This window comes from Nyctibius grandis, chromosome 2, assembly GCF_013368605.1.
Source record: "Nyctibius grandis isolate bNycGra1 chromosome 2, bNycGra1.pri, whole genome shotgun sequence".
NCBI lineage: Eukaryota > Metazoa > Chordata > Aves > Nyctibiiformes > Nyctibiidae > Nyctibius > Nyctibius grandis.
In genome coordinates this window covers 29,806,538-29,878,626 of record NC_090659.1, presented here as the reverse complement: position 1 = coordinate 29,878,626, position 72,089 = coordinate 29,806,538, and the positions used below count along the sequence as shown (strand labels likewise).

The 72,089-nt window shown below is 41.0% G+C and overlaps 1 protein-coding gene across 1 annotated transcript; it reads right to left on the bottom strand.

The window, feature by feature from the left end:
• Window positions 1–43,934: 43,934 nt before the first annotated feature.
• On the bottom strand, window positions 43,935–69,426 carry TMEM47 (transmembrane protein 47). The gene is made up of 3 exons (XM_068423655.1): window positions 68,983–69,426; window positions 55,404–55,544; window positions 43,935–47,621 (listed from the first exon to the last, which is right to left on the bottom strand). Exons 1-3 carry the CDS (start codon window positions 69,206–69,208, stop codon window positions 47,443–47,445), a joined length of 546 nt encoding a protein of 181 aa, XP_068279756.1. The 5' UTR covers window positions 69,209–69,426; the 3' UTR covers window positions 43,935–47,442.
• Window positions 69,427–72,089: the final 2,663 nt, after the last annotated feature.

Here is a 72,089-nt window from a genome sequence, read left to right as displayed (position 1 = left end):
TTTAGGTGAAGAAATTTTTCCTAATATCCAATCTAAACCTCCCCTGGTGCAACTTGAGGCTGTTTCCTCTCATCCTGTCACTTGTTACTTGGGAGAAGAGACTGACACACTGCTCGCTATAATCTCCTTTCAGGTAGTTGTCGAGAGCAATAAGGTCTCCCCTGAGCCTCCTTTTCTCCAGGTTAAATGACCCCACTTCCTTCAGCCGCTCCTCATCAGACCTGTGCTCTAGACCCTTCACCAGCTTCGTTGCCCTTCTTTGGACTCACTCCAGCACCTCAATGTCTTTCTTGTAGGGAGGGGCCCAGAACTGGACATAGTACTTGAGGTGCGGCTTCACCAGTGCCGAGTACAGGAGGACAATCCCTTCCCTAGTCGTGCTGGCCACACTATTCTTGATACACACCAGGATGCTCTTGGCCTTCTTGGCCACCTCCGCACACTGCTGGCTCATGTTCAGCCGGCTGTTCCCCAATAGCCCCAGGTCCTTTCCACCAGGCAGCTTCCCAGCCACTCTTCCCCAAGCCTGTAGCGTTGCATGGGGATGTTGTGACCCAAGTGCAGGACCCAACTTAGCCTTGTTGAACTTCATACAGTTGGTCTCTGCCCATCGATTCAGACTGTCCAGATCCCTCTACAGAACCTTCCTGCTCTCAAGCAGATCAACGCTCCCACCCAGCTTGATGTTGTCTGCAGACTTACTGAGGGTGCACTCGATCCCCTCATCCAGATTGTTGATAAAGTTGTTAAACAGAATTGGCCCCAACACCACTTCTGACCGGCTACCAACTAGATTTAACTCCATTCACCATAACTCTTTGGGCCTGGCCATCCAGCCAGTTTTTTACCGTGCGAAGAGTACGCCCATCCAAGCCATGAGAAGCCAGTTTCTGCAGGAGAATGCTGTGGGAAACTGTGTCAAAGGCTTTACTAAAGTCTAGGTAGACAACATCCACAGCCTTTCCCACATCCAGTGAGCGGGTCATCTTGTCATAGAAGGAGATCAGGTTAGTCAAGCAGGACCTGCCTTTCATAAGCCCATGCTGATTGGGCCTAATCTCCTGGTTGTCCTGTATGTGCCACATGATGGCACTCAAGACGATCTCCATAACCTTCCCTGGCACTGAGGTCAGACTGACAGACCTGTAGTTCCCCAGATCCTCTTTCTGGCCCTTCTTGCAGATGGGCATCACATTTGCTAACTTCTAGTCACCTGGGACCTCCCTTGTTAGCCAGGACTGATGATAAATAATGGAAAATGGCTTGGAGAGCACTTCTGCCGGCTCTCTCAGTACCCTTGGGTGGATCCCATCTGGCCCCATGGAATTCTGTGTGTCTAAGCAGTGTAGTAGGTCACTAATCATTTCCCCTTGGATTATGGGGGCTTCATTCTTCTCCACGTCCCTGTCTTCCAGCTCAGTGGGCTGGGTACCCTGAGAACAACTGGTCTTACTACTAAAGACTAAGGTAAAGAAGGCATTAAGCACCTCAGCCTTTTCCTCATCTTTTGTCACTGGTTCCCTCCACATCCAATAAAGGGTGGAGATTCTCCTTAGCGCTCCTTTTGTTGCTAAAGTATTTATAGAAACATTTTTTATTGTCTTTTACGACAGTAGCCAGATTAAGTTCTAGTTGAGCTTTGCTTCTGATTTTCTCCCTGCACAACCTCACGACATCCTTGTAGTCCTTCCAAGCTGCCTTCCCCTTCTTCCAAAGTTTGTAAACTCTCCTAGTTTTTCTTTAGTTCCAGCCAAAGCTCTCTGTTCATCCAGGCTGGTCTTCTTCCCCACCAGCTTGTCTTTCAGCACATGGGGACAGACTGCTCCTGCGCGTTGAAGATTTACTTCCTGAAGAACGTCCAGCCTTCCTGGACTCCTTTGCCCTTCAGGATTGCCTCCCAAGGGATTCTGTCAACCAGGCTCCTAAACAGGCCAAAGTCTGCTCTCTGGAATTCCAAGGTAGCAGTTCTGCTAACCCCCTTCCTTACTTCTCCAAGAATCAAAAATTCTATCATTTCATGATTACTATGCCCAAGATGACCTCCAACCATCACATCACCCACAAGTCCTTCTCTGTTCGCAAACAACATGCCCAGTGGGGCACCTTCCCTAGTTGGCTCACTCACCAGCTGTGTCAGGAAGTTATCTTCCACACACTCTAGGAACCTCCGAGACTGTTTCCTCTCTGCTGTATTGTATTTCCAGCAGACATCTGGTAAGTTGAAGTCCACCACGAGAACAAGAGCTTGAGACTTCTCCCAGCTGCTTATAGAATATTTTGTCTGCCTCTTGATCTTGGTTGGGTGGTCTATAGCAGACTCTCACCATGATATCTGCCTTCTTGGCTTTCCCCCCTGATTTTACCCATAAACACTCAACCCTATTGTCAACATCATCAAGCTCTAGACATTCAAAACACTCTCTAACATACAAGGCCACCCCACTGCCTCTCCTACCTTGCCCATCCCTTCTGAAGAGTTTATAGCCAGCCATTGCAGCACTCCAGTTGTATGAGTCATTCCACCATGTTTCCATGATGGCAACTGCATAATAGTTTTCCTGCTGCACAATGGCTTCCAGCTCCTCCTGTTTGTTGCCCATGCTGTGTGCATTGGTGTAGATGTACTTCAGTTGGGCTACTGATACCACCACCTTTTTGGGGGGAGAAGCCCTAATTCCTACATGACCATTCTCAGGTGCTTCCATGGTTTCTAACCCATGAATAACCCTTGTGTCTTTGCTGCCGCATGGATCTCCATCCTCTGCCTCCACTAAGATGACAGACCGAAAGATCTTGCTAGCACACCGTCCCACAAATATTGGTGTGCCATCCCCAGGCTTATCTCTAGCGAGCCTGGTTTTATCCCTTTCCCCCTTCGAATCTAGTTTAAAGCTCTTTCAGTGAGCCCTGCTAACTCCTGTGCAAAGATCCTTTTCCACCTTTGAGACAGGTATACCCCATCTGTTGCCAGGCGGTCTGGTGTTCTGTAAACCAACCCATGATCAAAAAACCCCAAATTCTGCAGGTGGCACCAGGCTCGGAGCCAGGTATTCTATATGCAACAGAACAGAGGGTTGATTTTGATTATCAAGGACTCTGTGAATTGCCTAGAAGAAGAGTAAGTGGCAACAGAATTCAAAATTTATTTCTGAAACCAGCTGACGAAGGAAGTCCAGATTGCTCTGTAAATTACATGGGTTCCCAAACAGAAAAGGCATGCTTTATGTGTAATCACCTACTTTACTAAAAATGCACCATGGCTTTTCTTTTAATCTTGTGCTCAGTGAGTATGGAGCTAAAATATTTTCCATCTGCTCCTATTTTCCTCAGATAACATCACTGAAGTTTCACAGATGGAGGTGCAAACATCAGGCAAAAGTTACTTGAGCAAAATGATAAAACCGAAACTTTATCAATAAGTTTGAGGAGAAAACAGCAGTAGAACAATCATGAATATTATTTTATAGCTTCTTAGTTCAGATGCCAGCAGTCACTGTAAGATACCATTATATTTGTTTTCCATCAATACATTTTATAGTGCTTTTTTTCTCCCTAGATTTTGGTTTTCTTGAAAGTAATTTCTAATACTTATGATGTATAGTAAACACACTGGGGCAGAAGGCATTGAACTTGCTGTGAGAAGACATACAGCATACAGTGATCATATGAACAATTTACCTTCACTAGTCCTACAACATGAAATATCAAAGAAAGTAAACAATGAATCACCACTTAAGAACTAATACTGCCAGTAGTAATTGCTGAAAGAACCGCAGGTCAGGCAACCAGTGTTCAAGTCTCTTGGGAGCAACCAAAGCTGGATTTTAAAATAAAACAGCATTCAAAAGATGTTGAGTGATTCTTAATTGGATCTTCAGATGTTCGCCTCCAGGTATGCTAGAAGGATGGAGATAGTTTTTGGATTCTCACATAATCCCACTAACCTCACATAGACTTTCCCTCCTACTATGGCTTGACATCTGGAAGAAGACATGGCTGTGTAAACAGAAATCAGCATGGTTAGCTGATACGAGGGAAGCACAGGTTCAGATATCCTCAGAAATGGCTCCTGCTGAGTGCATATCCCAATGCTAGGGTTTGGGGCAAGGAGAGGAGACCGGCAACTCTTCTTTTTCTGGTGTGTGTTGTAAAAGGAGAAACATTTTAAAAACTTTAAGAGTTCAACAGAACAGGAAGCTCTTCTCGTTGCTACTGCTATTCTTGGCTCCTACAGATGCAGAAAAGACCTTTGGATATCTTTCAGATTAAGACTTAAGCCTTCAGTTTCTGGGGCAAAAATAGATAAGGTATTTTAATACTCCACAGTGTAATTCCATGTCACAAATGCTTCCGCTGGAAGCTTATGGCACTGGAAAAAGTGAGAAGCAATCTACTCTGTATGAGGTGGTCACAACTTTATGACTTCCAAATGATAACAATACCTGCTAATTTGAATAGATAGCTGTGAATCTGATGGATTATAAGCAGTACCAGATGGCGTGTTGTGCTAGATGGCACCTGGATAATAGAGAAGGTAGGGGTAACAGCTTAATACACTGGCAGCCGTGGACAAGACAGAGCAGCATCAGTGGTGAAGCTGCAGGTTACTATCCTCACCAGACCATCCTGCAGAGCTGGAAAAAAGCTGGCTGCTCCTCTGGAGTAGCTGGCACCATTTGTCTGCAAGGAGCTTCTCCCTCAAAAATGTTTGTGTTTTTTTTTTTTTTCTTTTTTTTTCCCTTTTATTTTTTTCTTCCCTGGCAGGCAATAGGATGGCACCCACCAGTCCTGCCTCTGACTTCCCAATGAATCCCAGAAAGCAGGCCAGGAGCATGGGCCACCAGACACCCAGTAACAGTCCAGGCTGGGCTGTGGTGGTCTGCAGGGGCTGTGGTGTGGGCTTGTGCCTGCGGGCACCCCCTTCTCTGCTTTCTCCCTGGGCAGGATCCCAGTCCCTAGTGCTCTCCAGTCAGGAGCAGTGCTGGAGTCAGAGGGTTGAGGCCCAGCCCAGGAAGGACTTGTACCCTCAGAGGGTACCCTTTCAAAACTAAAAACCAAAATACTTTTGTGGTGATATTTTGAAGGCCTGATGATGATCACTTTTCCCTGCTTCTGTTGGTAAAGCTTCCCCCACGGTACCCTATACTAAATGCAAACGAGCACCGTGCAGCTGCACTTTTCTGTCCTTCCATGCTTCATATGTCTGCTTTGGTGTGACTGATTGGTAAAGAAGGTGGGTAAACAAGCTACATGCCAGCTGAAATTTCCCTTTAATCAAGGATATTCCCCGCTGGACTGATGCTGCCAGAGGCTGGCTGTTTTATGCTGCCTAAGCAAAGTAATGGAATCTGTTCAGTGGAAGGGATATTGCCCTACATATTTGCTATTTAAATAGCTTTCAAATTTAAAAACAGTCCCTTGATTATTTTTAAAGTGCTCGATGAATACGAAGTAAGTAATGCAAAAATAATTTCACATTATTAGGGGACTTCAGTGTGCACCAGGGATAGTGGGCATATAGTAAATTCACTCGACAAAGAATATTCAAAGATGACACAAATAATAAAATATGGTGCCTGCAATTCCCAGACTTCACTCTAAGACATTGTTTTGATAAACAGTAGTGCTACTTAGATAAAATATTGTCTGTTTTAAGCTCAATATATAGCCACAATAGAAGTTGTTACTGGTAGATACTTAATTTTATAGCTATTTTTCTTTAAAAATGGAGACAGGACAAGATTGGAAATGATGGCATGCCTTTATGAGAACATCTGATGTTCAGACTATTAAGGGTGAAGGCATTTTTATGTTTATCTTTTTACATATATTTTTTGTATGTCCCACTTTTCTATTGATTTAAAAAAAAAGTCATTGGATCAGCTATCCTGATTATAACTGACAAAATCCATGGTTGTCTCTTTCCTTTTATTATTTTATTTACTTATACAACTAATTGTTCAGCAAGTTTGGAATAACTGAGATGCACCTGAAAGACAACCTTCCAAAGTACATAATGTGAACAAGGTTGTGGTAATTCAGCCTCACCCTCCACAGCTTCTTTGCAAGCACATTGATGCAAAAACTTGAATTTATCTAGCATATCCTAAAATTAGTAAATATCTATTTTTGAAGCAGCCTAAGTGATGGCATCACTTCTAGCACACAGAAGACACAATTCAACCCAAAATAACCGTGACAGGGTCTAATAAGAAATTTTACCAGAAAAACAAAAGAGTGTAGTGTATGAGTTCAACAGCAACTAGAAGAAGAGTTGGAACAGAAAAGATGGAACTATAACGTAAATATTTAGAATAAAGAAAAAATATTGATTCTAACTTCTAACCTAAACCATTTTCCTCTGAAAGGCTATCCAGAAGGGAAGGGATACTACAAGGGAGAGATACGTAAGAATACCAAGAAGAAGTCACGTGGGAAAAGGGGGAAAAGGGGGAAAAGGGAGAAAATGGAAAAAAGGGAAAAAGGGAGAAAAGGGTTCATACCGGGATATTGAACATTGTATAATCAAAGGGAAAAGTCCAGGACATTTATTTTTGGCAGGAATCATATCTTCATTTGTTTCCCAGGGAGGACTTACTCTCAGTAAGTTTGCAGATGACACCAAGTTGATCTGCTTGAGGGAAGGAAGGCTCTGCAGAGGGATCTGGACAGGCCGGATCGATGGGCAGAGGCCAACTGTATGAAGTTCAACAAGGCCAAGTGCTGGGTTCTGCACTTGGGTCACAACAACTCCATGCACCACTACAGGCTTGGGGAAGAGTGGCTGGAAAGCTGCCTGGTGGAAAGGACCTGGGGGTGTTGATCAACAACTGGCTGAACATGAGCCGGTCGTGTGCCCAGGTGGCCAAGAAGGCCAAGAGCATCCTGGTGTGTATCAGAAATAGTGTGGCCAGCATGACTAGGGGAGTGATCGTCCTCCTGTACTTGGCGCTGGTGAGGCCGCACGTCAAATTCTGTGTCCAGTTCTGGGCCCCTCCCTACAAGAAAGACATTGAGGTGCTGGAGAGAGTCCAAAGAAGGGCAACGAAGCTGGTGAAGGGTCTAGAGCACAGGTCTGATGAGGAGCGGCAGAGGGAACTGAGGTTGTTTAGCCTGGAGAAAAGGAGGCTCAGGAGAGACCTCATTACTCTCGACAACTACCTGAAAGGAGGTTATAACCAGGTGAGTATTGGTCTCTTCTCCCAAGTAACAAGTGATAGGATGAGACAAAACAGCCTCAAGTTGCACCAGGGGAGGTTTAGATTGGATATTAGGAAAAATTTCTTCACCTAAAGGGTTGTCAAGCAGTGGAACAGGCTGCCCAGGGAATAGGTTGAGTCACCATCCCTGGAGGTATTGAAAAGATGTGTAGATGTGGTGCTTAGGGACATGGTTTAGTGGTGGACTTGGCAGTGCTAGGTTAATGGTGGAATTGATGATCTTAAGAGGTCCTTTCCAACTTAAATGATTCTATGATTCTATGACTTTCCTCCATGACTCTCCCCATGCAGATCCACTCCCCAGGAAACTCTCTGGCTAGCATATGCTCCCCTCCCACAGGGAGGAGAAAAGGGGCGTGAAGCAGCTCAGCAGGGATAAACCCTGACCTGTGAAGGTAAAGGGGTGGTAGGGCATGGATGTAACGTGCCACCACACCTCATGTCCCCACTCTGTTTCCAGGCAAGCTGGCTCTGTTCAGCTGAGAGCTCTGGGGATGGGGTGCAACGGCTGGTTTTGGCACACCACACTGCCTGTCCCTGGCACATGCCCGCACTGACCTCCACTGTGGCTCCTGGCCACTCCTGTGACTGTGGCTGCAGCCACATCCCATCAGCACAGCCCTCCTTCCCACTGCTCGCCCACTGGCAAGTGATATCAGCCCATTGCTGGCACCATGACCTCCAGCAGCCCTGAGACAGTCTGCAGCAGCGTTACCAAACAGGCAAGCACAGCCTAGCGCCGAGGGTGCAGACACACAGGCTCCTGACAAAAGCTAAATGCTGGGGCTAATGTGGGTGCAAGACTTACCAGCGTGATGCAGGCACTGTTGCCCACAGCTGCTCTTTCTCCATCACTGACAGCAGACAGAAAGGGTTTCCTTACAGAGCCATCTTGGGTGCCACCCAGACCTTTCTAATGCCCACCCAGCCCACTGTAAGCAGCAAGCAACACTACATGCACTCTGCTTTCACAGGTAATTTCATTCACAAAAAGGGTGAGTTCTACTCCACTAAATAAAAATAGGAAGGAAATAGGAACTGTACTCCTCATGGTCCACATTGCTTAGTTGTTAATTCACTGCTTAGCTCAGTTTTGGAAGCTTCCTTTAGCTTTCTCACATCTCAGGCTTAGCTTAGTTCAGTTTATTTCTTACCTCATTGATTCTTTAGTTAACATAACTTCACTTTGCAGATATTTCCTAGCACACTGAAGCATAAGAAGTGGTTCACTGCAATCAAATATGATTACCTACAGCAGTCAGGATGGTAGGTCCTGAAAATTGTGTTTGCTTGTTTTTTAAGGGATTGAACTAAAGATTCATAGAATAGTCCAGGTTGGAAGAGATCTCAAAAGATATATGGTCCAACTTTTCGTGGAAAAGAGAGCCTAGATGAGACTATCTAGCACTCTGTCTAGTCGTGTTTTGAAAATCTCCAGCAATGGAGACTCCACCACATCCCTGGGGAGGTTGTTCCAGTGAATGAACTGTAAAATACTCTTTTTTATATCAAGATGAGACGTCTCCAGATGCAACTTGTACCCATTGTCCCTTGTCTTCTCCATGTGGCTCCTTGTGAAAAGAGAGCTTCAGTCCTCTTTGCAGATGCCCTTTAAGTACTGGAAAACTGTGATAAGGTCACCCTCAGCCTTCTCTTCTCCAGAGAGAAAAGACCTAACTCCTTCAGTCTTTCCTCATAGGGCAGGTTCTTCAGGCCTTTGATCATATTCATGGCCCTCCTTTGGACTCTCTCCAGTCTGTCCGTGTCTTTTTTTGAATTGTGGGAACCAGAACTACACACAGTACTCCAGGTGCAGCCTGACAAGGGCTGAGTAGAGGGGGATGATCACATCTCTATATCTGTTAGTAGGGCCCCTGTGGATGCAGCCCAGGATCCAATTTGCCTTCACTGCTGCAGCGGTGCACTGCTGAGCCATGTTCAGCTTCTTGTCCACCAGGTCCCTTTCAGCAAGGCTGCTCCCCAGCCACATCAGATCCTAGCTTGTACTGAGCTCTTTGGTTACATTATCCCAGGTGCAGGACCTTGCACTTGTCTTTGTTGAACTTCATACAGTTCTTGCTGGCCCACTCTTCCAGCCTGTCCAGGTCTTTCTGTAATAGGTGGCTTAACACTGAGAAAAGGTAGGCTGCTCTGGATTCCAGTACTAGAAGCAGGGATCCAACCAGCAGGGTAGTACGGCTTTTTGGGGTAGCTCTGTTTTACATTGTGGTTAAGTAGCAAGATGAACTGTTTGTGCTCTCCCTCAATGAACGCTGCTGGCATATGATATGCTTACAGTCTCAGTCCACATAATGGAAAAGAGATCAATTTATCAAGCAAATGGCCACAGTGTAAATCAATACCTGCATCACTTCCCTTTCACAGTCTGGGAGCTACAAAGTGAGGGTCTTAAACTACTGTGCTTCATGGATCTCTCTCAGACAGTAGAAGTTTTGCAGGAAAGTTAAGGGTTAAATCATCTTGCCTCTGCATTATCTGAAGCATAAACAATATAATCTAAAAGAATGGAGATCTGACATACCTGCTGCAAATAAAATAATTCAGTCACAACATTGCCCATCTTAAAACTTCTCTGCTCATTGTGGGATCCAAAAAGAAACAAGCTTCAGAGTCTGTAAAATGAAATTCATGGCCTGTTTAATGGCATATAAAACTTATCAGATTTACACTTTAAGTCAGAGTCTAGAAGGAATAATGAACCTACAGTGAGACCCGCTGTCCTCAGAAATAGCAAGATTCTTACTTGTCCTAAAAACTGGCAGGGTGTCAACTCATTTTTCCATTCTGGTAAAAGCAGATAGAGGATTAAAACAAGGAGAAAAATAATCTTAGAGTAAAACAGATATGACTCAGAGCTCAAACCAAAACCAGATCAGTTATCTTGAGACATCATGCTGGAGAGGCTGGTAAATAAAAGCATGTTAAACCACTGTTTGGTGCATGAACCTTGGGCTTGCGAAAACTGACAGTCTCCAAAAATCTCTCTCTCAGCCTAGTATCTTTCTCAGAATATAATTTATGCTATGCTTATCTTTGTTAGGCTTATGAAACCTAATAAAAAGCTTAAAAAGAAAATTTATAGGGCATCAAGGTAATCAATATCCTTCATTACGAGTTTATGTACATGAACCCCTTTCATCCCATCTGGGGAGGCTAAACTCTTCACAGTTAGTCAAATGGTTTGCAAGCACTGAGATCCTGCTTACTGTTCAAGTCAGTTCAGATGCAGAGCTGAATTTTAGGATTAAATGCGTCCATTACAGAGGTTGCTGTGGCAACAGCTATGCTTTAAAACTGTAATGCTAGTTTCATTATAGCCTCTCTTTTCATTTTCTGGTTGTAGCCAGCAACTGTTTCATCAGGCTGAATGTTTGGAATACGCCCGGAAGACTGATTTAATTTTGGGAGTTTACATAGCATCCATCCAAGCATCCCTGAATTCTGTGCTTTGTTTTGACTACAGTGCAATATACCCCTGGCCAGTGCATACCAGCCTCACTTGTTTCATATATTTTGACACAATGCTTCATGTACAGTCCAAAATTTAAGCTTAGCTTGTTTTATAGCTCCCAGTTCAAGCAGAAAGCTTGAAAAACTCTGAAAAAGAAACACAACCAAACAGTTCTGAACCAATTTTTCTTCTTACTGTAATGTCCTGGCTGTTTCAGAGGCCTCTGAGAAAATCAGATAGGTATCTACTGCTTGCATTTCAAACCTTGCTGCTTACCTCTGCATCCGCTTTCAGTGCTTTTGCTGCTTGAAAAATCTCTTCGCATTATTGGCACTCATACCATTAATGGTTCTCCTTTCCTTCCCAAATCAGTTAAACACAAAAAACTTTCTTTGGTTTCCAGATCCTAAGTTAAGCAGTTTGTCTAGGGTGGCTAACCAGGAAATGAGACATTTAGCAGAGCTTAGTGGCATTTAAAACTAGGAAAAACTTGATGAAAATTGCAGCAACTCCCCCAGACCTTCAAAGTAAATGCTGGCACAGGCAGTCCCTGGCACACCAGCAGGATTTGGTTATAACTAGTCCTGTGTACATTTAGCTGTTTCCATTTTCTCTTTCCTTTCCCCATCTCCTTCCTTCCTGCTCCTACAGCAATCTGCCAAATACCGCAGCTTGCTGGCTTCCAGGAAGGCTTGGCTAGCACAGGCTAGTAAGCCCCAACCATCACGGCCAGTTCTACCACAGGCTGCCGCAGCTATCGGGAGTGTTTGCAGGGCCAACAAGCTGATGCAAAGATTTGTCATCTATCTAACAGCAAAGAGGCAGTGCCTCCAACATCCCAAGAACCAAACCAGCTCCATGAGTGGGCTCCTGAGACCTCTCTGCCAGTGTGCCTGCTGCCAGTATTTGTGGTGTTACGGGAAGCGAGAACGCCAATGACATTCCTTACTGCGTCCCCCTGAGCAACGCTAATGTCGTTAATTCTTTGTCAATGAGAGAAACATTAAGAAAAATAATCCCACCCAGCCTAATTAATTTGCCAATCTTTGTATTAAATTATTAATCATACTCATTCCAAGTGCCTTTTATTTCAGATTGAGTGTTATTTTTAAAATGCTCACATTCTGCTGATAAAAATATTACATTGTGTTTCTTCAAGATGACTGGTTACAGCAAATCTATCAATAACTTGTTAATGAAGTGAGAGATTTTTAATATGTCTTAATCTAAGCCGTGCTAACATTTCAGTGTGAGAGGAATTAATTCAGGAACTTCAGACACAGATTTCATTTAAACAAGATTAAGCGAGTGATCCAAGATTTGTGCATCAACACAGTTTTCTACCTAAAAAGGAATGTTACAATATCAGATATCACAATAGTAGGTTTCTATTTTATTGTTTATTTACCTTGAGGAAACAGAAGCTATCCATTAAAAGGATATATTCTCATTTTTTGTCAGAAGCTTGTTCACAATGTTCTCACTCTTCCATTTCCTTCCCCTGAACAATGCTCTAGACATTGCTGATACACAGCTATGGCATTCATAGGCATATTAAAGTTATTTACAAAATTGTTGGAGGCAGAGAAAGCCTGGAGTACATGTCCCAGAATATATTGCCTTTAGAAATTCCAGTCATAAAGTCATTTCCTCTAGTTTAATCAGAGCCCTGAAATATTTCGAATGGCATTGTATAAACAAAGCAAAATATTAAACAACATCCTCCCTGTTTCCCTCAGCAAGTGAATAACTCTGTATTTCCCAAGGGAGAGAAGTTCTGTAAGACCTGAAAGAAAATTAAGTTAAAGGATTACAGTGTGACCTTGAAAGAATAACTGCAATCAGGGTATTGCCACATTTCATTTCAGCTTCAATTAAAAACACCTTGAAAACTGAAAAATAAGATTTGTGGCTCACAGCTGAGTGCCTGTAACTTAAAAATACTGCTGCATCCCATTTTGACCTGTTCAATGGAAATATTATCACCACAGTCTATTAATTCAGATACCTGATCTGTATTGTGAGAGGAAAAGTTTCTTTCTTCCTTGTAAGATGGTTTTATCAGATGATAGAAGAAATGTCAAGGGAAGAAAAGAAAACTCTACAGATAAATGGAAAGAGCGTTCCAAGAAAGCTAATGTGTAAAAATAGTTTTGGGAAACAGCAAACCCTGCAGGTTTCAGCTCTGTTCACTGGATCCAGCCTGACACACACTCTCAAATCAATGCAAACAAAAGATAAAAAACAGCAACAAAAATCTTCAGCTCAAGTGTGAGCCATTGGTTCGATTATTATGCAACCTGTATGGTTCCAAAGCCATTTTTCTCATTAAGGAAATCTTGGGTATGTTGCTTTCATATTCTTGAGCATAATTCTCATGTGTGTCAAAAATAGAAGAGAAATGGCCACACGGCGCAGCATAGCTGATATTAATGCAGCCTCTTAATGTTTACTTTTTTTTATCTCTGAGTAAGGGAAAATCTGCCAGAAGATTACAAGGAAAGTTGTAAAGGAAAATTATCCTTTGCCAAAATGTATCTCTTCTTGTAGTGACTGTAAATGACTTTACAATGGTGAAGTGGGAAAATAAAGGCAAAATACAAAGATACAATTCCTTACTATTGTTGGGGTTCCCTGCATTTCTTGTTCATGGCATGTATTATCTTCTTTTAATACACAAAAATTAGGTTAAGTGTATTGCTAGAGAAGGGTAAATAAATCAGTGTCAATAAAGAAAGCCCCAGCTTCAAGACCGCTGATGTCAGTCAGTAAGCTTTTGTTCTCATCAAAAGTCAGTGAGGAAGTTGCAGTACACATACAAGATAAACAAGCTAGGATGCAAAACCAGAGCTTTCTGACCACACACAATTTTCACCCACAATTACGACTGCAATTTCTGACAATTATTATTATTATTGCTCATGTCCTCAAAGGTGAGCTGTATATTATTTGTATACATCCCATCTAAGGATGTGTAATGCAATGCAAGTATATATATATATAACCTTATTATATAGTGCTTCTTGTTGAGGGGATAGTAAACAATCACCTTTTACAGTTCTCCTTAAAAAATTATTTAAGATAGGGCAATTGTGCTTTTCCCTTTTGGAAAAACTGCCAAGTCCATAATCCAAGATGATCTGGATGTGAAGAATATAGTAGTTTTGTACCATTTCATATGCAGACCTCAATAGTATGAATCAATTTACAGCCTTCCTTACAGCCAGCTGAAAGGACTCCACGGTAAAGGTGTTCTGTAATGCTTCTTGTGTGGTTTTATGACTGTGCCTCAAAGAGAAAGAGCCGGCATGCAATCGAAATACAGCCTCTTTTTCAAAGTGAACTCTGAATGGCTTCTTCTGAACGTGAGTAGGCGCTCAAGAAACAGAAAGAGTAATCTGTGTTGCAGGCTCCTGACTCAGACAGCCCTGGAGAGTTAAGTAAATGTTCACTCATTTATATAATTTAAATAAAAATTATCTGGGATTCTACAGAGAAAAGCTCACCTCCCCCGCTCCATCTATCCATTCACATCTGTGGAGGCACCAGTGAGTCACATAGCCATTCCCTACATCACACGGAGCACCTCACAAAAATGTTTAGCCCAGTTACAGGCAAAATGTTTTCTTCCTGCTGTCTAGAGAGGGGATAACTTGTTCCAACATATTTGCACACATATAAGGCCTTTTCTGTGCTGTCATCTTCCCAAAATTTTCTGCCTAGTGACAGTTACACGCTAAGTGTTGTAGAATGACTGCCTGTGCATTCACAAATAGGTAAGAGAAAGTGCCATTAAGTAGTATTTACAAAGAGAAACCTTTCTTTATGGGTGTCAAGGAAACTTATTGTGTGTAAGTGAAAGTTGTCTGCATTCTCACAGCTGTTTCCTGGGCTTGGAGCAGCAACGCGTTGGACGGATGTGTGCAGGGCTACCCCTGTTCTTAGTATTAATGAGCTGCCTTAGAAGTTATGCAGTGACGAGTGACTCACTCAACACTTAGGTGTCACAGGTGGAATGCATCAGATTAAATGTAGAGTTTTACAGCTGAGCTTTTAGGGCATGAGTCTTCAAGTAAATGCCTAAAGTAAGTGAGAGCAACTGGTCCCCAAAACCATCATTTCTATCCTTTGACTAGAAAGAGAATCTACTTTGTAGACGTCTGAAACAAGTAAGATTAATCCTGACTGATAGCAATAAAGATATGTCTATTTTTGGAAGTTCCTACCTTTTCATCATCTCGCACTTGTCTTTACACTTGCAGATGACCTGAGTGTGATGCTGAGCTGCCTCTGGATACCTTTGTTTGAGTACTGGAGACAGAGTATCTTCATTAGCCCTCTACCTTGCCCTCTACCAGAGGTAATTAGCCCAGGTGGTTCAAAAACACAAACTATGAACACAGCCTTTAGGTCAGCAGATTCAGTGGCTATTTCAGAATCTCTCAAGCAACTAAGAATTTCATAAATGTGGTCTTGAAGCCATTTTATATACTTCTAGTTACTGCCAGAGTCAAATATTTCATTTTAATACAGTTACCTGAAAGGGGTGAGGGGAAGAAGTAGCTGCTTTTAGTAAAACACTAAACAAGGAACCAATTTTTATTAATGTTTTGTGTGTGAAAATTGTGATAGCATTGAAATGATCTTCTGACTGTCTTTGAGGATAATAAAAAGCACTACAGCAATTGCACAGTACTTGAGATATTCTCTCTCTGCTCTGTGATTTTTCATTTCACAGACACTTATGAATTACCACAGTTATTTCACAGCTTCAGGACCTGTCCTCAACAACATTATGGAAGGAATACAATTTCTAACCCCTCTGGTACCATGGTGAGTGTGCACTAGGAGGGAAGGGGGTTCTAGGTATTCCCTAATACAGGGGTATAGGGTTAACTTGAAGTACAAAATAGTTTGAGAAAGTATTGGTATACGATAATGCAGCACACCAGTAGAGGTTGCCTTTCTCCTCAGAAGTGGGCAAGTGTCAGACTCTAACCCAGAAATATCACAATAAAGAGATTTCTTCTCAAGTTAACCCAGACAGCTAGGTCACTACATCAGTCTTTTGATGAAATTCTCAACCGGAATAAATGGGCAGGATCTACCGCAATCCACTCCTTGTCTTTGCCCTCAGCAGTGGGTCTGGCCCTCATTTCTAGATTAACGTTATATTGTGTAATCAAATCTTTTGCATGAGCTAATCCTTTTTCCAAATGGTAAATGTATAAATCTCATGGTGTAGCACGGCCACAAGGAGAAAATAAATTTGTCCCATAACACCTCAAGCAGAGCACTAGCATACCTGCGCTAAGAGCAGGAGGGACTTCACAGTGGGGTAAGATACATAAAAAGGAGGAGTATTGCTAGGATTAGATTTCTGATCAGGATTCACTTCTCCTAAATGAATGTATTGTAGCCAAACAGAAAGAAAGACTCACTCATGTATTTGCAGGAATTTCTTTTTAATCTGTGGCCAGCGAGTCATTGGTCAAGTACCTTTCCACCAGTCTACATGAGTGTTTTTAGTAGCTCTTAAATTAGAGACTGTCTGAGGTGAGGGAGGGGAAAGAGAGCTGTTCACCAGTGGTGGTTAAATGAAGACCCAAGAGCATGCTCTGTCTCACATGATGGAGTTTGTTTGTGGAGCTGCTCTTTTATTAGCTTGCATATCAATAAAACAAAACACATTCTGACTCTGAGGCCTCCCTAATGCTTGGAAGCTGGTTTCTCAGATGAATCCAATATTCTAGAAAACATAACCAACACCGTGACATATGAAGTTTGCATTTTCAAAATGTTTAAATGGCTTTTCTTTCTTCTGGTGGACCAGATTTACAGACTTTTTCCTTCAGCTTCACTGCATTGTTCCTGTTATTTGTAATGGAACAGATCTTTAGATAAATCTTTTTAACAAGGTCTTTTCTTAGTCAATCTTCTGTTAAATTTAGCATAGATGTTTTAAGGTGGCCATTTCCTTTGAAGGTAAGCAAAAATGTTCCTAAATCTTTATTTTCTACAGAGCTCACAGTAATTATATTTAAGTTATTGTTTGGTGAGAAATAGTTGTGGGAATTTGATAGCTTAGAGTATACTCTTGGGTCTTCTTTTAACCAGCACGGGTTAATATACGTCCTGCTCCCACCACCTCAGATAATCTCTAATTTCAGAGCTACAAAAGACTAGGTTAGTGAAAATATACTTGATCAGTGACCAACTGGCTAAAAAGATAAAAAAGAAATTTCTGCACAAACTGTTTGTAGATGACTGGTATGATGATACTTTTGTAAGAGACACCTGGAACTTCACAGCTATGAAAAAAAAAAAGAAAAATATCCACAGAAGTCAGGGAAACTTTCAGCAATATTCACATGGGCTAAATGAGCTTAGTTGTATACAGCCAAAATAAGTATTTTTCAGCTGCATTGTTTTGAAACAGGTTTTACTTAAAAGTCATCAGGACAGAGATTCCTAAATCATTAAAAGAATGAGAAGTTAAAAAAATTACAAAAGCTAACAGAAAGGCAAGAAATACCTAAAGCAAACAGTAAAATTGATGGAGCAATTAAAGCTTTCCGCCTATGCCAAATTATTGGCCAAGCTGAGAGAATAAGTTCTTGTTTCTAATATGGAAAAATGGGCACCCTGGAGCAAAGACAATAGATTTTAGTCAGTTAATTGGAGCAAATACTCCCATATAGCATTTTTTGTTTCCTGAGGTTTCTTTATGAAAAGATTCTGGAGCTAAAAGTCTTCATATGGCATATCAAATTCAACTTTAGTAGGTATTGACTGAGAATGGCTCACTTGAGAAACATTTACCCCACATTTGAATGAAGCTCGGGAGGACTTTTGTTCATTAAAAGCTCAATTAATTTAGTAAAATATGACTTTTGCCTCAAAAGCACAACTACTTGTACTGGAATGAACAAGTTGGCAGTTAAGTCCTTACACCTTTGTCAATACAACGGTAGACTATGATTTAGTTTTCTAACAAAGGGATACTTTCAATAAACATGGGAAAAAATCATACTAAGTACTATGAGGAGAACATAATTCTGAAGAAAATTAGTTAATAAGTAATTGTCAAAGCTAATTTTCTTTCCCAAACATGAACTCCATATATATTTCTAGTTACAAAAAGACATCTGATTTGTACCAAAGCCTGAAAATTTTGAAAGCAAGTGTCTTTTGATGATGCAACTTCCTTCTATATCTAAGGTCTGATTATTTCCTACTGGAAAAGACTGGACCATGCTGATTCCCCAAAACACTTTGCTAGAACAGGAGGTATAGCAAATGTGAAGCAATTTTCATATTAAAACAAAGACCATGGAAGGAGGTCCTCCTTTTCCACACCAACATCAATTTCTGAGCTTCTCAAAGAAAGAACAACACACAAAAAATGTCATCAGGGAAGCCACAATGAACAGCTGGCAAACTCAAGAGCAACTATCATATGAATTATGGACTCTGGCTAAATCTCTGCCCCCAACCATTAGTAGCCAACCAACCAACTGAGTAACAGATATAGAGAGGGGAAAAATCAAAGTGCAGTCTTTTTTTCTGCTTGTTTTTTACTGGAACCACCTTTTTAGAAGTCTCCTAAAAGAAAACACCAAATTGTGAGCGCTAAAGTGGACTCTGTGACATGTTTAGTGCATTTAAATTACAGAAGCAAAGACATTTGGGTTGTCACTAGCTGATATTTTGTTCAACAGAAAGATGAATACAAGAACATCTGCTGTCTAGAAACTGGCATCAGTCAGTGAACCTTGCAGACACACAAGGACATGCAAATGACAGATAAGGCAATGGGGGAAAAATTGTGGTGGAAGTTGGCACCACTTCATGGCACTGATATTGCACATTTTAAGGTAAGAAGTAGCAGTCTGCTGCAGCAGCCAAACAGATTTTTTTCTCCATTTGGATAAAGTCACACCAAAATGGCCATAATCCCGTGGGAAACAGATCATGTGCTAGAACAGAAGGAGATAAAGGGCAACAAGTTTGACATTTTTGCCTGCAGATAACCTCAGGCAGGCAAGAAGCACAGCGAATTAGAGAGGGACATCCTGAGACACCGCAACAGCAGGTCCCAGGTAACAGCACTTCACAATAATGATTGTTGGTGTCCTGGAGAAGTTGGCAGTCTCAGGCCAGTCACACAGTGTCATCTACTGCTGCTTTCATTTTTCTTCACAATATCTGGTAATACCAGATCCAGTCAACATTGCTAGTACTGTCATGTAGGTATGGCTGGAAAAAAGATGTGTGCTTAGCAGGTGAGAACTATTCTTGTGCCAAATTCAACTCAGATACCAAACCCATGAAACAGACTCCTTGCTTCGGAATATTTTCTGTGGAACTTGTGGCTCACTTCAAGTCCACATCAACATCTAAATCACGATAGCCCAACTTCCAAAATTAACTAGTGATTTTTTCAAGTTTTATGATATTCCCAAGCTCTTCACCAACAAAATCCAATAGTAAATTTTTGAAAAAACAGGTGCAGTGGTTTGGGGAGAGTAAAACTGAAATGTCTCTTGATACTAAATAAACTAACTTGACATGTTATAATTTGAACAATTCAGCACTACAGCAGAAGTCTAAAGTAAAGAGGGGGAAAAGTTTTCTCTTTTCCTTCACCCCCACTAGACTGGATTGCCAGTCTTGCTCTTGTTTTGTGGCCCTAATGATCTAAGCAGGGCAGGTAAATGAAAGAGTGAAGTACCTGCAGCAGATAAAAGTTGGCTTATAGGATGGTTTCAGGCCTAAGTGAATTATTTATCAGTGACTCAGCACATGCCTTCTATGAGAAGGAATAGTGCAGCAATTACAATGGGTACTGGCTTGTTTTTGCATCCAGGAAAAAATATCTGATTAAGATAAGTAAGAAACAAAGTTACCACTTACCTCCAAAGCTATAAATAACGTCTGCAAATGAACATTTACTGGCAATGTTCCTTGAAGATATTTTTAGATGCCTTATACTACCCCATTTAATCTGAAATGTATTATACTGCAGTCAAGAATAAAAAAGGGTTAATAGCATTAGCTTCCCTTAAGTTTTCTGATGTCCTATTTGTATTTCTGGGTGAGGAAAGGACAGGGTAGGAATATCCCATATAATGTTTAGTGTGTTGTAGAAATAGCATGGATAATCCCAAAATAAAGTTACTTTGAATTTTGCTTTCCTTTCCTCCATAATACCAAGGCCGTTTGAACACAGGGCAGCATAGAAGCATACAGATACTCCAACACAAGTCATTCCTTTTCTATGTTAAAATTGAAAGTCTTATTGTTGAGAATTATGGAGGCTTTTAACCATGGATCATACACGCTTTTGTCTTCTATTACCAAATAAAATTATTCCCTAGGTACTCAGATACAGTACTTGGCCTTCCAGACCTAGAATTTGTATGAGGTTTACTTTAAAATGGGCAAAGCTTCTTCTGTTACATCATTTGCTTCAAGAGCAAAGCAAAAAATCTCAAGGCATCGGCTTTGAATTTTTTAATCGTATGACACAGGTACAGGACAGTTAAATGAGAGCTCCAAGAGCCTTTTGTGCTACAGAATGACAGGTAAGGAACTTGCCTACACTCAGACCAGTTTGTACTATGGTAGTTATTTTCCATAGGTCAGGTAGTCAAGCAATAACTAGGTGTGGCTAAGTATGCGAGTCCCCTTCTGCTGTCTTACCTCAGAAGGTGTTCAGATGTATTCACACAGTGGTACAAAAAGAACTGGGCCATATTTCGGAATGTTTGCTGAAGGGATCCCAAAGTTGTTTGAACTACTGATTAACAAACAAGCTACCCTGCATTTAAAGGCTGAAGGGCCATCTTCACTCCCCTCACTGGGACAGTGGATGTACCTGGTACTGCCATCACAGCCATGACTGTAGCTAACTAATACTGCTGCTGGTCTCCTGTGAGCCCCACTAACATGGAGCTCAGCACCGTCTGCTAAAGCTGCATGGAAAAAAGTGTTAAATCAGGCAGCAATAAACCTCATGTTGTCAGGGCTAGAACTATTACTACATCCGATCAACTAATTTAAACTGTTGTGATTGTAATGTACACATGCTTTTGTTTTTTCACCATGCTCAGCAATCCAAGATCAGAAATTATGCAGTTAGGAGTAAGAAACTTCCAGCAGTGCTTCTGACCACACACCATGATGCCAAACCGACCATTTGACCAGCACAGACAGATGGAAAATTCACCCAAAGGAGCCAGGTGATGATCGATGCTCTAAGCAAGACTCAGATATTTTATATTTTCACCTAGCCTCTGACACCAGCTGCAGAAATGCAAAACAAGCTCCTGTGCACAGGGAACACAATGACAGAGAGAAAAATGTAGTGTAGGGAGGTGTCCACATCCTCTGTCACTATTAAAGAACAGCACTTCCTTGCCATACGTTATACAAACATATAGGAAAAGAACATATTTTTCCTGAAAAGCTTATGACCTAAAGAACCAAGGCAAAGACAGGGAGAATAAAAAGATGCAGAGAGAGGTGAAGCAATTTATGCAAGGAAGAAGTAACAGTGCTGTTCCCAACATACTTTAAGCTTGTTGGTTTTTTTTTAGACCTGAGGAAACACTTATATGCTTATAGCTTGTCCCTTTTCTGATCTAATGAAATCTATTTGTAGACTTTTCCATATAAACCTTGCCCTAACCAAATAGTTAAAACAATCCAGTAAGGTCAGGCAGGGATCAAAAACTTTTCTGGTTTACAATCTAACACTATTTCCATAGCTTCCCACATTAATCAAGTATGTTTTAAGACCCTGGACACATACTACCAGGGAATGAATTTATACGAGGCCTTGGACCTTTTTTCCAAACAAAACTAACTGTTCAAGGGACTCTGAGTGTAGGGGTGGTGGTTATTTACAAGTGTTAGTATCTGAATTGTAGTGAAATATATGCCTAAAACCACGCAAAATAGAAGGAGTCAACTATGGCCATAAGAGAAAGCAGAGCCAAGATCTCATGTGAGAAACAAATACATTAGTATGACACACTCAAAGCAGCCAGTGATTACATCTGTTTTCAGCCAGGGCTTTTTCACCCTCCTGTAGCGCATGGTGGTCCCACAGCTACTGTAGTGACGGAGATTGTCTAGGCACACTTTAAACTAGACAATATGGGCACTTGTTTGCATCGTAACCACAGCAGTACAGAGATCAGCATGAGCTAATCTTCTTAGTATTTACCTGGCTTCTCAGGTGGGTGTTACAGCAACTGCGCTCCTTGATGTAGCAGCACAGAGCTATCAGCAGCTGGGAAACTAGTTTAAAGCTAGGTTAGCCATATCCCCTTGTACTCTCATCATTGTTTCAGAGAGGTAACTTGAGACAAGCTTGACTGCAGAAGGTGTTCAGCAAAGAACTGTGAAAACTGTGAGACCTTTCAGAAGCTTCCAATCAGCTCTCAAACACCTGGAGTGTTGCAAAAAACTAAGTTAGGACCCCAATAAGCAAGAGAAGAATACAGGGAAATTGCTAGTGGGATTTTGTGGAATTTGTTTAAAGCACAACAGTACCAAACCCCCAAATTGTCATGCGTTGTTACAATGATAAAATAACAGCAACAGATGAGTTGAACCATCCAGACAGAAACTATGACATACTACAGTAAATGCAAGGATTAAATCAATGAATCAATAACTTTGTGAGTTACTTTGCATAACCTAAAGAAAAATAAGAATAGGGAGAAATCACTACATTTACATTTAAATAATCTTTGGGGATAGGGCTGGTGAGGCAGGTATCCATAATTAGGCCAGCTCTCTAATTAAGAGCCCATTAAGTTTTGCTAGCGGAAATACAAGACTGAAAATACAACACAGTGAATTTTGTAAGAATTGCTGTATAAAAATGAAATTAAGGCAATCAATTGTGAAAAGGGGATTCCCAGGGGAAATATTTTTTTGGGGGTGTTTCTTTCCATTGTTGTTTTTTAAATGCAGGAGAACCAACACACATCGGGGGGGAGGGGGCAGCCTATTAAGTGATCATGACAAGTACTACTGGCTCAGAGGACAGCATTGTGTTGATATGCTGTATATTACCTTTTGTTTTATGAGCTAGTTTAAAAGAAGCTTTGCACAAAATGCTTTAGGATCTACACTGAATTAGGATTGATTTGTTTAATGGCCACAGCAGAGCAGGAAAAAAGAATGAGTCAGACAAATGGAGGACCACACAACCAGAACTACATTTTACAACACCATTTTGTACCTGTAGAGTACTCCAACTTGCAGGCAATGACAGTATTAGGTTTCAATTGATTTTTACATGCTGACATGCCACTTAGCTACTAAGGGCACCAGACTGAACAGTACCAGACATATTCCCCTATGTGAGATTTGTAACGCTCCCAATTAAGTGAACTGTACTGCATAGAAAACTTCTGAGAAGTCATCACAAATCACTGATAAGCCAGAAGACTCTAATAGTAAAGATGGTTTTTTCAAGATCATTCACTTTAAGACATTAATTTACAACAAATCATAATTCTAGCATCATTAAGGAACAAATATTCAGTAGGGACAAATAACTCACTTCATCTGACAAGCCACAAAAAACCTACACTATAATTCTGGAATACATTTCCACTTTCTCTCCTAAATCCCATTAAATAGATGATAGGTTTTACAAGATGACTGGAAGATCAAAATATTCAAGGACATGCAAGAAGACAATTAATTTTTAAAAGAGGGAGGCAGAAGAGAGCTTCTATTTTAAAAGAAGAGATAGACAAAAAGGAAGCTGGACAAAGCTGAGTTTACTTTGTTGTGCTCCATGGCTACTGGCTTCAGTCTTTCAACATCATCTCCTCTGTTTTGGGATTAAATGGAGAAAAAAGTAAGCAAACATGTTTCTTTCAGGCAAGTGATGTTTGTTCAGCATTTAGAAAGACTGCATCAGAGAGGATCTGGCTTCTATAGATCCAAATAAATGTCTTAAGAATGAAATTTTGTCCCAGCAACCCAACGGCACAACGAAAAAAGCTGGCAAAAGGAAAATGTGCCCTTAAAAAGACGCTCTGCCTGGAGATCTTGTTTGAGACAATGGATGATTTACCAATCACTGTCTTTAGGGAAATCGCTGTCCTGTGGCATGAAAGCAGGACTCCATAATACTCTGAGAATATGCTAGAAGACCACAGTCAACACATTTCCTACAACTGAGATGACACAGAGCATGCTGGAAGGATTGTAAGGACTACAGTGGAGGAAGTCTCAGGAAGGATATATGATAGAGAAGAGTATAAGTAAAAGTGACATATAAAGATGTTCACAATGGAAATTCGTACTAGCTATCAAAGGTCCCTCTACACCTATGCTACTATGTTAATCTTAAAACAAAAAAAGAGCTGGAGACTACACATTTAAATAAATTTACATAGAGTCCTTCATCAAGTTGTTTCATAAGCAGCTACACAGTTTTGTTTGTGGTTTTAAACTGATTGTCCAGACAACCCACATCCTTCTAGCAACACATATAGGTATGCCTTACATAGTTCTGATTTTTCAAAAAGGTCCCAGAATTGACAGTGTTAAAACACTGCAGAATGACCAGAAGACCTCTGCCAGCAGTCATAAATATAAGAATGAAAGCTTGTAGTTATAGAGGCAGCTGGGCAAAACTTTACCTGATGTGTAGAGGAGCTCTTAATGAATAATGGCCAGGTGTTTTCATTGCCAGCTCATTAGAGGAGCTTTCTCTTTCCACACTAGAGCTTTGCTAATGGTTTGTCAAGCTGGAGTGTTATTCTTGGATATTACATCAGCAGTAGCCCTTCTATAGATCACTGTTTCTATAAAATACTTTACATCAAAACAAAGAGTTTTCACAGTGACTAGTCCTAATATGCCTACACTATTTTTGATACTCAGCTTGAGATCGGTCAGAGAGTTTCAGAGAAAACCATCTATCACTTTCTAAAGAATGGGTTTTCCTCAGATCTCTTCAGTTGGCCTTCTAAGCTTCTATGCCTGGAGTCACTTACGAAAAATTGTCATTCCAAATTTTCGAGAATGGGTACCTATAGAAAGGATCTACCCATATTAATAGACTTAGATGAGCAAATCTAGGAATTTTGTTGTTAATTCCTTAGACACAAAGAAAATTCACTCTCTGACAGTTGCAGACCATCACATCAGCCAATGTAGCTTAACAGTGACCAACAAACACCAGCTGCACCTCTGAGAGGAGGGTGCATGGTCCACATTCCTGGATTACTCTCTTTGCTGAAATGTCTCTTGTTGCAGCTAAAGAAGTGGAGTGGAAAAAAAGGAGACAGGATTTGCAGTTGTGGCAACAATTTAATAATTTAACACCTGTTCACTGGAAACTAGACAGTAGATGCCTTCATTTTGCTGAGGCCACTGCACAGACATCTGAATGTAAAGGTTTTTTACTACCTCTGATTTGGGTCTGGTATAAACCGGTGACCTAGAACTGAATGGCTCTGCTTTACATTAACAAACCTTTGAAACATACAGACACGTCACACCTGCATTTCCTTTCGCTAAGTGGTAATTCCTTACTGAGTATTTGCATTCATAGTGTCATTTATTTATGATAACAAAGGTGTCACAGTAGATTAAACATTTTCTACATGGAGATGCTTAGAGAGATAGTAGCAGAGTCATTTTTACTTAAGAGAAATTCTAAAAATATCTTAGGAAAAAAGAAACAACAATCTAAAAAAAATGTCATTTTCCAATAATGAAAGGAAACAATTGCTCCCTGACTACACATGCTTTTCTTATGAAAGAGCAGTGAGACTGTTCACTGATATTTCCTAGGCAACAATTGTATAAACAGAAATAAATCCTACTGAATCATTGTGAATTAGCCTTAAAAAAAAGATTAAACATGAATATAATCCATAGCATGTCATGCAGGAGTAAAACTGGAGTGCAAAAACTGAAGGAATTAATAAGGTGTTCTTAGTACTTGTTAAGGTGCAGCTGTCAGCAGCCTGTAGCACCTTAGCAACTTAAAGGGAAAAGGAAGGGTTTTTCCTTCCACTCAGTCTCCTTCAAATATATTTGCTGTAGAAAGTGGGACTTGTTAACCTTATAACACTGACATTTAAAAAGTAGAGATAATTATAAACAAGGTGAGCAAACCCTACGAAGCAAATGGGTTTAAGTGGAATACTTATAAGGTCCGGTTCTTTTCTTTTCTTTTCTTTTCTTTTCTTTTCTTTTCTTTTCTTTTCTTTTCTTTTCTTTTCTTTTCTTTTCTTTTCTTTTCTTTTCTTTTCTTTTCTTTTCTTTTCTCTTCTTTTCTCTTCTTTTCTCTTCTTTTCTCTTCTTTCTCTTCTCTTCTTTCTCTTCTTTTCTCTTCTTCTTTTCTTTTCTTCTTCTCTTCTTTTCTTTTCTTCTTCTCTTCTTTTCTTTTCTTCTTCTCTTCTTCTTCTCTTTTTTTTAGAAGTGCTAAATATGTGCTAGACAACTTTAATGAGGCAGTGCAAACACAAATTATCTCAAAAGACATTCACCCAGAGATAACACTATCCAATTTCTGTTTGGTTCAGGATTTCACTCACAGTAGCAAACACTTATCCTGTTTAATTAAAAGAAACATTCATATAAGGAACATGAGGTTCTTGAATATGAGTTTAACAGCCTAAGAAAGCAGTTAAGATTAAGAACAGATTGTAATTCTAAATGAAATTATCTGAAATCCCTACGCTTTAGAAAGTTCAACAGCTGTACAGATATAAGCTTTGAATTCGAGATCTCAGATCTCAGTTAATGTAATCTGTTCAGATCAATCAATAGGATGGCAGTAACTGTCTGTGTATAAGGAGCCTAAACTTACTCATACCGCAGTTGTTGCCAAAGCCTTCAGCTACATCTGTGGTGGTATGACTCCTTCTACCACAAGACAGCATGCAGTGTTTTGCTTTTTTCACACTAGCTGGATAAGCCTGGGCAATGCTAAAAGCAAAATATAGTTCTACTCTGAAATAGCTCAGTAGATTTGCTCTGTCAATATTCAGCCAGATTTTGTCACTTTGATACCAGTTTCTCAGTTTTCACTAAAATTAAGGTGTGAAGCTTTAATTTCTCATTTACTTCCAAGCATATCAAGATCAAGAAGGTGACTGGGAACAGCCAGATGGAGTTATCAAGAACAAATCATGCTTGACCAACCTGATTGCCTTCTACCAGTCATCTACCAGTTGTGACGACTGGTAGTGTGGATGGAGAGCTGTGGATGTTGTTTATCTTGGCTTTAGCAAGGTCTTTGATGTGTTTTCCCACAGCACCATTATAGCCAAATTAGTGAAATATAAAAACAGACAGTAATTGGGTTGAAAATTGGCTGGACAGCCTGGCTCAAAGATTCACCACCAAGGTCAGTAGTGCAAAGTCCAGCTAGCGGCCAGTAACTAGTGGCATTCCTCAGGGATCAGCACTGGAACCAATAATGTTTAGTGGACTATAGGACAGAAAGCACTCTCAGCAAGTTTTTAAATGAAACCAAACTGGGAAGAGGAGTAAAATATACTGGAGGTCAGGGCTGCCATTCAAAAGGCCTCAATAGACTGGAGAATCTCACCAAGTTCAACAAAATGAAAAGCAAAGCCCCGCACCTGGGATAGGACAGGCCACTGCATGGGCTTACAGGATGGGGAATGACTGGCCAGGGAGTAGCTTTGCTGAAAAAGACCTTTGGGTCCTGGTGGACAAATTCAACATGAGCCAGCAATGGGCCCTTGAAGGCCAAGAGCATCCTGGACTAGTGGAAGTGCAACCAGCAGGTCCAGGAGGGTGATCCTCCACCTCTGCTTTGTGCTTCTGAGATCACATCTGGAGCACTGTGCAGTTTTGGACTCACCTGTACAAGAAAGGCACTGACATACTGGAGCAAGTCCAGCACAGGACAACCAGGATAGTCCAGGGGCACTTGGCATATGGGGACAAGTTGAGAGAGACGAGTTTGTTAAGCCCAGAGAGAAGATAGGTCAAGGGATATACTGCAGTCTACAGCTATTTAATAGCAGGGTGTAGAGAAGACAGACTTTTCTCAAAGATGCACAGTGGAAAGATGAGAGGCACCACGGCCAGGAAACACAGGAACACAGGAAATTCTCATCAGACACAAGGAAAATGGGTGGTCAGACACTGGAACAGGCACTCAGAGAGGCTGTGGGAACTCCATCCTTGGAGTTATTCATATTTCAACTGAGCAACCTTATCTAGCTGACCCTTTTTTGAGTAAGGACTGGATCAGCTGGCCTCCAGAGGACCCTCCAAACTACATGATGATGATGATTCTGTGATTCTAACTCTGCAGATTCAGCAAACATAAAAGAGGTAAATGAGGTACCTCTCCGCGGATCTCCCATGTGCCTCAGTGTTTCCACCTAAACGATCTACAAAACTGTTTTCTAAAATTCTGGTTAGTTTTACACTTAGAAATTGACTCTGTCTACTGAAATGATCATTGGACACTCTTTAGTATGCCTATCTGGTCAGGTGGTATATACCTTCTTACTGCTGGCTCCTAACCCTATTAAGTAGAAAGGTACCAAACCATCACCCCATCATAAGAATGAGGAAGACTAATATGAAAAGATTCAGGGATGATCCCACGATCACACAAGAAGTTTTGGGGAGATCTGGGAATTCCACATATGGTCCCTGAATCTTAGGGTAAGCCTAAACTTTAAGGTGTTATTTCTTTGTACTGAAGGAAGCAGACATAATTTTACAAAGGCAAAGCAACTTTTGAAATACCCACAGCTCTCTCAAATTATCCAAGAAGAGGTAATTTGGTGGCAGATTATTGCAGGTGGCAGTGTGTGACTGCCATGGTCAGGGTGCAGAGCTAGAAAACAGAAGGTAGGAATAAAAGTAATGCATAAGCAAAGTGAAAGAAGTGCCCTATGACAATGCAAATGTGGAAAATCCCTACACTATGTTTTTATAGAATCAGTTTCCAGAGTCTAGCCTCATTTTAAGCATTGCATGTTGAATCAGTCAACCAGTCAAGGCTACCGTGGGCTGAGTGTAACTTTTAAAACAGCAGCCATGGGTTTTGATTCTGCCTTTCAGTGGGATGAGCTGGCCTAGCCAAATGAACACGTAGCACCATGCACAAGGCCACATCCCTTTCACTACACAGGATAATGTGAAAAAATCTTTAACATACAGTACAAAAAACTTCTAGCTCTTAATTAGCAATAATAAATGTTTTTGAGTGCATTACTTGGAATATATTATCCCCACACTGATTCCCACAATAAATTAAAAGCTGGATCTATTTGAATTGTACGTGTGTGGGGAGAAAGCTCAAGATCAGCAAAGTGTGATTGTATTGTAAAATTAAATGTGTAAGTAGTTCTTATCTTAAAGTTTTATGGGCTTTAGATAATATGTCAGAACAGTTAGGAGGGGATTGGGAATCCTATTTGCAGTTCTTCTCCAGCAGGCTCACTTCTCAGGCTGACCTGCTAATAAAGGCAACCCTTGGACCATGGAGAGAACTACTGAAGCAGAGCAAGGTGTAATGGCCAGATGCAGTATTAATACCAATTGTGAATTACATATTATTAAACAGCAATATAGAAAAGGATATTTCCAGTGCTGGCTAAATGAGGAGAGAGAGGAGGAAATTGCTGACTTTAATCATGACTTGGTATGTTGCATGAATTTTTCTCTTCCTAAGAACAGGAAAAAATATACATTTCTCACTTAAATGTAATGATATGAAAAGGCAGACCAAGATCCCAATAAATATCAGGGTGATATGTCAAAGACTGAAGAATTATTTCAAATAAGATGATGTTTTACTAGGAATTCAGGTAAAGCAAGACAGAGACAAGGAATGGTGTGATGTGGAACCAGGACAATGAGGACAAAGCTTAGAGCTGTATTTTCATTTAAATACCTGTAGCAGCTGTAAACCATATATACCAAGTATGTGTGATGTTAAGGTAGGTCATCAGTGTGGGGGCTTGCAATGAGTCCCTTGGCATTTATAGAGGGACCTAGCCTGTCCAGTTCGTGGTTGGAGGGAAATGCAACATCACCAAACAAAGCAATTCACGTTAGTACACTTTAGTGCTTCACTTCACCCAGGAAACGTAAGGCTCCTCTAAAGAGTGTGATCTTTGTCCTATGTGGTATTAGTAAACTTACAAGACTCTGCCCATGTTCAAAAAGGAATTTGCACCAGACTTTTATGAAAAAATATTTTCAGCTCTAAGCAAACAAGATAGCAGAAAAGCCATGGGATAAAGATTTGAAACGGTGCACAAAGCAGCAAAAGCTATAAAATCCTAGTTAATATGCATGAGAAAATAATTAGTATGCATTGAAGCCTTGGGAAGGAAGCAGATGCACAAGCATTTTTACTGTAGATAAATGCAGTGTGGCTGCTGCTGAATGTAAAATACAGAAGACAACTTTTTTCTTCTTATACTTCATCATGCTTGATGATCTTGCAGCAGTTTGGGATAGTAATTAAGTAGTGAACTCATGGAAATTAATGTTTTACCTAGTCCATTTAATCTAATTTCCAGGATGTGGCAATATGGGTTGGAATCAAGTACCCCTGTTGTATCCCTGTTGTCTGAAGGATACTATTGCTATATGCTGAGAAAAGATGCAGATATAATAATTCTCCACGTTTAGGCTATGAGAAAATTGTGGGAAGGGTGTGGAGAGATTCTGTCTGGTAAAGACCAGTAACTAGCCCTGGCAGTCATCATCATAATTATAAAAAGCAATAATAATAATTTCCTTTGCTTTCCCTGCTTTCCTTGCTTTTACTGCTCCATTGTACACATTGTTCACTAGCACTCATTTGAGTATAGTCTTCTAGCTTTTTGAAAGAAATGTGGATAAATCACTCTAGCACCATAAAAACCTATGGATAAGACAATTTTCTTTCCCCTTCCCAGAAAATTAAAGTGCAGACTACACCAGGAATAGATATTCTGAGGAACTACTGACATCTTGGTAGTTGAGCTTACTATAGATATTCACAGTATCTGGAGCCAAACATAATCTTTCCCACACTCTTCATTGTAACTATTGGATCTATAATTAAAAAGTGGTTAAGCCATAGTAGCTTTCTTTTCCTCTGGTATTTATGATATAGAACATCCCAAACAGAAATAGGATTTGGCTTGTTTCAGGATTTTCAGTGCAAGAAATACATTGTGTGCTGTAGTAGTGGGCAATTTTAAAAGTAGGTATAGATCCAAAGATGCAGCCTATGACACAACAAAAGAGTCAAGAATTATTTAACGCTGACTTTTCTGATACGTAGCATAAAGGAGGATTAAAGATTTGTTCTGTTCTTTGTCATTGTTGAAGAGACACTAAAGAGAAAGAAAATTTAGAGCCAGACTGTAGCCTACACTCGCAATTACAGTTATTGTTTTTATATCATTTGCAAGTGCTTATGTTTGAACCCCAAATTAAGTCTTGAGGCAGGGGCTTTCATTGACCCTCTTCTTGTCTGATGAGGCTGTCCAGCATCTAGTACATCTAGCTCAGCTTTCCCCTTGCATGACTGATGGCAGTGCACTGGAAGAAAGATACAAGCCAGCAGAGGCAGCGGGCTTCTGTGTGGAGAAAAGAAAGTGATAACATGCAGTTCTCTGAAAGGCTGTATAAATCTGACCATATTTCTAATTTCTTAGCAGCCCTAGCAAGGGGAGCAGCATCAGAATCTGAACAGAGGACATTGCCCTGTCTTCCTGTGAAAAGCTTTGCCAGTGCCACCCACAGTCCCTCTGAAAACCAGCTCTGAAATGCAATCACTCATCTTGCCAAAAGCATCCTTTTCTCCACGGTAATGCAAACCTTCCTTCTCTCTCTGCTTGTCATTAAGTGAACATTACAAGCCCATTCAGCACTTTCTATTGTTCCCAGAAGCACATTTCTACTACTGAGTTATACAGCAGAAGAAGTACAAGTAGTCACATGTTCATCAACCATCCTAATTTACACTCCCTCCAAAAATAGTACATTTCTGAAACCTCATCATTTTCTAAAACAAATTACACATCACTTCTGACTTATATCAAAATTGAAGCAAAGCTCAGCAGGACTCATCAATTCTCAGAAAAGACTAAAGAGCATCGTGAGAGTTCTGATGCCTGTTTAAAGGGTTTTTAAAAATATGCATATGAACACCTTGAACTAACATATTTCATCATAAGTAAGTAAAGGCAAACTGCAGTTGTCAAAATTAGAGAACAAAGAACATCATTGTAATATATTAATGTTTTGTAATAAATTTGCCACTAGCACACATTATAACTATCTTATCTTTCTGATATTTCAGGCCAAATTCCACCATACAGGAGCTGAGCTCACTGCCTTTCTTTGTGCCCCTTCAAGTATCAGGATAAATCTGTCCTGCTGTTCTGGAGTAGAGAGAATTTTTCAGTTCATTGAAATAAAGTGAAAAAGGGGGAAAGAGGAAAAGAGCTATCTCATGGTCTTTGTGCATGTATTGAAAAGAAGAACCTGCAATTTTGATTCAAGATACTGCCTGACAGAATCAGATGCAACTGGAAGCAAAATTCAGTAGCTCTTCCAAACTTTACCTACTCTGCCTTTGCTCTTTTTTTAAAAAAAACTACCTTAAAGTGTCAATGGAACAAAATTACATAGAGCACACATATTTAAAATCAGTGTCTCCACAGAGACAGCATCCATTCCCCATTGTCTATACTTTGACATGAGAAGTCTATATTTTCCTCCAGTTTTAGAGTTACCTTTAGACTCTTCAAACACTGATGGAGGAGGCTGAGAAGAGGAAATTTCTGCTGTTAGAGATGTTCCAACCAGACTCAATCATAGGAACAAAGGATCCCCCTTCTGATGTCCCTCATCTCTTTCCTGGAATCTGGTGCTTGATCTTCTGAAAAGGATTTTTTTCTCTTCAGCTATACCCCTGAATGCTGTTACTCCAAGGTACAATCCATTGGGTACAATTCGGATTGCATTTAAGGTTACAATAATTTGGGGGTTACACCCATATCTGTGAAGTGTCATTCTAAGATGGTGGAAAAAAAATTCCATCTAGTGTCTAACCATTTCTGCCCAAAATTTAGGTTTTTAAGCCCATATTCTATAGGCAGCCCTGAAAGTCAAGGTGGGAAGATATATGCATGCACATGCCTGTATGGGCACACACAGACTGGATGTAACCCACTCCTATCTGAGATGATCCGTTAAATGAAAGATTGTAGTTTTGCTCTATGCGATTAGGTTCATAGAAGAAAAGGCTAGGAAGCAGCTAAGGTTCATTTGGGCCAGACAGAAAATATTCTTTGCTTTGGTCCAGGATCGTGTAGCCAATTTACATTGATTGTGCAACTTACACTACACAGATGTAAGCTGCTGTAAAGTCCCTGAAGTCAAAAGAAATCTTTCCATTGACTTTAGTGGCTTTGAATCCAATTCATACTCTACAGTACAAGCTGTATTTCCCCCTCAGATCAATAAAATGCAAAACAATATATTCACTATGTAGTGTAATCCATCCTGCTCCAGCCCTGTAGCAGACAAATGAGATGCCCTTTATTGAAGCTCACAATGAATAAATGAGACTTTCTGCAAGTTTTATATGTTCATCAATGTTCATTACTTCTCAATTGATTTTCTAAGGTCTGAAATATTCTTCTACCTGCATTTAATATATGCCCTTACTTTAGTTTCTTTGACTGCAATTGAAAGTCTCCTGGTTCTGATTCCAGGCTGAAAGTTCCCTATTTTTTATGACTATAAGATGAAATAGTTTTAATTGCATCCTTCACTAAAGAAGGGTGAATACCTTGTAACTCATCAAGAATGTATAGGCCAATGAATGAGTTTACTGAATAGACTATCTATCTCTAGCAATGAAAAATTTCGAATTAATATTACAGAATATTCACAGAAAACAAAACTTGAATCCAACATTAGGGCTGAATTTTAGAAATCTCTTTCTATGAATAATGTGCATTGAATCCGAGAATGAAAATGGCAGCACTATGTGTCACAGAGATAATTTAAATTATCTTGAAATTTCAAAGCCAAACATCCAGGATGGCTATCTGACTTGTGCTCTTCAGACCAACATTTAATCACAAGATTTTGACACTGTCTCCCACAACATCCTCATAGGAAAGCTCAGGAAGTGTGGCTTAGATGAGTGGACAGTGAGGTGGATTGAGAACTGGCTGAATGGCAGAGCTCAGAGGGTTGTGGTCAGCAGTGCTGAGTCTAGTTGGAGGCCTGTAGCTAGAGGTGTTCCCCAGGGGTCAGTACTGGGTCCAGTCCTGTTTAACTTATTCATCAATGATCTGGATGAAGGGACTGAGTGTACCCTCAGCAAGTTTGCTGATGACACAAAACTGGGAGGAGTGGCCGATACACCAGAAGGCCATTCTGCCATTCAGCGAGACCTGGACAGGCTAGAGAGCTGGGTGGAGAGGAACCTAATGAAGTTCAACAAAGGCAAGTGGAGGGCCCTGCACCTAGGGAGGAATAACTCCATGCACCAGTGCAGGTTGAGGGCTGACCTGCTGGAAAGCAGCTCTGCAGGGAAAGACCTGGGAGTCCTGGTGGACAACAAGTTCACCATGAGCCAACAATGTGCCCTTGTGGCCAAGAAGGCCAATGGTATCCTGGGGTGCATTAGGAAGAGTGTGGCCAGCAGGTTGAGGGAGGTTATCCTTCCCCTCTACACTGCCCTAGTGAGGCTACACTTGGACTACTGTGTGCAATTCTGGGCCCCCCCAGTTCAAGAAAGATAAGGAACTACTGGAGAGAGTCCAGCAGAGGGCTACAAAGATGATCAGAGGACTGGAGCATCTCCCTTGTGAGGAGAGGCTGAGAGAGTTGGGTTTGTTTAGCCTGGAGAAGAGAAGACTGAGGGGGGATCTTCTCAATGCTTACAAATACCTTAGAGGCAGGTGTCAAGAGGATGGGGCCAGACTCTTCTCACTGGTGCCCAGTGACAGGACAAGGGGCAATGGGCACAAACTGAAACATGGGAAGTTCCATCTCAATATGAGGAAAAACTTCTTTACTTTGAAGGTGACAGAGCACTGGAACAGGCTGCCCGGGGAGGTTGTGGAGTCTCCTTCTCTGGAGATATTCAAAACCCACCTGGACGTGACCCTGTGCAACGTGCTCTAGGGGAACCTGCTTTGGCAGGGGGTTGGACTAGATGATCTCCAGAGGTCCCTTCCAACCCTAACCATTCTGTGATTCTGTGATTCTGTGAATTATTAATTATTTTGAAAGAAAAGCTAGTTTCCACACTTTCATCCAGCGTACAGTTTGTGGAAGTCACTAATGCAATGGGATATCAGCAGAGAAAACGACAAGTTTCCATATGAAGTATGTGAAGCTTTCGGGAGGGTGTGTGGTAGCCTGCAGACAGTTAAGACAGTCACCACAGGTCTCCAAGTGTGTGGCTTGCAGACATTCCTGCCACGAGTTGAAATATCTGCAGACATCTTACAAACTCCCAATGCTGCTGCTTGATGAGGGTTGTGTTTCAGTCAGTCGCCCTGCCAGGGGTGCAAAAATTTCTCCTGAGGGAACTACCTGCAAAACATCGGGCTCTTCACCCAGCTGTACGATGCCGCTCCTGGTCCTTCTTTCATTTGGCTGTGACAAAGCTCAAATCTTAAGACACTAGGGATGTGTTTTCACATGGACTTCAGGCCTTGACTCATCCTAAACAGGAGCCCTGCTGAAATCTAATGGCTGTGGACTACACCCTCTTTGGGATCAGGTGCCACGACGTCCCAAGCGCACAGCAGCATGGATGCGAAAACGTGGCCACATGAGAAGGTGACTGAACACGTGGCCACTGCTTGATGGGAACTGACCCTTTGACAGCAAATGAAGATTTAAACTGATCATGAGATCACAAGCAAGAAAAATGTTGCAAGCTTGAGCCAAAGCCACTGGGAGCAATGCAGAGGCTGGAGATACTGCTGAAACAGAATTTAAGCAATTGCTGCAGAAATTATTGGGGGAGCCTTCTGGGCCTGTTAGGAGGTCAGACTACATCAGAATAGCTGATTCTTTCTTTACACTCTCTGATTTTTGCTTTTTAACTTTTTCCAGGACTTCTGATTCATCTGGCCTAGAAAGAAGATATTGTCTGGGACTGGCAACAGCTGCCATGCAGAGAATATCTGCTCCCTTCGGTAAGGGGTCGCAATACAGAGACGGAGGTTGTGATAACATGATGCATTGGCTGCAGCAATGCACCTGGTGCCAGTTCTCCCCTGCTCACTTGCTGGTGCTCACCCTGCTAGTCTGCTGCTGAAATGGTCTGGGCTGAGAATACCCACTTCCCAACCACTTCATTGTGTAGCGGATCACTTCATTGACTCAAATTTGTCACACAGTCCTGGAAAAATATTGCATTAGAATTGAGGTTGTGGACATGGGTATGGTGAGCAGGAACAAGAAGACAGAGGTAAAGGGACAACTGTATGTCGTTACACCCTTGGAAACAAAATCTGCCTCAAGAAATCAAGGAGAGTCTTGTATGTTTTCTCTTTTAGCCTGAAAGAAATTTTTCTCTCCAAATGGTAACTAATTAATACCAAGTAAATGTCAGTAAAGGTAGCTAAAATGCTTTTTGGACCAGTTAATCCATACACAAGTCACCCCTTCCTCTTCATCCAACAATGCTCTACTTAGAGGGCAAATCTCACTGCAATCTTAATTATGAAGATTTGACTGGAAACTCCACAATACAGAGGGACTGGAAATTTTCAGGGGCTCGCCTTTCGTGTTGGTTTGGTGTTAGCACACTGGAGTCCTAGTCTTGGTTGAAATCCCTAGCTATGATGAATATACAAGTAACTATAAAAATATTAATTTTAGTAATAATAGTACCCTTATCTGATTGACCTCAATCCAAGAATACAAGTCCCAAAGATACCAGAGGAAAATTTAAACACTTTTTTTTAAACAGTACTGTGTTGTCCTGAAAATAGACTCACAGGGATACTAAAAATACATTCAGCATCAGGCTGTGGCATAATGGTCAACAGTTTGTAGAATTGCTTTATGAATAATTTTAGCTATGCTGCTGACTGCTAAAAGTGAAACCAAATTAATTTTAATTTTACTTCATTTTGCTTGGAGAGATTTTTCAATATAAGGTTTAGGATTTTTCTTGGTTTTTTTTCAAAGCACTGCTGTTTCAGGTTTTACTGGCAAATAGTGCTGAACTCATTCAGTCTGTTTGCCAGAGTTAAGGTCACTGCAGCTTTAGTTTTACAAAGAACACCATTTTTCTGTTTCTCTGTTAATCTTGGCCTGAAAAGACCACACATTACCCTTCCAATTGAACAGTTTGGCCTTTGTTCCTTTGTTTGGGTTATACTAGTAATCTGCTAGGTCGATAGCAAAAATGTGTGAACTGCTAGTGTGCCAGATGATTGACAGGTAATTAGCAGCTTCTAGAGAACTGTGCTTTGAATTCCGCAGATATGTGACTACATTGGGAGGCAGAGGCTGCTGATCTGACTTTTTTTTGTAAACTTTTGCTGCAATACTAAAAATGGGGTCTTTAAAAGAACCAGTGTAACTATTCTCAGGAGCTTCAGCTGCTGGAGACCCACAAAATTGAACCAGAGGTGTGAAGAGCTTTACTGTTAGCAAATAATTAACCTGTATCTATTCAGATCTCTCAGAAAATAAGGTTTGCAAAGCGGTGTAAACTTTAAACTTTACCTGATGAGTAAGAAAACTTCCTCACTCAAATACAAATTCGAGAAAATATTCTTCTCCAGTTGCCAGTTTTTGTGGAGATGTGTAGCCAATTAATAATGAAACTTTCAGCTTACTAGCATTTTGTGATGTTCCCATTTTTTCTACCCGTTCTTAATTTCTTACTAAGGTGGCCACCTACTTTATCTTGTTAAGCTCTGCTGTAGTGTGAACAGCATCCTAGAATGATGTCCCTATACTCTCCATTGATATATGTTCCGATTTTTAAAGTTTATACATTGAAAGCATGTATATGTGTGTGATAGTATTACATTTCTCTGTATATAGAGTAAGTCTGGGATATTAGAGTTACATATCCTTTCCTGCCAACATTATAATGTATTTTACTTCCTGAGAAGATTTTGCCTGTGCAAAAAGCTTCATCATCTTCAGCGTGTGACTGGAGATCATTTATTACAGACACACATGTGCACCAGAGCACTGCTCACTTAGTGACAATTTCTACATTGTTTAAAGAGATGGGGGCTTGGTCAGCCACCAGCAGGGTAGCTGGTTACACCTTTACTTATTCACATTTTATGCACAGAAATCCTGACAGACTTGAACAGGGAAAAAAATCAGATACCCCTTAGTTCACAGTTGCTTTGACAGCGTGAGAGCAGCTGGCCAAAGCCCTTCAGTAGCAGCAGTGCCGGACTGCACACCCCTCTGATTTGGAGAGTCAGTGCCCACAGACACACACAGGTCTGCGTACAACTGCAGGGGGAGAGGGAGAATTTGTGAGAAGATTGAAATAGGTCCCTCCCAGGTCCCCCTTCCCATGTCTGCTGCAAAGACTTCTTTTATGTAGACACAGAACAGTTGAAATCTTGGGAGTTTAGCTTTTGTCCAAGACTCAAGAATCACAAGCTGCATATAGCATCAAATGCACTTTGCCAGGATGAAGGCATAAGCTGAGTTGTCACGGTTTAAGGCTGGGCCAGCTATTAAACCGGTGGCAGACGCTCTCTATTAACCCTCCCTCCCCTCCCCCAGAAGGGGAAGGGAAAGGGAAAAGGGAGAGAGACTTATGGGTTGGAAAGTCTCCATTACAGTTTTAATGAACTATAATAATGAAAAAGAGTATAATAATAATAATAATGGAAATAATTAATTATATACAAATATATACAAAACCAAGATCGAGCTCGCCCGATGTCAGTTGCATCACCATCGACACTGCAGGGCAGGCTCCCGGAAGGCCCAGGCTGGGCCCAGCGATGGACAGGAACTGGATTCAGAGATGCACAGATCGGGATCGGGGGCAGCAGGAAAACAGACGGAGTCCTCCTTGGACACCGGCCATAGCAGAAGGGGCGAGATCCTCGTGATCCCCCCGCTTTTTACTGAGAATGACGTGTATGGGATGGAATACCTCGTTGGTCAATTTTGGGTCACCTGTCCTGTCCGTTCCTCCCTGGAGGTGTGACCCTCCTGCGGCTCTTCACTCTTAACAGTGAGGAATTTAGCACTGACCTTGGTTTCTCTAGGAATAAGTACAGCAAGAGCCTTTCTGCGTAACATCCCTGCTGATGGCTCAGTGATAACTATGAACTTTGAGCGTTATCAGTCATAGAAGCAGACACTGTCTGCAAAACATGCAGTTAGTTTCAGAAAGTGCAGTTAAGTAGAAGAAGCTTAGCTGAAAGTAAAAATCACTGAAAGGAAAATTGTTCTGTTTTAGTCCAAACCAGGACATGAGTGTAGTTTGGATTTGCACCTTCAGTTCCCAAGAGAACTGGCATTTTAAAACCTGAGGCCTAAAGCACCATGTTGTCACACTCTTACAGCTTTAAAAACAGCCATAAAAATAAGCGTGTTAGAATTACAAGATGTTTGGTAGGGAGTATAATGGCCTTGCACTTCAGTCAGGTAAGGGTTGTTTTCAAACAAATGGAGTGCAATCTGTTCACATTTACGCTTCTCAGCTTCTCTTTGCCCGTTCCTTTTGCAAGTTGCATGATCTTTTATGTTTAAATGTCCATGTTTAAGAAATTCAAAATAATTCAGTAGTTTTTCTTTTAATCCAACAGCTGCAAAGCTTTTCAGATGTTCTGCAGTGAAAATAATTTTCTCCAGCTAGGGCTTCTTATTTCATTACATGAATCCCTTTTGGCTTCCCCTCAAGCAAATTTCATTGATGTAATAATTTAAGTTGCTTCCAATTAGGCCTTGGAAATTAGGTATTCTAAACATTTCCATTAGAAATTCTTGATATTAGTTTAACAAGTACTTTGTTATACAGCTTTACAGGAGGCATGCTTACTTCAAAAGATGATAACCAGGACAAATCCTGAAATAAATCTTTCTTTTCTTGTAGCATCAAGGGAAGAAATGTGAACGGACAGAAACAAAGCTTGCGTGTGTGGGAAAGAGGGGCCATATTTCTCAGTTGCTATTCATTTCATTTTTTCTCATTTTCATTACTGAGCTATCAGCTGATAGAGCTGAAATTAGTCCCCCCCAATTCTGTTATTCCAAGATAAGTATAATGTTCAGCCTTGCTTTGCTATTCTCTTAACTTCCAAGTGGTTCAAATGTTTTAGCTTTCTTTTTCCTATTGATGAGAAAAATAGATAAGCAGTTGAAAGAGAAAAAAAGAAACCAAAACCTAAAACAGACGTAGCAGCTAAGAAATTATTTTAAAAGAGTTGAAGTTTCACAACATGAATACATTTAGATATTTTAAATAATTCTAACATTATAAAATTCTCTGAGAAAAAAAACATGACTCATTCTCAATGAAAAGAATTTAAGATAATGGCTCTGATTCTGGCTTCTGCAATAGCCCTTAGAACAGCAACCTGGAGACAAAGGTAAGTATTTAGGCCCACAGCAGCTCTGAGTCACTCAGAAAATACTCCTCTTATTTAGGAAGGCATTTATGAATCAATTCTTCATTGTTACATACCAAGGCTTGTCTGCTACTGCAGAAATTCTTTTGTACCTCGCTGTACCGTTAAAATTTATGTCAGTTACAGCTAGTTTCATATTCATCAAGAGACACAGCTGTCTGCATCTAATCTTGAACTGTGCTACGACTGAGGAGGACCATTCCAAATCCCACCGTGTCCTGCCCAGCTTAAGTTAGATTGAACAGTGGGCCACATCTCCCTTCAGGACAGGGTTTTAGTTATGGTGCACAGTACAGTACACAGAGATGCTCAGAAGGTACATCGTAGCCAAAGGCATCTAATCTCTGTGATTCTGTAAAAGGGTAAAAGCATCACAGGAAGCTTATGATCAGTGGGAATGCGTTCAGGGCTTGAGCTGACAAAAACCTCCAAACCTGCTTTGCCGTCCAGCACCTCTCAGGGAGTTGAAACTAACTACAGATCTTTTGGGACTATTGTAGTATTTGGGAGTCTTGAAGTTTGGCTCTGGGTCTGTTTCTTCTGCAGGCGGGAAGGTCACTTACTTCTCCCAGGTATCTCTCACCTTGACAAGGGACAACGGGCTCCCTGTTTACCACTCATTTGTGCTCTCATTCTCTCTTTGTTCATTTTACCCTGAACTCCAAAACCTTATCCACATCAAGCATGCCTGGTCGACCCCAGGGAAGGGGCAGTCTCCTTTCAGAAGAGGATTAGATCCTATCCAGAGCACAAAAGGCAAACAGACAACTCCTCTCTCTGCTGCCCTGTTGTACAACCTCTTCTGTGTCACATAACATACATGGTACCACTACAGTAACCACGATCAGAAACACAAAAGTTCTGCTGCCTGTCCCAATACTCACACTTCAGGTGTTTCAGCCATATCACTCTTCAGCATCTTTGACAAAAAGGTACTGAATTATTACCTTCCCTCTCATAGGTGAGGGGAAGGAGGCTGCAAGGCAGAGGACCTGCAATGCAGTGGATCTGCAATGCAGTTTGGAACCGAACCCAACTCAGATACCATTCCTGAAACACAGAAGTCACCATTCATCTGTCCTAGGATATGCTGCTTCCACCAAGATGAACCCATCATCAGTGATAACATGCCCCTGGCTTCTGTCCACCATGAACACCTGCTGTCGAGCTGTGTGCATTTATATATTGTCTTGCAGTGGCAGGCCTAACATATTCATTCATTTATGTATTAAATCTTATAGTTCAACAGTATGATATCACGGATCTGAAAAAGCAAAAGAAAATGGACCGAGAAAAGAAGGCAGAAGAAGTAAAATAAGCCACAGCAGATAAAAGATATTGTTGAATATACCTTTTGTGATTTTCCTATTACAATTCAAAACTTAGCTGAATGCCTGTATTTCACTAACAATTCATACATTCCTCATAGAAATTATGAGTTTCTATACACCAATCAAACCAGTCGCTCTAAGAGTAGGCAATGGCTTACTATATTGCAGAGCCATTTGGTTTATTGTGGGGGAACTATGTACAAACCATGCTCTTAATGAGACACTGAACTACTGTTTTCCACCTGGTTGCCTGCACCCAGTGTTTCTCCTCATAAATCAAAAATCTTGGTGTAAGTGTTCACTGAACAAAAGAAAAATCACAAACCTTAGCCTTCCTGTAGGTTACAATGCTTGTTGCATTGAATTCCAGACAAACACTTGGCTTTTTTGGATACCTGGAAGATTTAAAGTCCTCTTGGAAGCTACCACCTGTTGGAAAAGCCCAAGAGTACTGCTTTCCATCAAAAGAGCGCCAGGAAATCACTAACACAGCAGAAAAATCTTCTGTTATCTCCAAAATCCCACTGCATCTATATATTTAACACAAAAAATGTTGACCTGGGAAGTACTCCTTGAAGGTACAGAAACAAGGAAGCATTACAACTACCTGTCCCCAGACAAAACACCAAAATATCAACTTAAAAGAAGATTTTGTAAAGTCCCAAACAGTTTTGCTTTGGCTATGTTTGCTTGAGTTTGTACACTCCAATTTTCTGTGTCACTTGCAGACCTCAAGATGTTTGTTTCCACCAAGTGCTGTGTAGCTTGCTCCAGTTCAAACTGCATTTGGGTAGGAACAAACCTAGGCTCATACACCACCTTCCACACATTTTCTCTTGTTCACATGTCGTACATCCAGCCACACTTCATCTGGTTCAGCAGCAGAGTGCAGGCCTACTTTTATGGCAGATACCAAACACATTGTGAGATGCCGCTTAAGACTGTCAAGTCTGCTGGGACATCTTTGGCATGCCAAGGGCATGCCAGCTCATGCCAGGCCAGTGCTCCTATCATTTGGCATGTTTGGATAGACAAGGTCTGAGTAAGGCACCCTCACCCTGTGCTTAATTTCTTCCCTGGTAAGCCAGTGGGCCCCTCTGACCTTGTACCAACATGTAGGCACGCAGATGACCTAAAATTCAGGCATTAAGCCCAGGTCAAACCTTTGGGTGGTATGCCCCCTAAAGCCACATCCACTACAACCAGAATTTTAATGCAGATTTCAAGAAATATACCTTCCATCACCTCTGGCTTGCTCCCTCACTTCCCAGTGGCTGTGGGTTCGTGGTTCCCTATGAACTTCCTCCCCCATTGTACTTGCAGTTCAAAAGAAAACAAATCTTCAGACACTCCTCATCCTTCCCCCGCCCCCTGCCGCCCATCATACTCACTCCCTGCTCCAAATTCCTTTTCCTTTACTTGATTTTCACTCTGTGTGCCCCACCCTCGTGCCTGTTCTCACTCATTGCAACAGTCCGCTGAAACCAAGGCTTCTGCCCTCAATTCTCCTACTGCTTTCTGATGGCCGCCTCTTCTTCATGCTGCTGCCTGCTCACGTGAGAGGTACCCCACGATGCAGAGGATGACAGTATATTACCAAACAGAAACAACACAGTACCACCTCTTCAGTGTTTTAAACATGCATTTCCATTTTTGCAACACTACACTTCAGGTTCAAAAACAGTATTTGGTGTTCTCAGGGTGAAAAGTAACCCAGCTTCCAGAATCAGAATAGAAAAAGGTACTAGTTATTGGAAATGTGAAAAAGAAAAGTGTATATAATGAATAAATTTCCCCACTGGAACAAGGTGCTCAGTATAGACTCCCTTCAACACACAGCCTTGTTATTTAACACCTTAAAAGCAATTTGGTTTTCTGATGTTACAATAATTGCATTTTTATAAAGGCATTATGGGCTGTGTGACACCCAGACACCCACCCTGTGCTATTTATTCTACGGCCAGGTGCGATGGAGGGGTTACACCAGCAAGATCCTGCATCTCTCCCTCTCCCCACCCCTCCCGCTCCGCCCCTGCCTCGTATATTTTGATAAGACTCCTTTAGTATGGTAACTGAATACCAGGCATATTCATTAGCCTAAGCAGAGTGTTCCTTCTCAGCCCACCCAACAGAAAACCAGGCCAGTTCCAGCTGCATACATATATATTCCACTTGGAGCAAAACAGGCACATTTGGTTAGTGTAACAATTTTTTTTATTTCAGTTACTTTTTCACATATAACTTTATGTAAGCTACAAAACATGTGAAATGCAGAAATGGTATTAAAACTGCAAACTTAAAAGTCTTGATAAAAAAAAAAGTGTCTTTCCCTGCTAACAATGACCATTTAAAATAAACCGTATTTTGATGGATTCATTTAATAAACATACCATACACTTCTCAAAAATAAATAAAGAACAACATTAGAAAAACCATCAACAACATGAAGCATTTAGTTGCCTTTTTTTTTTTTTTCCCTTTAAAGACAGAAATGAAATTTCTAGGCACAGTTTTAGGCATTATAGAGGACACAGAGGCAACAGGTTAGTGTGCACTGCTCTGTACAAAAATACAGTCTGAATAAATTACATTGCTAGCCATAAGATTAGACTTCACTTACCAGTCAGTTCATTGCATGTTTAATAATATACAGTTACATGCTAATCCATATATATCATTTATATTTCAAACACATAGGTCTCTCTATATTTGTTTTTAAAATTTACAAAAGCTAAACGAAGTTGTGCAAGAAATCCAGAAGAGGTGCTAGGTACTTGTCAGCACCGGACAGTACACTCTAAGCTTAAAAAATACAAATAACTAGCCCTGCTTGCAAGTTTGCTATATATATATTTATTCATACATATGGAAGAAAAACAATGGATTTGTTGTGTGAGAGAATCATCCTGCCAGTGAGATAAAGCCAAACAACTGAAATACTGGTTGCATGACACAAGCACAACATACAAAATTATTCATTTGTCATACATACACTCAAGACACAGACATGTATCTTTTTTGTGGCTAGAAAAGAAATCAGCATAATGTTGTATTACTTTAGTTCAGTGCTGAGAAACAGAATGCCTGCCAGAAGTAGCAATGGTAAGGGGGAAACAAAAGAAAGGACAGTACCAACATAAGCTAAAGGTCGGTACCTAAACTCATATACTAGATGCCCAAACACAAAGGACCTGAGGAGTTTGAGAGGTGTGTCCTAATAGATTGCATTATCTTCAAGATGAAAAGCAGGTGTTGAGACTGAAAATCAGATGTCTGACTCAAATATGAATGAAGAACCTTGTCTTTAGGCATTCACATTTGTAGATTTTTTGCCTGAACATCTTTCATATAAAGAGCCAGGTGACTTTCAGAGCTCATGCCATTAATTTGCATATGCCTTAGGCCTGACAGTTGTTTTCGCTCAAACTGTACATGAAGAAAAATTACTTGATAAATTAGTGGATGTGGTATGGGTTCAGCACTGTACCTTCTTGTCAGCACAGGCAAAGTGCCGCACAACATCAGCACCAAACCACCGTTCTAGAAAGGTACAGAATCTTCTCACAGTGGGTTTCTCTACATTAACCTAATTCCCATGCCAAACTACAATGTTCTCCATGCTGCTAAATAAAAGCAGAACTACACAGCTGTTCAGAAAGGTACAGAGTCAACTATATACTGAATATCCGCCTTAAGTCAGCCTTAGGAAAAAAGCAGTTACAAATGCTCTCTGGCGCCTGTGAAACAAGTAGACATAATTTTTCCTCCCATTCTTTTTGTTCTCCAGGCACTGCCATACAATCCCTTCCAAGTCAAGCTATCATTTTGCTCTGTCTAATCTAATTAATCACCACTGGTCCTGGAAAGACTGCTGATACAGAATACTCTGCCATGGTAGTAAAGATTTAACTCCAGAGAGCCCCAGAGTTTTATAAACCACCCCCGTACGTCAGCAATACTTTCACGACAACCTCCCACAGGCAGCCCTGTGATTCCACGGTCATTGCAATGGTGGCACAAGCATTAACACTGTAGATGTGGTCTTAACGTTGAGTATATCAGCAGTCTTCCATGGAACCAGCAAAACCATTTGTATAGAGGTGGATGTGCAAGCCCAGCATATCTGCTTTTGCAGAGGCCCACACAGAATATATTTTAAATTTCTCCATTAAAAAAAATAGTTATTATCAAAGATTAGAATTGTATAAAAATATGTTCATAATTAATTGAAAATATCCAAATAAGTAAATTGTAAAGAAAAATAAAAGTGATGCGGATTAAATTAATGTAAAAGTTGTCCTTATTTTATCTTGGGTTTCATTTGATATGTAGAGTCTCTGGATGTTTTAAGTGGGAAACATACTAAGCAAGAAGTAATTAGATGTACATAATCATCAGCCGGTCCACTATAAACTCAGCTTTTAAAAAACAAGAGATTACTTCCTGCAGTGCTAATGTTTTAATATGGACATGATGGAGTCTCAGCTGTATTCTTGAAGATCAGAGACACTCACGACCTTACTAGATTTTAAAAAAATGGCAGTTTTTTCTTTGTGACAGCCTTAGAAAACAATTTTTAGTAAGTACGAGATTACACATAGAATAGCAAGTAGTTATTTCGTCCAGTTCTACCTTAACTTGTTGTGAACTTTTAAGCATTGCCCATAACACAGAGTCTGTACAAAAGCATATACAGAAGACAAACCATTTTATGTTTATTTTGTAACAGCAGCCAAAATTGGGGGCGCCAATCCAAGACTCTCAAGAATGTGTACAAAGTTAGTATTTTAACCACTGCATCACAGCTCATATTACAATTTCAAGACAAATCATCTCTCTCCCTCTGCATTTATATTTGTATTATATATGTTCATTTATATTAACAAATACTTTTCAAAAATATAACTGAATTTGTTCCATATGCATTCTTTTCATGAAGTTAAAGGGGTACTTAGGACAACTGCAATTCATTCATGCATTTTAGATGCCTCAAGGACAGATGAGGTCTTTTTCTACTTCCCCTTATCTCCACTCTCCCAGCAAAATACTCAGAGCTGAGACAACTTCCAACTACACAGTCAGAAGCACATGTCTCTGGGTTTGGACTTCCTTCAACAATCTGCTACAGCTGGCACGGTGATGTCGATTACCAATTCATGAAATCCTGTGTGGTTGATGGCTTGGTTTGTTTTTTTTTGTTTGTTTTTTAATTATTCTCCCAGAAGACTCTTGAATGCAGATATTAGACAAGTCATTAACCAGTTACATTCACTGCCCTCAACACAGTCACTTGCAACTAATTCCTTAAGAGCTTTTCTGAGCAAACAACAAGGGGCCAACACAGCCTATTGTACAAGATGCCACTGCCCGCTTATCAGACATTTGAATCCTCTACGATACAGGGAAACTTCTAAATGGAGCCTATACCAGCTGCTCCCCTGAAGGCAATAGCAGACGCTGGCATTGTATTCTCATTCCAACTAGTTTTCTCACAAAGATCGCTGTCATGTAGATTCTTTTGCTTGCTGTCAGGAAAAATGAAGCTTATGTATCAGCAGCTTGCAGCATCTGCCTATGTAAGATCAGCAATCCTAGTGTTTGCAGTTCTTTCAAATGGTTGTAAAAGCTGGTTACAGTGTTCATACCCAAAAGGCAAAGGCTATTTTATCAACAGAGCAGACTGTTTGGTGCTCCACAAGTGTTCTAAAAAAACTGAGTTAGAAAAGATTGGGTAATCCTTTTGTTATTTTTCTTTTCATTAAATGATTCTAGTAATAGTCTTCATAGTTCTTAGGGTTCAGGCAATAAAGAATGGCACCCCCAAATGAAAATATAGTTGCACCCCAAGCCAGGCCATAGCCCCAGTTGAACTCATGGTATATTTTCAAGCTGACCGTTTCGATGAACTTGATTGGGTAAAGGACTAAGCTGCACACCTGAAGAACAACTGAAAGAGGAAAAAAAAAAAAACACATGTCAGAAGAAGCCTTAATTCATTTCCATAAAACAAGGAAAACATCACATAACTGAAATTCACATTTAAAATGCTCTTGGTGAATTTTTAGCTTGTAAGTACTGTTCTTTTTGAAAAAAAAAAAAATCACCTTCATTTAATCCAGAGAACAGAGAATAGTTCTTCCATATCCCTTTGTTGATGAACAAATGTTATTGCTATGGTATGATGATGATCCCTTCAGCTGTCCAAGAAATAAACAGTGAAAGCAATCTTTTCCCAATTCTTTTCTGTTTCTCCTTTTTATCTTAATTTGCAGCTATTATTCCTGCCATAATAACAAAACTAAAAACACTTGTTCTATAGCTATTATAAATAAGTCAAAACGAGAAGCAGGAATAAATGACCATTATGAAATATAGCTCAGAATAAAATAATTTACTTAGCCTAGAAATAATTCATTGTAGTAGATGATACATATTCATGTTCAGTAGAGACTCAGTGAATTATGTATTTCATATGCATTACTGTGTACTGTAATCAGAATTAATTATATTGTCACACAGAATACCAAGGAATCTATAAAGTTTGATCAGTCACTAAACTTCCAACTAGCAAAACATTGTCTTGTATTACAAATTTAGGGGGTGGATCAGAAATGCTTCATGATGAAAAAAAAGCTAATAAGAGAGGCCAAATCCAAGGCAGCGAAAAGCTTTAAAATCATTACTTTCTACAGCACTGTCTCTGAGAGCCAGATCTCCTGCAGCCTGATCCACATGTCTGCAGTGGAATCCAGCAAACCTGTTAATTATTGTGTTACATAAAAAAACCCCCACATATAGTGACCTGAAAAGGAAAATACACAGATGAAGAAACCCAATTTTCACAAGAAGATTTCAGTTTCATCGGCATCCATTCTCTTTTAAATTCAGGCATACTGTTAACAGAAAATTGGGACAGCAGTTTCCAGAGGAAGCAGGCGGAAATCACACTTAGTTCGAAGACAAGAACAAGCTGTATGATGTAGTGATTCTTCAGGCCTCTAGTTCTGCCACCCACAAAAGACTAAACATCACAGGAACATACAAAACATCCTTTTTTATACTGCCCTATCGTAATGCTCCCTTCAAGCATTTAACACTAGAAATTTTTGAAGACTTCAGCACATGACTGCCTCTGCAAGCCACCCCAGCCTCTGACTGCAGTCAGGATGGGCACATCCATGCAGTTAAGCACAGGCTTAAGTATTTGCATGGCTGAGACATACTCTGATGAAAGTTCAATGGTATGCAATGTAATGCCATAACAACTACTTTCTTTAACATTGACTGGGTCATTTTTTACAATTTATTAGGTATTGTAAGGAGAACAAGCACTATTCAGAGAATTGTTATAAAGCCAGCGCCAATAGAAAATATCAGTGGATAACAGAAAGGAAGACTACTTTGGACTACAGAAGCCCTTCCAAAACTACACTGAGAAATTACAGGAAAATAATGTTAACTATATTCTCCCACTGCTTGAACACTTCACACACTGAAAATCTGTCATTTGCCTTTTCAGTCTCACATCCACTCTTTAACGTTGTCAAACTGTCACCTTTCATTAGCCCTGGAGACTAATGCTCTTCTGTCCCCTGGATGGGGACTGGTATGAGGAAATGATTTCCAATGTTCACTACACACTCTTGGTGAGAACACTTTACAAAACACTCATTGGAAATGTCTTCCCTGCCCGTCCCCTCAACTTAGCCTACAGACTAGTCTTTGGACGCTTACTTGAGACTGGCAATCTGAAGAGCGTTTGGATAGTGGATTTTCTGTTGTGGATACCAAAATCCACAGAATTATTTTAATCCTAAAGTTACTGAAGTGTTATTTTGTGTTATTCCACTTTAATATAATTTTTGTCTGCCAGCTCACAAAATACTGCACAACACTGGAGAAATTTTGACAGGGTACACTAGGGGAAGCACCTACTCTTATGAAAAGATTATGCATTCCAATTCTGTATAATGAGAGCATCATTACACCTAAAAATACCTGAACATATGCTCAGCTTTCAGACACATCTTTAAGACCATTCAAAGTCAAAAAGGATTTCCTAAGATGAACAGATATAAGTTCTTGAGTGGCTTCCCAAACTAGGGCCGCAGCATCTCTGCTGAGTCAATACAGGAATTGCTCTGGTGTGTGTGTGTGTCAAGTTCCAATCAAGGAAGCTCTCCACCTTCCCTGGATCCAACATATGAAGTATGCTGAATTTTAATCTACAGATTGGACTTGTCAAAACAAAACAAAAGTGATTCTGTTGGAAGAGGAACACATTGCTAAAGGAGCAACACCCACAACATTTTTATAGTGATGGCTTCTGCTTTTGCTACTACTGGTCCAGCCACACTACTGAAAAAATCAAAGTGCTGGCAGCTACTGGCCAGCGGCAACAGCCACACTGCTTAACGCTGCTGTTGCTTTGCACTGTTTTTGCCTCCTGTCATTGTTGCTCCCTGTAGAGTGGGAAGGGACCTGTGTAGGCTAGAAACAACAGTTAGTGAAGTTATGAAAAATAACTAGTATGACCCAAAAAGATGGTAAAACCAAAGCTTGCAACTACTGATCTGCTTTTGATGAATTTGAAGGAACTCCATCCTGTGTTGACTTGCTTGTGGGAAGTGTATGTACTACCTTTCTTCAGAAGCGCTAGTCTTTTCCTGTAGAAAAAAAAGGCTGCAAAAGAAATATTAAAAAAAAATTCCACTTCAAAATGCTACTCAAAAGACTAGTCATCTCAAACTAGACTATTCACTTTAAGTTTAGACCCATTTTTATGACTAGCACTATGATGCTTGCAAGACAATTGCACAAGAACAGAATACTAGTTTTGCTCCATTTACGTGAAATATATGCAATTATATGTACTCATCATATTAAGCACGCAAAAATCACAACAAACACTTTAAAATGAGAAAAATATCACCTTTTTTTCCCTGTTCAAATGTTTGACTAGAACAGTTTTGCTGTCCAAAACCCCTTTCAATTTGGCTTTCTAATTGCTCTATATTTATGAAAATGGTGATGCTGGCTAGTTAAGTTCTGTATTTCTGTTCTCTACACCATTCCTTCTGCTCATTCACATGAGCAAAGCACTTCATTAATAACCAATGGGTGTTGCAGTTTCAAAGATTAACACACACACAGCTGCTGCCTAGGAAGTTCTTTGTACTTAATACAACCTGTGCAATTAATTGGGAAGCAGCATGAAGAGAAAGGGGATCCATACCGATTTTTAAAATATTGCTAGCTCAAGAACAGACCACCCTGCTACACACGAAGACCAGGAATTTCAGCAGGAGGCCCAGCTGGCCAAACAAGGAGTTTCTCAATGAATGTGCAAGAAAAGGGCACACAAGAGCAGGAAACAAGGACAGACATTGAGAGGGGAGTATAAAAGCACTGTTTTGATACTTAGATAAAAAAAACAGGAAGTTTGAAGCCCAGCTGGAGCCTAACATTAAGCGAGGAAATGGCAAAAAAGGGTAACAAAGAAGAATTTCCACAGGTGCATTAGTTGCAAAATGAAGTTGAGAAAACATTAATACAATGATGGACAGGAAAGCCAGTCTAGTGACAGATGACGCACAGTGACGCTTTCTCCAAAACCTCTAAGTGACATGGTTTGGGAGGGTGTTAGCAGTGCAGGAACAACTTAGGGATGACTTAAGAGTTGCATCCGTATCAATGGAAACAAATGGGACTGACCTAAAGGTGACGAAAGAGTTGGCCAATGTGATCATGAGCCCTCTATCATCTATGAAAAATCACAGTGATCAGGAGATATTCAGATGACTGGGAAAAGGTTAATGTTGTGTTCATCTTTAAAAAGGCTAGAAGTGAAAAATCCACAGATTTACAGGCTAGCCAGCCTCAAATCAATCCCTGGAAACATTATGGAGTACATCCTCTCGGAGTCCACCTCCAAGCACATGCAAAACAAAGCGGCAATCAGTAGTAAATGTGGATTCACCAATTAAGGAGAAGGGTCCAGACAGCTGCCAAGATAATCAGAATCCTGGAGCAAATCATCCTTAAGAGGCGGATGAGGGAGCTATATTTAGACCCACGAAGAGGCGGCTAAGGAGCAATTTCAAACCAGCCTACAGTTACCTGAAAATGTAGCTGCAACGATGACAGAAAAAAAATCTTTCTTTGTAGTGCCAGGCAACCTAAGATAATGGCAATGGACCCAAATCTCAGTTTCAGCGACCTCAGGATGGACATCGGGAAAGAAAAAAATATCATAAGGACAGCAGTATGGCACCAGGACAATATGTTTGGAGAGGTTGTGGAATCTTTATCCTTGGAGTTCTTCAAGACTGGTTCAGAGAACGCTGCAGCTGATTGACCTAGTGTTAGCGATTGTCCTGCATCAACAAGAAGGTTGGACTACACAACCAATGAATATGAGGAAAAACTTCTTTACTTTGAGGGTGACAGAGCACTGGAACAGGCTGCCCAGGGTGGTTGTGGAGTCTCCTTCTCTGGAGATATTCAAAACCCGCCCGGACTCAACCCTGTGCAACGTGTTCTAGGTGAACCTGCTTTACCAGGAGGCTGGACTAGAAGATCACCAGAGGTCCCTTCCAACCTCAACCATTCTGTGACCTACAGAGTATCTTTCCTATCAATATTTCTTCGATGCTGACTCTTTTTGCCACCCTGTAGCAACTTGCACTACATCCTACTGAAGTCAGTCCTACTTTTTCAGACCATTCTATCAATTTCTCAAAATCAAATTCTGTCCTCCAGTGTATCTGCAATTTTTTCTAGCTTCACTGTAAAATTTGACATGTAGACTTTTATTGTACCTTCCACATCATTATGAAAATATGTAATAGCACGCAACTCAGGATGCAATCCAGCTGGACTGTGCTCTGACACTCTGTCAGAATGGACAGATACGTCCTCTAAGTATTCTCCAAATATGATCTGCCATCTTTTTTTTTACTCTCTCACCTAGAATACTTTCACTTAGCCACTGTTTCCCCAGCTTACATGTAAAAGCATCCTGTGAAATGTGCCAAAAGCTTACTAACCTCAACAGGTTATTCTTCTAAACATTCCTAAAACACAGCCCCAGAAGGCAAACATCTTTTAAATTACCTTTTTTGTTTGCTTTTATGGACTTTCAACCATTACACTTTCTCTTTCTACTCTTTAATTAAGACTCGGTCAGCACTCAGTTATCTGGTAACCATATCACAAGACTCCTACACGGAGTACTTGTACTTTAAGGATGCAGCTTTCAGGGCCAGTTTGGCCACTAAGACACCCCAGCAAGTATGTAAGCTAGTGACCTCTACTAAAGCAAAAATGCTGGGAAAAGCTGTATGAGCCAAGGTGGCTCCATGCAAGAATATCCTGCAACTGCTTCTCTGTATGCTCCAAGTTTTTCCATTACCTGAGGTATTACTGTTCCTCCCCCCATAACACAGAGCTGACAGTATGTATTTTTAAACACAGTCACATCTGTTGATCGCTTGCTGGCTTATTCTCAGCATCTAGGTTGAACTATTTTTGTGTGCCTTTGCTTTCTCATGTCTTCCAGTCCTCATCAGTCAATCTTCTTCCTTACCTACAGAGTTGCTAACTGAAACCTGAAGCTGAGAAAAAAGAGAAGTAAATAAAAATAAATCAAAACTAGAAAAAAATGCCTGGAGCTAACTATTCAGACTCTAAAGTGCCTGGAAACCACTTTTTCATTTTGTCCTTTCTCCCACACAGTGATGTTTTCTACTTGACACCCACATGGATCATTAAATGTTTCTGCACAATTCATCCCATGTTCTTGCAGCTGTAGACCCCTAACCAGAGTCATACAGAATATTTGGTCTTGTCAGCAGATTCACAGGTCGGGGCAGGGTTTATCCTCAAAGATCTTCTGTGAAATCCACAGGCGAAGGTTTGAATCCATGGACAGTTGCATAAGGCACAAACCCCACTGTGCTGCAATCTTAACTTTCCCCTCTTCAGCGGGGGACTATTTCCATAATTCTTTCAAGATATGCCAGTCCATATTCACCTCTAAAAACAGCTGACAAAGATAATATCTGTCAGAAATGACACTAACAATTTCAGCATCAAATCCCAAAAGGATTCTCCTCAGATTTGCCAGATAATGAAGAATGGGGCAGGCTCTCTTGGCCTCATCACCTCTGTTCTTATATGCTTCAGGTCAACGCTGCTCATGAGCTAAAGCACCAATGTATTTTCCTTTTTTGATGCAAGTAAGCATTAAACCTCCCTTCCCCCTCAACTTTTGAAGTAAAGACTAGAACTAATTTTATGCAGAGGAAAACAAAGCTTTAAGCCAAACAGCAGGATTTGGGAAATTTTTTTGTTTTGCTTTTTTTTTTTTTTCAGTACAAATTTAACTATATACTAAATGAGCAATATGGCAAGATAGGCAGTGTATCACTAGGTTACTACACCATGTTATGAGAAATTAAGTCAAAATCCAAATAAGAAACCACTACAGAAAATCAATAATCCCATTTCCTTCAAAGCTAACTGCCCAGCATGCTTCATAATCTCAGAATTAATACTAAATTTTAAAATAAAGGCACTAGTGACTTTATTCATTCAACCAAGCAAGCAACGCAACACACAGAACAAAAAGATATGATTTCCACTCAGGAAATCTGATGCTGGGTTGCATTAATTTCCTAAAAGCAAATGAAATATAACCTACCAATATCTCTTGAGCAAATAAAAGAGCACCTTAAAGCTCTTGCGGCTCAATCAAGGTGTCGTTAACAGCAGGGGGCAGCAGGAGCCTTCCACGGAGCTTTGTTTCATGCCTGAACACCCTGCAAATTCTGCGCTCTTATCTTTCCATATCCTTGTAAGTGGTTTTTTTTAATACCTCCCAAAGACTAGGTTCTGTCATCCTCTTCATTATGGGCTATCAGAAGGGGCTTAAGCTGCTGGCTCCAATGCAGATATGAGTGACAGGATGAAGGCAAACCATGCTTGGTGAATCTCAGAAGCAGCAGAAACATCCCTGCTGACTAAGGCCCAAAGCACCAGAATGTACAAAAGGAGACGATCTGATATTGTAATTATCCCTCACTGGACCAGTCATACGGACAATGCAGATTCATAGGTCTCCCTTAAGATTTTGTGATAGTCTATATAAACTGTTCCATTTTCATATTTTTAAAACCAAACAGGGACTGCACTGTGACAGCTTGTTAAATTAATAACTAAGTAAGGAAGCTGACACAATGAAATTAATTTCTCCTGGCACAGGGGCATATATAAACACTTTGCAACATAATCCTATTTATTTTCACACGTAGGGCTTCAAGGGTTCACATCTGAGTATTAATTTTCCTGTTTTAAAATTGTAAAAGGAAGAACATTAAAATAACAGAAATGGCTTTGCGTGAATAATAAAAATGGGGAAATCAAGCAGCACAAAGTCACAGACTAAAAATGGTACTTTGAGATTTATCCTCTGTAGTTGTCCCTGCTGCATATACTTCACAAAACAGTAAATATAATGCAAATAAATAATTGTTTATGAACCAATAATAGTGCAACTGCAAAAACAATTCATTCCGTGCGGAACTGGTCTCCTGAAAAACCTCATTGGAGTTAAAACAGGAGTAAACCAAATGCCTCTGAATTAGTATGCAGAACAAGGCACCTCTTCCTTCACAAAAGTGAGGCTGCTCTCATGAAATTTTCATAATGGTGCCGGTAACCCGCTTACCTGCGGCAAAAAGCATGACTGCAACTGGTCTGTAGAACCGCCTCCGAGATCCCACGCAGATAGAGATCAGCCCAACCAGGAAAGCTATTAGAATGATGGCAGCACCACCCAACAGCAAAGCAAGAGTAGCTATCTGCCAGTCTAGGGGGAAAAAGAGAGGAGAAAAAAATAATAATACAATTTCAGTAAAACAAGCCCATAGGCTTGACAGAATCAGCAGAATATGAGAGACACAAAGCCTGCACCAAGGCTCGGGTAAATAAACAACCATGCTTTGGATTTCTTTTCTCCTAATTAGTGAAACACCTTTATACAGCAGATGCAACTCAGGAGCAAACTGCTGCAACCTCCCATGCTTTTTCAAGGCTTTGTTGGCCTCGTTGGGATTTTGGCTCGAGTAAGGCTGAATAATTTGCCCCCCTGGCTTTTGTCCAATTTAGAATGAGAAATTGAGGCTGGGTCAGGATTCACTAGCGTGTGTTAGCTGACCCCCAATCTGTCGTAACTTTCTCACAGAGGAGAGTGAAAGTCAAACATCTCCTTGAGCTGATTAGGGTGACATAGGAAGGGAAATGCATGGAGGATCCTCATCTAGACCTGTCACTTGGGAAGTACCAAGGCCACATAGTATGAATAACAAAATCAAGGTAAAGGAAGGAGATGCTCAAAGGAATTAAAAAAAAAAAAAATTCAACACTAAAAAAAAGGGCAGACGTTAAGCCCTTATAAAGGCAGTAATGATCATGAGACACAGAGTCAAATCTGAAGTCCATTTTAAAACATCAATTACCCTAAAGTGTCAGTTTTTCTTTTCTTCCCCCAAAAGCAAATTCTGGATTTGGGCCAGTGTATTTTCTAGTTATTTTCATATATAATGAATGCAGTTACAAACAACATCCTTGCACTCTTAAATCACATAAAACAAAATCCACTTGCAAGCTGATGGCCGTCATGGGTCTACACAACATCCAAGATCTAACTTAAATGCTTCTGTAGAATTTTAGAAAGGCATGGGCTTTGTGCTGTCTCTCCTTGCAAAAGACTATGTAAGACCTTGTCTGTCTCCAATAACAGGCATCAAGAAAAAGAATAAGATCATTATTTACTGTTTATCACTACTATTTAGTAGTTCAAGGGAGATGATATAACATCAGCTTGTGGGAAAAGGACCTATGTATTCAATGCATCTCTCATTAATTTGAAAATGCTAGCACTCATATGACATTCAGAATAAAATCTCTGAATGTATTACATAGTTCAAAGAAAATAAGATCAATTGCTTCCAAAATAAATTTATAAGAACAACAACAAAAATCCACATTCTCTTTTTGAAAAGAGCAAACTTCAGTGTTTTATAAAACAATACATCCAGTTTCAAGAGGGATCTAATCTGCTGAAGATACCAACAGTGCAGCTGTGGGGTTTGGGAATGGAAGGCTGTCAGCTAAGCTATTATCACCAAAAAGCCTTCATATATTATATGAAAAAGGATGAAGGATATTCAAAGAAGAAAGTGAATAAAAGAGCTATAAAAGCATTGCTAAAAAGAAAGTTATTTTAAACACGTGTTTGTGCAAGTATACACATTTATTTTCATTCTTTTTAGAAATGCACACATATTGTTTACTAATACTGTAATTACTAAGTACTCAACCTTCCAAGCTCTTTTACTCCTTGTTTTCTTACTGGACCAAAACCCAAGGCTGGGAACAATCTCTCATTCTACCTTCAGCATGCGATCTCTAATGTCAGGTTGCTGTGTGTCTCACTGTTTTACTATTATTGTGATGGAAACACAATTTTAGTTATGGATGGGAATGTTATGAAGAGTGGTTTTTAATGTTGACATGATCCTTCAGAAACACCAAGTGGTTAGCGTACTGATGATTTAGACAGTATTCTTCGAATATCAGAGTGCATTACAGATATAAAATTCAGAAATAAATAAACAGAATGGACCACTTTGGAACAACATGAAAAGAATCCTTGCACTAGAAAATTATACAGATACAAAGACTAGACACATAAATCCATATTGCCCCACAGTTAAAAGCCATACAAAATTGATTAAATAAATCAAAGGGCCAGATGAGAAAACTCAGAAACTAAGATTTTTTGAAAGCCACTACAAATAATAAAATATTAAATGTTATCTTTGCATTGATCAGATGCCACAGTCTAATGGAAACAAAAGATGTGCAACATTGCAGTAGCAACTAAATGGAAAAAAAAGTTGAGTATCCTATTGCTTTCCAAAACCACATCGGCAAGACCACCAAACAAGTGAAAATAACTAAGGCAAAGATGATATAAGCGTGGGGTTAGAACATAGTTTTAACTTCTAGGACAGATATATCTATGGATTTTGGAAAGGTTAAAAAATAAACAAACTACATTACTATCATGCTGACATGGGAGGTAAAAGAACAAATCAGTGTTGGAAGACAGCTACACTCCCAACTAAGAAAGAACTTAGTTAAACAAAACTAATTTATTGAGTAAGAGAACCTATGATGTTGACAGCAGAACAAAACCAAAGCTCTTAATGTTCCTCACTACTAGCTGAAAATCAGGTATTGAAGGTTGTGCTCTGGGACATGATGTCTGGAGTTGTCTCTTTATTTTAGCTCCAGCCTCCATTCACAGGAGCATACAATGCTACCAGCCTTTACCTCGAGCTGCAGCTGAGAGGGATTCTGGTTTAAAGAACATCATGAAGGTCATACATTAGTGTACAAAGAATACTGGACTGAATTTTCCTATATTGCTTACCATGTGAACTACCTGTTTAAATCTCCTCGTCATCTTAGAAAAACCTTAACTTTCAGTTCTGAAAGCCATTTGATCTGGTGACAAAATAAAGCTTATGATGGATTAAGGAAGAAAAACCTTGTGCACGGGCCTTCTACTTAACAGCAATATTTTTTAAGAAAAAATCCAGGCCACTGGACTTCATACAAAAGAAAAGAAACATCCAAAGAACACTGAATCACTCCCTCTGAAGGAAGGACACCCTGTAAGTTAGATAGCTACAACAATGTAACCACATATGGGAAACAGTTTTCCACAATAAAAATCTGTAGTTTTCCTCAGCCTACCCAGGAGTGATTTATAACACACAGCACCAAGATGTGAACAGCAGATTGCTCTGTTACATAGTGTTACTGGTACACAGAACATAAACATCATAAGCCTACTTTAGAGTATCCAAAATATGCTTGTACCATTTCTAGGCATGCACCAATCTTGCAAATAAGTTACCATACTCAGTTCAGGAGCCTCGGCAGTTCAGTGAAACTGCTTATTCTCACAGAGGTAGAAACATGCATAAACATGAGCAAAATGGGACCTTATAGACGTTCGTTATTGGTTTCCTGGATTCAAAGTACAATTTGGTTACACTTTAAGAATGCACATCAGTATTTTTCACTGTACATCACTACAGTTTATTTACACTACGCATCCACCACCTAAGAAAAATGTTAGGAACTAGTAAAATCACACTCGCACAAATCTTAATAAACTTTTATATTTTAAAAAGCCCTGTCGTCTCACAGTCATGCCCAAATTAAGTTGCTTTGTTGGTTTATAACTGTAGAGTCAACAGAAAGCATAACTTCAGATTTTTTTCAGTGTTCATGATCTTAGCAACATGTGAAGAATTACACTGATAATGCCACCTATCCCATTCAGACAACTAGAATTAATACATTTTGACAATCATTAACTAACTCAAGACAGATTTCTTAAGAAAAGCCTCGCTTAATGTATAATATTTTTAGGTCTGAAAATCCAAATGTGTTTTTGTACTGCACAAGAAACATCACAATGTCTATAACCATGGGAAACGTATATTGCAGTTCTGACAGCTACGATAGTGTTTGCATAATTTTTATTATAACAATCTGCTTATTAGTTTAGGGATGTGGATTTCAATATTTGGAAATATATACAAATATGAACCTAGGTACTTAACACATTATCAAAATATATATGGTGTAAATTTTACCAAAATTACCATCTTCAGTAAAAAAATAAACAAACCCCCAAACCATGATGATAATATTTCTTTTCAGTTAATTCCTCATACATAAATCAGTGCCTTTTTGAAAGGACAGCTTGGTCTCATTGCTCTTTGGAAATTCTGCCCGTTTCCTAATGATATGGAACCACAATGTTAATTGCACATTGAAATGTGCGACTCTCCTCCTTTCTTCCCCCCAAATGAAATTACCTAAGGCTTTAAGCTGTATATTCATTTTTAATTAAGAGCAGATCTATCTGCTCTATTTCTTGAAGCAAAATAATACCTCAGTACTAGGATAAAATCAGCAAAAGCCATAAAAGAAGAAGAAAACATCTGAAAGTTCTGAAATGTTTATTTTAATAAATAGGTCATATGTTAACACAAGAGCATTGCAAAAGACTAGCATTGTCATAGATTTAATGTTTTCAGCAAGTTCCCCCAAAATTAAATATTTTATCTACATAGTATTCTACAGTAAAAGAAGTGGACATAAAAACATATTGTGGAATATGTGAAAGACTGTGTATATGGCTCTTTCATGTAATGCAAGTGAACTGAATTTCCCTTAAAAAACAAGTATTCCTTTCTTTCATACAATGGTTCTCCACTGAGTCCTCTCACAGAGGCTGAACTAAGAAAATGCACGCAGCTGTTACATGATGAAGGTAATGACTGACCTTCTAGCACTAAACAAAACCTTGGTAAGAAACAAAACAGAATAACACTTTTAGGGAAGTTTTTCCAACTCATTGCAAAGCTTCCACTTATCACGTACCTGCCCTCAGCCAATATTCTTAGAAACTGTAATATAGCATTTAAATTCAAGAATAATGAATTTGAAAGAACGTGTCAAGTAAAGCATAGAAAGTTGAGGCACCCACACATAAGAAATTAAATATAACCCACTAAATGTCATAACAATCAACTAAGATAAATAAGATAGCTAGAGATATTCCTGATTGCTTCATATTAAGAACTATTTCTAAGTTTATAAACACTCATCAACTTAGCTACCAAACAGTCAAGGAAAGTTTAATAAGTGTAGCTATTATGTAAAAACACAAAGGTAGAACGCAGCAGTCTCCAGAAGTAGATTTGTTGCACAATGAGTACAATTTTCTCTTTCTTCAGCATGATCAGATGTACAGACTTCTGTGGAAGGCCAAACTCCATTGAATTGGGTGGAAATACTGAGGTAAAGTAAGTACTGCAATCACCATTAAGTTCTCACATAAAATTATTCCACAGTGAAGTCAGTCCTTTGGAACCTCACCTGATTCAAAATTATTTTTTTTTAAGGAGCTGCTCAGATGAATTCTGCTCTGGATGAAGGGAATATGGGCTAAAGCTGGGAAGCCCAGTGTCTAGAAGTTACTCCTCCACTCTTGTACTGTCGGCACCACAAGTACAGTCTTTTGAGACTCTGTAGCATACAGTTCTGCACACTGCAGAGAGAAGCACTTGCTGGCAGGATCCAAACCTAACCTCCAGCAAGCTGCTCTAGCCACAGCCTTCCACAGTGGAGCCTTGTACAAAAATCACAATAAATAAATATTTTCTGCTCATTGTCAGTTTGTATATTATGCTTATTATTGCTAGCTGCTCCACAGACACACTCTGGCTTTCACATTTTCTTGTTATTTTATGGATTGAGAGTAAGATTTTTCTAAAGTATGAAAATGACTCGCGTGTACAGATTCTCAGGTCACTTAAGACACTTGAAAAGCATTACCAGAGCTGTGGGACGCAGCCAGCTGCGGCTGAATGTATAATTTCCTTAAGACAGAACTCGAACACTCTACACCAAGGCTTTCTTCTGAAAGCCATGAATTTGAACACATGAAGTAACTAAGTGAGGTCACAGATATGTTAAAAAGAAGCTGTTCATAGAAGAGACAAAACAATTTTCCGCTGCTTCTTCAACAGGAGATTTATGTACTGAGCTATTCCCTAAGAAATCGGTCTTCACACACACCCAGTAGCACACGGGACAAAGCCCTCAATAAACTGAGTCTTGCACAAAACAGGTGGGCTTAACAGTGAGGCTTTCTCATAGCTCTAATTCACCAGGATTTTGACAACACCCAAGCAGAATTTTCAGCATTTTACGCTGGGTGCCAAAATCCATAAGTGTATCCTAAGGATAATTCAGAGGCTCCTCATATGGCATCAGTCACTTTCCATTTACTGTACAAGACGCTTATAGGATGATTTAGTGTTCCTGACACCGAGTGGAGAGTCATCTAGAGCCAGTCAAAGAAAAAGAGAACAAGCACAGTGACATGTCCAAAAACAGCTAACTGGGGAAAACCTGGGTATGCCTGCGTCTTGCCAAGACACAGAATGCTAACAGCTAACGAAGGCAGCTGACTAATGAAGGAGGAAAGGGAGGCGCCTCCTTAGCTGCAATATACCAGGGGATAGAGGACTTCTCAGAAAACTGCGAAGTCTTTGCTTCCCAGCTCCGGCTCCAGACTTGGACCTCTTCTCCCATTTCCCAGAAGAATTTCTTATCCAGTAGGGTAGATGAAACTGTTCTCCTCTTCCGTCTGCTAGACCCAGGCTGGAAAAAGATAAACATCAGATCTGCGGGGTCTGTGAACACACAGGCACAAGGGAATCCGAACCCAAGACTTCCTTTGAAGTGCCTCTTACCTAACTGGTCCCTTCTGACTTTCTGGCGCTGCTTGTGCACCTTTCCACAAAAAGGCCTGAGCGTTTCCATAAGGCAGCACAGACCCAGAGCGCTCTCAGCATTGAGGAAAAAGTACTTAGCAGTCACATACAGAGTTCCATCCCTCTCGCTCAGGCTCCTCCTATCGCTTTCCTTTTCTCCGCAGCAAGATAACCGTGATAAGAGGGAAATCTGAGTCTGGCTCCATTCCAGGCAAGATAACAGCCCGCTGGCAGGACGCTCCAGGCAGTAGGTGCTCTACCACCTACCCTCCTCAGCCTGGGAAGGACGTGCTTGCTAGGTCAGGGAACTCATTCGGCAGCCATGGTGCAGACTCCACTCACCTTTCCATGGCAAGCAGAGCTCCCCTGTCTTACACCTGAAGACACCACTGAGCATGCGGGGGACAATACGGTTCCCAGAGAAGTCAGCAGCACACAAAGCTGAAACAGTCTTAGTTTCTCAGGATGGTCTCTGCAGCAGTCCAGCACAAGATATGGACTGCATTATTCTGCCTGATGCCCCCGTTTCAGCTGCCATGCTCATCAGACCATGTGTGGTCCTGAGATTGCTGGACTTGGGTGTGCTTCAACACCACTGTAAGTTTTATCTCCCACCTCTACAGGAGATCAGACTGAACAACAAAAGCAATAAAAATATGGTAAGCAACTCTGCTGTTGTGCAAAGGAGAGAGACTTTGCAAGGCAACAAGATGGTCTAATGCCTGAGGGGGTTACAGATATATGAGCAACTTGAAACATAGCAGGTGCTTGCTCATCTGCCCACTGACACACATCTCTCCTGAAGATTAAAGCTTACATTCCTTATATATACAAAATCTATGCATTTCGAGGGGGGGTTGCACAGCTGCTCTCTGAGCCATGGCTCGCCAGTATTTCTAAAATCACGGAGTAAAATCCTTTAAATGAAGTGCATCTTCAAATAGAGAGTTAGGTGCTGCCATTATATAGATCTTTGTTATTTAAAGGCAACATGCATTGCACATTACTTTTGCCAACAGAGGACTTCAAGAGAAGCACAGCATTACAGAAAATCATGTAATTTATAATTCATTCACAGAACAGTACAGCACGTACTCAGGCATTTCTTCCATTGGATACATGGCATTCTTCTGAGATTAGCTCACTACTATGCCAATTTAATTATTGGATACTCATTCATTCAATAAAGAAAACAAAATGTAAACACCCGCTACTCCAAGAACCTCACAAAACTTGGAAATCTTAGTATTATGTCATTAGGAGAGAAGTGTGGGAGATGTGTTATACAAGCTTTTCAAGAAAAGCTCACCTTTTCTGTCCTCTTCCATACATACTACTACACTTTAGCAATCTGCAGAAGGAGGAAGCATGCTTCACATTGTAAAAGGAATGTAATTCTTTCCCACAGTTACCAATGTTCTTCAAGCAAACTGGCAACCTTTTGCAATTTTCAAAACTCATTCCACTGTTCCTCATGAAAAACAATTAGCATTTAAAATAGCTCAAAGAGTATTTCCCATCAAAATGATTCCCTTTATATTACAGAACCAGAATGAGTGAAAAACACATAAAGCAATACAGCTGGACAGACTTTACCCTCCCCCTCCCCTGCTTGTTACCTTGACTCTTATATGGTCATCTTTGGCCACACAGCAGTAACAGAGGCAAGGTTACTCTCTACATGATTCTAAATATAAAATCTCATCAAATATTTAAACCACTTATATTATCCCTAACACAAGGAACATCTTTTAACTTACTGGTGCAAGACTTTTATTAAATAAACAAGACTTAAAGCAACAGGATACAGTACTGATTTTAAAATTAAAATGAACAACAGCAGTAACAATAATGCACTAAGGCTAGAAGTCTCCTGAACAGGCCTCTTAGATCTGCTGCTCCCACAGAGCATGCCCTTGGGAAGTGTGAGGCTAAAATAACTCCCATTTGCAAAAGAGGGAGCATACCTTAAAATACTCTGTCTGGTGCTACCGTGAGGGGTTGTTAACAAATTCAAGGCATTTTGAACACACTGAAGGAGCCAGGTAGACATCAGGCATAAACAGAGCATTAGTCATCATAGAATCACGGAAGAATTTAGGCTGGGAGGGACCTCTGGAGGTCATCTAGTCCAGCTCCCCATGGAAAGCAGGGCCAATCTCCAAGTCAGACTCAACTTCAAAGTTAGGTTAGCTTGCTCAGGGTCTTAGAGGGTGAGTTTGAAGTAGCATGGCTTTTTACAGACTACAGTTTTCAAAACTAGAAGGAATATTTATTAATTCCTCCTTACACTGTAAGATTAATAAAATTACATTTGTTGTTCTTATGTTATTTTACAGCAAACTATCAGCCTTGCTGAGCTTTTTACAAATATGTGTCAACGTAACTCTGATCAATGATCCAGATCTCCTCATGAGGAAGCTGGTTTTGAGCTAGCAATTTCCTGTTGGAACAACTCCTTAGATTCAAAACAAGCAGATACCATCCAAACCTACTGAGCCATGTTAATTCAGATATCTGCATCTTATGTATAATTAAGGTTAAACCCCTGCAAGTGCTACCACATGAGCAGCCTATTTTAAGGACAAATTATTATTATTTATTTTAAGGACAAATTAGAACAGAATTATAAGCATAAAACTAGACTCAAGTTGTTTTACTGCACTATGCTGTAAATTAAGCTCACCTTTATGGTTTGTTCACCACAAAGTTTAAACGTGTACAGAGACTCTGTACACTTATTTCCTTGAGATTGGTTTGTCTTTAATACATACATGGATAGTTCTTAGAGTATAATGATCTTATAGAAAACTGAACATTGCATAAACAATTATACAGGTTGAGAAGCAACAAAGTCATATGTTCCTCATAAACCAGAATGAATACAGTTAACCAGTATGAAACCATTCAAATGTATTTTTATATACGCTATTTTCACAATAAACTGAAATGCTGTGAAGGAGCCATTGTTTTCTATGAATAGCATATACATGTATTGAAGCCAAAATACTACCTGCAGATCACATTCTATGGAACCATTTATGTCTTCCACATCATATCTGAATATCTTTGAGTTAAACAACTATAATGGCTGAAGTCTATTGCATAAATTCAAATTTACTGTTATTAATTCTGCATGAAGAAGACAACTACCTGTACAGGTACAGACATACCATGCAGTTGTACATAAGATGCATTTAATTTTAGGCAGATGCTGTGATAGAAATAAATATTCGTATATAACTCTTAAGCCAGATAAATCTGCAAATGAACCATCACAAATTAGACATAATCCATTTCAAACGAGGTCTAAAAAAAATTTTGTTTAGCGACACCAAAGGAACACTCCAAACCCTGTAAGGTTTGTTTTGGGTTTTTTTTTAGTTTAACACATGAGTTTAAAATGCAGCTGACTTAAAGACAACTTGTGCATTAGCCAAGTTAAGCTTTGATCATGGAAAATAATTTTATGCCCAGACAGCTGGTGAAACTGTAAAGCAGCATTGCTGGATCTCAAGATTTTATCAAGAAGCTTTCCATACAGGCAACTTTGTTAGTTTTTCAGCTGCTGAAGTTGCTATTAGTGGGAATTTTAGAATTTCACCAAGGGAAGAGGGAGACGAGGGATATGCAAGAACACCTTTCCAGCTCCTGCAATTACATGAAAAAAAATGAACAGGTGATTTACATAGACCCTAAAGACTCAAAAAGAAGAAAATAAAATTGAGATATTTTATAATCTTCAGATTTCTAAAAATTAATTTCACTCACCATTTTACATACTTGAACCAGCAATATTGTGAAGCACTGATACAACTTTAAAAGCAGTATGAGAACAAAGGATTGCTTCCAAGCTGTAAAAAAGCGCCCGCAAAATAGTGAATGAATGAATGCGAGAACACATACTCCAAGCACTAGCAACGCTGAAGGAAAAACGAAAAGGATTATTTTCTGCTATAACAGCCAATGTAATCATGCTCTGTACATTTCCTTCTGCTCTCCACTACTAAGTTGCCCTTTTGATAGCAGTCAGGGGTCCTGCATCTAATTACAACAAAGGTTTAATTAAACTTTGAATATGCTTTAACAGCTGCTAGCATGAGCTTGCCCTTGATGGTGCCACTTGAGGTGCTCTCCTTCAAAGGATGATGAAGTAAATCTCTTAAAACCATGGGTGAAGATGCCTTTTTCCTGTGTGTACTACTGCTTTTCACAGCTAGCCTGCTACAAAGCTGCTTGCACTGGTATTAAACTAAAAGAGCTTTCCCTGTGGGAGCTCTGCACCATCTCCAAAACATACCGCTTGCTAGATTGTTGATGTAGGAGGAAAATGCACTTAAAATATCAAGGCAAGCACACAAAATGGTCTCAAACGTGAGCCCAGTCCAACTTGGTGAACTTACTGGGAACCTTCCCATTGTCTTTAATGGGAATTGTAACACATTAGCAGAAGGCAAAGGCAGAACAGTACAGTTTCTCGTATTTCAGGTCTCCTCAGAGTGCAGCATTGTGTGCTAAACACGAGGAAAATGAAGGGTTTATTCCAGTCACCTCAAATAAAACAATCATGCACTTATTCCCCAGTAGCTTGTGAAATCTGGCTCCACTATACTGGAAAGTATCTAAGGAAAATGAGTAAAACTCATTCAAGGAATTTGAATAAAACTGGACAGGCAGGAATTTTTGCACCGGGTAGAAGAGAGCACCAGGAGAGGGCAAATTTTCAGCACATAGCATCCAATGAAACTACATTTAATTTCTATCCATCCTCATCCATTCATCTTCCACCTTCCCATAAACAGAAAGGTGACCAATAAAGCAACAAGAGAGATTATTGTCCTTTTATGCTGTTCCATAAGCTGTCCTGCTTTCTTAATATCCCACTTTTGTGCGTGTACACACGCATGCGCGGCAGGGAGATGGATTGAGGGGGGAGCCCAACAAAGTGCATGTGGAGGTGGGGGGGGATTTGAAGCAGGCTCTCATTCAAGCCATCTGAAAAGTCTTTCTGCAATCAAGGGGATACTATTTCAGGAGACAGGGAGAAGGGGCAAAGGATTCACGTTGCTAAGGAGACACGTAGAAGCTGACATTCCTACATAAATTTCCATTTATCCTGGGGAAGGAAAAGAAAGCTCTGCAAAGTTTGTGCAGATACCCCAGTAACTGACTGAAACCAACATTTCTTTACAATTAATTTTGGTACTATGTGATTTAAAACAAAACCCCAAACAACATTCAAACCCTCAAATATCACTCCACACAATGACAGAAAAAAATAAGCACAGCAGCAAAGGAACCTGTGAAATTTCTACTCCACCAGAGATCGGTTATTTCCCAGAACCTATACAAGAATTTCAGAGAAGCGAGGTAAAAGGAAAGCATCTACAGTCAGCCCCTTGCCTGCTTTCCCAAAACAAACATCTTGTCCCTGCATGATTTATCCAACCGGAGAGCAGAGCAATCCAAATGGATGATTTAGCAACGCAAATCATGTGTGTGTGTTGAGGACAGGGATGGGGATGAAAACGGGGGCGGGGAGGGGGGGAAAGAGGCTGGCTTCATTTGTCAATGTTTCTATTGAGACTCCAGAAGTTGCTATTAGGCATAAAGTAAATAAAACAATCCATGAAAACCTAAACAATTATGGTACTACAAAAGAATTTACTGAAAAATATTCAACAGGCAGCTTGTTTATATCATTCACAATCCATTTTTAAGTACATTTCACAACAATGAAATGACATTTAAAAAAAAAAAAAATCTATGACCAAAGACCTAGAAAGCTGAAGAACGAATGAGCACCAAGGAATCAGAACAGGGAGTGTGGCAAGAAGGCAAAGGATGGGGAGATCCGTACTTGCTAGAGAAAGACACACACAAGCACACTCAGGGAGACAGAGAGAGAACCAGAGCCCAGACCTCCTCACTCGGGACAAAATAACAAGCGGGTTTGGTTAGGCAGCCCCAACTTTCCAAGACTAGTGACTTCGGGGATGGGGGCGGAGAGGGCGAATTCTAAGATCCTTGATCCTCAACAGCTTCCCATTGTATGAGAACAACTGCCACACAGAAAATTAATCAAAACTAGTCCAAACTCGGGATCTTTGTGAAAACTCAAAGGCAGATACGGAATCAGTCACCCCTTTCGCTCACAGAAGCCAACCTCACATCTCTCCTGCACCCCTGACCACCACGCGGGCAGAGGGACAAGCCGAGCACGGCTCCCCCTCCAGCACACACCATTTACAGAGCCCACCGCCGCCTTTGCCCCAACCCGCAAGCCAGGGAGAAGCGGGGTCGGGGCGGCGCAGCCCGGGGAGGGGAGACCGGCAGCGGGGAGGGCAAGCGCCGGGACCGGAGAGGCAGGGAGGAGGATGAGTATGCAGGACGGAGCGGCTCGAGAACAGGAGGGGTGCGGAGGGCGGGAGGACAAAGGTGGCGGGGACTTTTCCCAGCGGCGGCCGGAGCGGGGAGCCGGTCGGGAGCAGCGGCGGCAGCGAGCGAGGCGAGGAGCCCGGAGGGGGAGCGGGGGATGGCGGGGCAGAGCCCTGGACACTGGTTCGGTCCGGGGGCGACTAGCCCCGGTAAGGGGCTAGGACATGGTCCCGGAGGAGACAAAAGTGAAGGAGAGGCGGCTCAGGGGATGCTGGCAGGGCAGCCAGGGCACGGGGCGGGCGGGAGGGAGTAAGTCTCAGCACCCCGTGCGCGGCCGGGCGAGCGGAAGGCGGCCGAGGCGGGGGGGAAGGCAGAAAGGGCCGAAGGAAGGCCGGGGCAAGGGCCAGGCGGAGGGCGGCTGCGCGTCGGGGTGCCGGCGGCGGGGGGGACCGGAGCCGGGAGGGGGCCGGGGCGAGCCCCGCGGCAGCCGTATCTCACCGCTGTGCAGCGTCGACTCGCAGAGCCAGCTGTCCAAGTTGCCGGGCTTGCGGCAGGACTCCCAGAGGGACAGGTAGTACTGGTGGTCCGCTGTCACCCAGGCGGGGCTCAGCACGGCTCCCAGGTCCAGGCACAGCGCCAGGAAGATGCACACCAGCCCCACCAGCTTCAGCGGGGTCAGCACCGAGACGCGCACCTCCTCCATGCCGCTGCCAGATGAAGCCATGGGGCCCGGGAGGAAGGAGGAGGACGCCCTGCTGCCGGCCCCGAGGGGAATAGGAGCAAAAGCCCAGGTCGGCGCAGAAGGGGCGGGCGGAGGGAAAAGCAGCGAGACCAGCGCTGACTAACGGCGGGGAGAGGCTTCCGCAGGCGGCGGGCAGCGCCGCTCCCGCCCCGGTGTATCAGGTGCAGCAGCTCCCCCTAGTCTCCCCGGCGCCGCCCGGCCCGGCCCGACGCGCTCCTCCCCTTGCCCGCCCCTGCCGGGGGAGGTGGCGGCCGCGGCGGAGCCAAGCACGGCCCGGCTCGCGCTCTGCCGGGGAAGGGTCGGGGGGCGCCGCGCCGTGTGCGCGGGGAGCGGGAGCGGGGAGGGGGCGCGGCCCCTGCTGGGCCCGCTGCGCTCCGCCCCGCCGTTTTGGGAACGGGGAAGTTTGGGGAACTTTCCCCCCGGCCGCAGGCGGCGCTGGGACCCGCTCGCCCCGCTTCCCGGCCCGCCCCGCCGCCCCCGAGCGGCCTCCTCCGCCCCCGGCCCCGCTGCCTTCATCGGCCGCGCCGGGGGGGGAAGGCCGGGAGGGAGCACTGGCCTGCCCGACGGAGCCGTGACCGTGCGCGCCGTAACCCTGCGCGTGTGGCCAAGCGGCACGCGTGGAAGCGATGGGTGTCCCGGCCGGGCCGTGCCGTGGGAGGCTGAGGGGGCTGGGCAACCCCGGCCCCACCGCCCCCGCTGCCAGCCCCGCGTTAACGCGCTGCTACGGGCGAGGAACCGGGAGAAAGGAAAGGCCGCCTCGGGTGCAGGATTAGCGGTGTCTGACCTTGGTGCCTTTTCTGAAGTGACCTTTAAATCGCGAATTATTAGTGGAAGGTTTAAAAAATAATGTAATGCAGCGTGTCACTGTTCGTACACGGACGTACTCGCAGTTCCCGCTTCCCTCTCCTGTCAGCAGCGTTTCTGATCCCAAATTAAATCTTGAGGAAGATGAGTACTTTGCCCGGTTTTCATTTCATCTCTGTTTATTTTCCTTAATTAGCGTTAAGGTGCTGAGTGTCAAGGGCAAATGTTTTGGTTAGTTATGAAACATGGGTACTAGTGTAATTCACTGTCTAAAGCAGCTCTTCCTCGTGAGACAGAAACACACAGACACGAAGATAGTGTCCATTAAGGATTATTAAAAAGGAGGAAGATTCAACCCGCAGGTTTGAAAGTGAATGCTGCTACTTACATTTGAGGCAGAACTATAAAATGGGAAGAGAGAAATCAAGCCAGGAAAGGAAAGTGAAGAAACAGAAAAAATCTGTCCCATAAGTGCTAATTATTATATCCCTGTGAATACTATTTAGCCTTTTTTACCCCCGAAACTTCAGTTTTCTAAGATCTCCATCTTTCTTTCTTCAACTATAGGAATGTTCTCATTAATTTCAAAAGGTGCAGGATTAAATCCTAATGGTTTGCACAACTTTCTTCCAAGTTTTGTTTCTCTCTGTTCATAGTCCTTTAAGGCAGAAACAGAAAGAAAGAATATTATTTACATTGCAAGCTCCTCCGAGCACAAACAGCTTTGCTTTTATGGCTGTTTATAAGAGCTAACGGATGAAGTCTAGTCCTGGTTTCCCAGTGGCATTACATTAGAGAACACTTACGTGTATTGCAACAGTTTCTCCTTTTCTTAAGCATTTAGATGCCTCCTCTGTTAAAAACACAACAACCAAAGCTCAGTGCCCTGATCTTGTAGTAGGTGTGTCAGAGTGCATATACAAACTGTGTGGTATTAGCAGAAGTTAGGTGTACTGCTAAGGGCTCTAAGCCATAGGTATCTGTGAATTAACTAACAGCAGTCTGTCATTAATCCTGAAGAAGAATGCATTTCCTTGACCTGTTACTGCTAGAACTTGGAAGCAAATTAGATGTTTGGGTTTGTGGTTTTGTGGGGTTTTTTTTTGGTTTTTGTTTGTTTGTTTTTTTTTAATGTCTGGTATAACTTCAGTAGGTATGTACCAGACATTAGTACGTTAGCCAATTAGTTTGTCTGAGTCATGTTTCTATTGCCTCCCAATTGTAAAATGTTAATTATTGGAAGAACTTAGCAAATATAATTAAAAAAATGAGAAAGGATTCAAAAATTGATAAAGAACATAGGTATGCCAAGCTAAACACACTGTCTCAAAACTGTAGGGAACTCAGAATCATGGTTCTGTTCTAGTATTTCATAAAAAGGAGGAGAAAATGTCAACAGTTTACCAGTATATATGAAAACTTGGGATATTATATACAGAAATAACACTGGCACCTATATTTAATGTTGCCAGCAATTTCTGTACAAGACTCAATTTGTTTTGACTTTATTAAACCTTTGCTGTTTGGGCTGAAGTTGCCTCTGCAAGATACCTGCCTCAGGTTTATTTATTTGTTTTTTTTTTTTTTTTTAAATTCCAGCTAAAGTTCATAGAATCATAGAATCCTAGAATCATAGAATGGTTTGGGCTGGAAGGAACCTTAAAGATCATCTAGTTCCAAACCCCCTGCCACGGGCAGGGATACCTTTCCACTAGACCAGGTTGCTCAAAGCCCCACCCAACCTGACCTTGAACACTTCCAGCAAGGGGGCATCCACAGCTTTTCTGGGCAACATGTTCCAGTGTCTCACCACCCTCACAGTCAAGAACTTCTTCCTAATACCTAATCTAAATCTACCCTCTTTCAGTTTAAAACCATTACCCCTCATCCTATCACTACATGCCCTCTCCATCTTTCCTGTAGACCCCCTTCAGGTACTGGAAGGCTGCTAGAAGGTCTCCCCACAGCCTTCTTTTCTTCAGGCTGAACAACCCCAACTCTCTCAGCCTGTCTTCGTAGGAGAGGTGCTCCAGCCCTCTGATCACCTTCGTGGCCCTCC

What these genes read in the sequence shown, in the direction of transcription:
- TMEM47 (XM_068423655.1), bottom strand. Translation starts at nt 69,208, where the DNA reads ATGGCTTCATCTGGCAGCGGCATGGAGGAGGTGCGCGTCTCGGTGCTG. An exon ending in CGAGTCGACGCTGCACAGCG is followed by an intron (nt 55,545 to 68,982) that starts GTGAGATACGGC and finishes TTTTCCCCCTAG; the next exon opens with ACTGGCAGATAGCTACTCTT. An exon ending in AGTCATGCTTTTTGCCGCAG is followed by an intron (nt 47,622 to 55,403) that starts GTAAGCGGGTTA and finishes TTCCTCTTTCAG; the next exon opens with TTGTTCTTCAGGTGTGCAGC.